This window comes from Pseudoliparis swirei, chromosome 16 (genome assembly GCF_029220125.1).
Source record: "Pseudoliparis swirei isolate HS2019 ecotype Mariana Trench chromosome 16, NWPU_hadal_v1, whole genome shotgun sequence".
Taxonomy (NCBI): domain Eukaryota; kingdom Metazoa; phylum Chordata; class Actinopteri; order Perciformes; family Liparidae; genus Pseudoliparis; species Pseudoliparis swirei.
Window position 1 is genome coordinate 9,496,469 of NC_079403.1, and position 72,089 is coordinate 9,568,557.

Genomic DNA, 72,089 nt, shown 5'->3' on the forward strand with positions numbered 1-72,089 from the left:
ATCTGAAAAACATACTTTGAGTCTGCGATATATACTTTGAGTGTCAAGTATTCATAAGAGCAAAATGGCCCCTACGAGTGCCATCCTATCAATACACAACCCAGTATCATGATAGTTTGTGGAATAGTCACAAAATGCAATCTATTTGTATCATGCTTAGTGACACAAATTGTCCACTTTTTATGTGTCGCTCGGTATGATTTCTTGGTTTAGGCAAATTGGGTTCATTGGGTTTAGGAATAACAAAAAGGTTTGGGCTTAAAACAACTATAAACAGTTTGGTTTAGCAACAAACCCACTTAGTTGGATTTGGGAAAACCGTCATGAAGGCGTCACTTCTCAACCACACTTTAGAAAACGTGCTGTGAACACGGGTCTCACGAGCGCTGACTGTTGCAAAGTGAAGTGGAGGCGTTTAATTTGTGTCGAGGGATCCTAGGATGCTATTTGATTTTCAATTGTAAGTTTTATGTAGCATTTTATTTTTGTAGTTGGTCGAGGTCGAGTTAACTTCATTATATCGATGACAATGCATCTTTTGACAAGCCTGTATGTAGATTAAGTGTTTCCTTCATGTGTGATAACTACAGTAAAGTGCATTAACAAGTTTCATCTGGACTGTAGTCGAAGTATGAAGTGGCATGACATGGAAATAACCAAATAAAACAGTAAAATAATTGAAAAAACGTTTCTATATTGTTATAGGTTTGGGAAAATAATTTAACGTTTTGATGAAAATGCCAAAAACCAGGTGTCAAGAAACACCCACCGCTACTTAAACTACAATATTGAGGTAATCATATTTTACTTAAGTCTTTATCTTTATGTACAAATATATTTCTAGATTATTGATCTCAGATTAAATTATTTTACTCATAATTTGGCATCTGTACATGAAGCTACTAAAATTAAATATACTGTGTTATTAACTAATAAATAGATTGCTTTTAACCAAACTACCAACAGTATATATATATATATAATATATATATATATACTGTATATATATATATATTACATGCTCCACTATCAGATACAACATAATCCTTACACATATAAACAATAATACAAAGTTTTGAATTAGCCATGCTACAAGATCAGGTATTTTATATTAAAACCTTTTGTAAATGATGCTCCTACTGTATTTAAGTAAAGATTTGTGACCAAGACTTGTACTCACTATGGAGTATAACTATTGCTTTTTCTTTATTAAAAGATCTGAACTCCCACCACCATATGTCATCTCCAGCATTCAATAACAGCCGCACCAGATTACAGATGCATGTGAAGTGTGTAGAATTGTACTCTTAACTTCTGTCACATGGCATGCTCTGTCTGTTCCACTGTGTTCCGTAATATCACGGCTGTTGTGTTTTTACTTCACATTTAAGTGATGAGTTATTGATGTCTGTTGGCATCTTAAACAAGCAGGCAGTTACAACTAAAATCATGTTTACTGTGCACATGTCGAGGATTATATTCTACCCTCTCTCACAAATAGCATTGCACCATTCACTGTACAAAAAGCTTGCTGTTTTACAAGGCGTTAAATATTTGACAGAACAGTAAGCTCATAATTACACAAGACCATGGTTGTGTATGAATGTCAAACAAAGCATGGCTGATATATAGCCAGCCGTGGGGTTTGCATGCTTCACATGCTAGTGTCTGAATGACAGGGCTCAAGATGATGTAATTATAACACGAGGGGCTTTATAAGTACGTGAACCGTCACAGTATGCTCACAGAGTTAAAATAGCACAAGCTCGAGTCTGGAATAACCTGGTAGCAAAACATAGCGTCCCCTTTATTTACCCAATGTGTCCCAGACCTGCTGTGCATAGTGTAAGTACACCAGCAATGAATCTCAATTACAGTGCAAATAGTGCATATTGGATAAGTTGAAAAATAATCAGGTATAGCTTTCTGATATCACAGGTTTTTTTTGCCCCTCAGACCCTGAACCAATCCGAGAGCTGCTTCTGCTGATGTCAGTGCAGTCCATGCTCAGTGGAGCCAGAGGAGCTGGCCTTTTGCTAACTATAGACTGAGAAATCCCGAGCGTGTTTCTTTTGGCCTCGGGGCGGCTGTGCGGCCCACACAAATGTTGATGAGGATGAAACGGCACGACTGTGCGGTGTCTGCACTGTGACCTATGGAATGTGCCTTCAAAGGGGATTCTCAGGCTGCATGCATTTCTCAGAGGATTTCACTCCCATGGCACTGTGTTGAACCAGCGTTTATTCACTCGGGTTTACCCGACAATTTATAGTAGGCTATGACATGGATACTGCAATATGAAAATGTCAGGTCATAACTGTGTTTTTTTTGCACAAGGGGAAAGTTAAGTTCCTCTTTTCCCTTTGCTGGCCAAACATAGCTCTGTGTCCCATCACCATTCATGGAATCCAAGATGGGACAAATAGCAGTCATGTCATTGTTGTATTCGCTAAATGTCTCAAAGTTCTACACAGTATGCACAATGACTCAGACAGGAGGATAAAGCAACACAAGCAACAGAAACGTGTATTGTCCCTCAGCACAAAATGCCTGGCGAGTGCTCGGCACATTCATAACAGCAACATTAAAACAGTATGAGGGAGAAGCTGTCAAGTGTGGCTGTCAACACCTCTATTTCAGCAGACATGACAAGCCATTTAAATGTTGATGGATATAAATCAGGAGGCCATTTTTGAAACAACAGTGTTTTATTCAATCCTTGTTGAAAGTGTGTGTGTGTGTCCACATAAACCCTGCCAGCATGGGACTCCCCGAGGGCACGCCGACCTCCCATCCGTATCTCTGCCAGGCAACAATTTAATATCTAAATCTTCTAATTATATCCAATCCCTCATAACTGTTATTAAAATGCTTGGCCTTTAAGCACATTTTTGCTGTTTATGCCTATAACTTTGAGCAGTGTTTTTTGGGATTGGAGCATTTGTATAAATAAATAAATATAAATAGAGCAGAAATGTGTTATTTTATGTCTAGGTCAGAACAAGTTGTGTGGGCCTCTAAACGCCATAATTAATACAGACACACTGTTAAAAGTGACAAATATACAGGAACCATGTGGTCATGAACTGTTGTCTTTTTATTATGCATTGGGTAGTAATATTTAAGTAGTGACACAGTTCCAACATAAATTGCAGCATAACATTGGTGCACGTATGCCAAACTAAACGTGTCAGCAAACTCGTTTCTGCCCATTAAAAGGTGAGTAAACTGAGTTTAAGTGGGTTTATCCAGCCACTCCATCTCTAGTTAGGAAGGGAAATCAAGCACAACCACAAAACTTCCGTTCTTTCTCTAAATCTTCCGACCCTCTTTCAGAAACCTCCAGCCCCTTCATTCCATTCACTCCAATAGGACTCTACGGAGAGCCTTTGTGCTCCGCAGATCAGGCTGTGTCCACTACTCCCACTCTTTTCAATGGAGAGTAAGAGGACTGCTAAGGGCTGGAACGACAGTGTTACCCATGCAAGCAGAACATCCCTCTCTTTTTGTGCAGTGGGTTGGTGAGGAGGCAGTGGGGAGGATGCGGTCAGTCTGCTCCGGGATAATGGAGGGCTGGGCAGCTGCATTTGGCACAACAAAGGGACTAGTCTCCTGTTAGTCCTGTTTACTTTAGTGTTGTTTCTATGCCGCCTGCTTGTCATGGGTACCTGAAAGGGCGTATGATCAAAATGTGCGTAGGCCTTACAATTGAGACATTTCAGCCACCAGCTCCCCCCGCTGCTGTCGGGTTTATTATAGGCAGGAAATATGTAGTTTAACACGGATTAATTTATATTCCAGGCGTGCTGAGGTTTATTTTAAATCCAAATACATTTTATCATATGAAGGAACAACAACAAAAATTATGAAATATCAATGTGTCGTAATCCGTGCACACTGCGTTGGACTCTTGATCCGTTAGCGCGCCATAGTGGGGGCCAAAACACGTCATAATAGTTGTGTGTAAATCTTGATTGGAGTTTTGGTGCAATTTACTCAGAATAGGATGTTCTTTTTTATTCTTATTTTTGAACGAAACACGAGTTTTCCTCTCCGTTTTGTATTGTTTATTGTTCTGCAAAAAAAGCTACATTTGGTCATTATGTATTCATTCAAACGTCTGACAAGAGGCTTTGGTGTAAAGTGCTTTTAAAGCCACTTTCGGAGAGACAGGCTGCAGAACATGTGTCTCCGGAATCTTGCCAACATTAAAAAGTCAACATCGTCCATCTTTTCACAACGCAAGGAAAAAAAGGCTTCTTGAGCGGAGCCTTTGATCCCTTTGATTTACCCCCTTTTCCAACGCCAGATCTGTTATCCGCTAAAAAATTCTTTAGTTTTCCATAGAAACGTGTCCTTTCCGCGGGGATATTGATGTTTTTTTCCTCGCAGGGGTTATGATATGGTGAATCAGAATGTCAAAGCCGGGGGGACAATACTTGCATTCATGCTTGTTTTTTTTTTTTGGTACCTTTTGTCGGGTTTTGTCTCGTTGTTCAAATCCTCATTTCTCAAATGAATACAAATATTTATTCTGTGAATGTCTGAGCTCCAGTCACTTCGGATGCCTTTCAAACTATTAAAGTCTTTGTCGGAGCAGCAGGTTGCAGCGCCGCGACGCTCCAAGTCTGTCTCTCACATGCACTCAAACACAATCGTTTGACTTCACGCCTCTCTTCACTCGGCTTCAGGACCTCACGTCATGGCAGCAAGTCGACAAACGTCTCGCACGCAGAAAATATTGATCCTTAATATTTCTCTATTAAATATTGAATCTGTGAGCATGCTGGATCTGTCATCTCTGCAGAGTAATAACACAATCTACAAGTTGGACTAATGCATATGCTAAAATACATTATATACATGATGTATGAAAAAAAAAATGTCAAGCAAATATTCCAGAGAATGAGCACATATGTTAATTGGAGGAACACTGAAGACACTTGGCCACAGCGAAGAGCTTCAAAATTCCTCCAGTTGGAGTATTAAATCGACACCCAGGCCTTTCTCAGCCCTCGCCTCCCTCTCCTTTCTGCCGGCTGACATGTCTGATAGACCACGATTTCTCTCGGCTTTGTCGCCCTGTCATCGCAACAAAGTACATCTTCGCGACACCATTTCCATAGGCCTTTGATCTGCAGACCGAAAGGAACAAAGTTATGTAGAGAAGGGGATGATATAGTAGGACACCCCCGCCCCCCCCTCTCCAGTCCCAGTTTGAAAAAGAAGCAGAAAGCCCGTCATTGATTATTACCCTCAAGGATGCATGCAACATTTGCAAGGACTCCCTCTATTGCATATCTCATGCAAAATAACTTTAGTATTTTTTTGTGTTCACATATCAAATTCATTAAATTACTTCAGCATCATGCAGCTACTGTAAGAGCTAATAAATAGCCCTAAAGGAGATACACATTAAAGTAAACTCACTATTGGGCCAACAGCACGATTTCTTTGCAGAGATTTTAAGAACTACGTCTGCTGTTTCCAAGTCTTCATCTTCTTAAGGAGGCCTAATTGACTATATCCTGTAATTATATTGTGCAAAGAGGGAAAATATTATTGAGAAAGTGCCTTTCCCTTTGTGCCCTTAAGGCTGTCAAAGACTTAATTTCAAAACTGCCCTAAAGATTAATTATGATATTCTGCAAGTCTCATGGGAGCTTTTACATTTGACACAGTCTGTGTAATCCTTGTTTTCACCCTCTCATCTTCTCCTCAGAGCCAAACTATAGGAACATAGAGAAGTGAGTACTGTACAGGGTGCAATAGCTGCTCTTTGGGGTAACACTCATACACCTGAAGTGTGTTGGAAGGCTGTAGAGCTCAACTGTGTGTATTAGAAACAATTTATCAGTGACAAAATATTCCAAATTCACCTTTTGAAGGCACTGTAAGCAATGGGATGTGAAGTGGCACATCACAAGACTATGAAATGTCTTTTTAGGTCCTCCGGGGCCACAATTTAATACAGAGCAAAGGTTGATCACTGGCAAAGGGTTGAGTGCCAATACATGCCTTTGAAAGAAATTAGTATTAACAAGTTTTCATGTGCTTATAGGCATTTTTCATTGGTTATTTTACAGGTTTATTCTGAGGATCAGGAACTGTATATTTGCATGATTCAATATAGGACCTATGATATTGGTACATAAAGAAGCATGTGTTTACTGATTGTGGAAATGTGTGGGATTCCATATTAATTAATAAAGCATGGATGTGTATGCTTAACTTTGTCGACCTTCATTAGTCCAGTTTCACCCAGAAGTTGGATGAGCTTCACTTTTCTGATGCACTTCACTTAAAATCTCCCAAATCAACATCACATATGACATTGTTTATATTATGTAAATCTATGCATGTATATGAGCAGAATGACACCAAAAAAACACCAACACTCAGCAGTGTAATTATCATCACATCGAGGTCTTTGATGAAGCTTTATGATGAAGAAAAAGGGGCTCTGCTGTCTATGTTTTCCATGTCATCTCACATGCTGCCACTGATGATAAATGAACCCATTCCTGCTCCCCTATAGGCTGCAAGCGACGCCATCATGTCCCTCCTGTCATAAACAGCAGTCGTTCACTGCCTCCGTTAGTATTTCTATCGCTCCCAAGCAACTTTCCTGCAGTTTACTGAGTGATTGTTGAGAGTAACTGCAACATAACGACAGGCCTGATGGAAGGAGGGTCAGACCCACTAGCTGTTGTTGTGTTCATCAGAATAGCTCCGTGATGCTTCACATATCTCTGTGTATGCATTACTCTAGTTGAGATTTTTGACATGACTCTGGACCATTGTTAAATTCAAAACATAAGTGAGAATTTGGTATTTGGATGATTTACATGCCTTGCCATCTTAATAAAAGAAGAGTTCATGTTTTCTCATTTCACAATATGAGATGGACTTTTCGGCAGTTCTTAATGATCAAAACTGAAAAAAATTAAACTTTATTTACACAAGTAGATTCAGGGAAGTGGTAAAAAATGACCGACTGTTAAGGATGCTGGGAAGCTAAATGAAAGTTATATTGATATAAATATATATATATATATATATATATATTGACTCTGTTATATAAAAGAAAAAACTATATTTTGTTCTGAATGTATTGGTTTTACATTGGTAATCTGCCTTGTTATGACTCTAACGTTTACCTTTTATAAATCACCCACACGTCATTGTAAACTATAGGCCAGTGTTTGTTTACAGTCGACTCATGAGAGAACAATGACAGAGAACCTGGAGGAATCCCACCTCCAGGCTCCACTGACCCGTATGTCCATCCAGCAGAGACGTAGGTGGACTGTGCCCTGACATGAATGGTAACAAGTGTATCCCTCCCGCAATACGGAGCATGCGCGTGCAGACGCGTCACGGGGGCCCTTCAGTGCGTTTTAAACACGTGTAGGCCTACAGTCCTGCATGGAAGGGAGGAATGAATCACCTGGTAACTACAGCTCCTGCAGACACTTCCAGTATATTTTCTTTATTTTCTTTTCACTCTTTCTTGAAGGTATATAGAAAACATTTTAAAAAACAATTGAAATAGGATGAAAATGGGAAACAAGTGCATATATACATATATATGCATTTTTCCCTTGCCTTATATATATATATATACATATATATCTGTGCATTGCCTTGCAATTTTTCCTCTTTTCATCCTATTTCAATTGTTTTTTTTAATTGTTTTTTTTCTGAGCAGATGACCAACAAGTTCACAAACACCTATATGACCCACCGACGTCCTCTCCGGGCCGCCTGTCTGCGTGCGAACGATCCATCCGCTCAATAGGACGTGTCACGGCAGCGCATGTCCCCTCACAAAAGACAATTGTGATTTAGACAAACATTGGGGGGAAAACATAAAGGCAAAGGTCAAGTCCTCTTTCAGTTCAAGTGTGCTCCGATTCACCTACAACACAACGGGGACAAAGAGTTGCAGCTACCTCCGTTTCTAAAGGGGATGTGATTACCCGCTTTATGGCGGAGGAGGAAGATGATGATTCTCAACCTGATTCGGATGAAATTAAGAGGAAGAGTCTTCTCCACAAATCAGCAGCATGGATTCACCCCCTCCCCAGCACTATACCCTCCCCTCCTAACACAAACACACACATAAAGAGAGAAGAAGCAAAAAAATCCCGAATTCCTCATATAATAAACACATTGTTATTATTATTATTATTATTGTTATTATTGTTATTATTATTATTGTTATTATCATTATTCTAATCATCATGCCCCCTAAAATATGCATATTCTACAATGCAAGCATTGGGCCGTGCGTGTTTTTTGTATTATTATTGCAAGTTCAATTATTTCTAGAACAGAGGGATTAGAAGAATAAGTAGTGTTAATTGCGCGGCAGGTATAACGAGCAGGTCTAATCCTTCTTCCCCCCTCTTTGTATTGAGTTTTTGTGGGCTTAATGAGTGGCAGGTAGGGCTGCTTCCTGCTTTCTCACATGCTCAAATAGGCCTCTCACTGCTTGCCGTCCTGGACCCTGGCTGTGTACAGGAAACAATTGATTTTGAGCATAAAGTTAATTATGCCTAGAAATTAGACAGCCTTAACGTCGGGTAAGGACTCAGAGGTTGATTTCCTGACAGCTCTTAACACACTCTCACATATCATTCACGCCTTTGCGTTTTTTTTACGATATGTGCAATAATGTGAGAGAAAACGACTCCTACCTTGTCTGCTCCTGCACTGGCTGTGCTTATTTTTAGCATGTATAATCCACAGTATACAAATATAAAATGTTGCTCTACCAGTGGGTAATTTTTATCCAGTCTTTATGGTGAATTTGGAGGAATAAATGGACAAAAAGAAAAATCCCTTGGGCTTGGTTCTGCACTGGTCTGACTCGTTTCCTAGGCTACACGAATCAGTATTATGAAGATAGCCTAAGCTCAAAGAATGTCGCAGTGGTCGACTTATTATTGAAACCAAGAAAAAAATCTTATTGAAACTTTTCCTTTTGTCCTCATGGACAAGGAGGATAAGCCGCCTCGCATCGCGCCTTCTGCGCTGAAGTAGGAATAATTTAACAGAAAGTCCCGCTATGTGTTCCCGCGGACAGAATCAAGTGCCTTTAAATGTTCTGTATTTTTTTTAAGACTCTCCGAAGTAAAAAAAAAAACAAATGTTATAAAGAATGATTGCGTTAAAAAAGTATTATTATTAAAACCAGCTGAGATGCAGTGACAATAAAGTTTTGACGCAGAGATAAAGACCCGCTGACCTCTCCGAGAGGGACTTTAGCCTCCATATGCTTTACACGTCAAATTGAAATTGCCTTCTGCTGAAAAGGTTTTCTTTAATTCTATTACCGGACGTGGGCTCGCTTTGTTTCAATACTGTCGTATCAAAAATGATTGACAAAGTAATAAACGCGTCATGCTGCTGCATCTGATTATGTCGCGGCATTTGCATTGGACATTGAGGGGAATATGACAACCTTGAAACACTGGGGATTTGCTCTGTCAAATAAACACGTCTCCAAGGATCTATATTGTTGCGATGACAATACCTCCCATTCATTGAATTTCTAAGTATTTTAACTTGCTGTATCGTTTTTGATCACGCGATATAGAGTGTGTGCGTGAGTGTGTGGGTGGGGATGTGCAGCGTTTGCAAATGTGGGGTCATGGAAAAAAGAAAAATAATGAGAACGAATGAATAAATAAATGCTTGTCCTGAGAAGAAATTAACTCCACCGGCGACACCTTTCCATAATTAATATCTCCCCCTCCTCTTCCTCTTTCCCAGGTTTCACAGGTTAGTGCCTCTGAACATTGTAGTGGTCACACAAGCTGCGTGCACTTCACAACATAGATCTATTTTTAAAAGTGTGTTCATTTCAGTGTTTATTTCCTTTTTCTTCTTGCAGCAAGTAGAACATATCCCAGTGGTGTAATTTTAAACTCTTTAAATGTGCGCCAAAAAATATATAAAAGTAAAGCAAATAATTTTTCTTTCGATCTTTCTTTCTTTTCTTTCTTTCATTTCCCCCTAAATAAAAAGGCTGCTATATTTTGCGTTGTTTTGTGACGTGTGTGCACTGTTATTCCCTCAGAAAATCTAACCCTCCTCTAATTTATTCTTCTAATAATCTCACTAACATGTAATACTTGTATACAGGCTACTGGCGTTATGGATGGAGGCCATTTGTATCCCATGGCGTGCCCACCTCCAGCAGGTGATCCTGATGTCGTAACGTGTCAGCGGTGGCCTGACATAAGTATAATAATAGTTAATAGAGCGTGATAGAGAGAATGGTATTAAACCTAACAAAAATGTGTTCAAAGCAAAAGTCTATGTCTTCATTAGCTCCATCTCCAAGGACCGTAGAACATTTCATTAGTTTGTAATTTATGAATGTTTGACAAATATTAAAGAGTATGAGGGGCATAATGTCTTTCCTGCGGGAGGTGGCGAAATGACCCAAAGTCGTCGATACTGCTAGACTGATCACGTGCATTATGCCCCTGCTCAAACTGTGCATTTGCTCGTCTGCTCGGAACATATTTCCCATCTGACGTGTGAAATAGTGCACATAAACCAATGATTCATAATGTTGGCAGCATTTGCATCTCCTAATATGTGTTCTTTTTGATATATGATGATATACTGTCTCTTTTTATCGAGCTGTATGAATGCACTTCTGCCATTATGGCTTTGGCTAAATCAGTAGGAGGTTTTTTTGTGTTGTGCTAAAATGGTCCATTTCCTTGTTTGTGAACCACTTCCAGGAAAATGGTTATTTTATTTTTTATTTCAGCAGCACATGGCTGGCTCAACTTCTCAAGTCACACACACGCAGGCTGGTTCTTCTTTTTTGGGGCTTTTTCTTTTTTTCACTGCTGAAACTTGAAACACGAGGCCTCTGGAACATTGCTGTCCTTGGTAGAATGTCATATTCCTGTTGGATCTCCACGCGCCCTAACACACCTGTTCGCTCCTTTTGTCAGATATCACCAAACACTGGGATCACGCAGGGGTCAGTGGAAGATGATGATGAATGCAAGTTATGATAAATTACTCCACGTCAGATCGACTTAATCGCCAAAGGGCAAGTCCTCAAATCGAGAGTCATTTATTCCGCGTGATGCATGGCCCACTTTTAACAATCTGAAGTGTAACTCCACGAGCCTGCGCATGGGGCTTTTCTCTGATTATACACTTTCATGTTAGGTCTTGAAATCTTCAATAATTGTATAAAGTGGGTTGTCACGGGAAATAATGAGAAATGTGGTTTGAAATTACTCATGTTACAACTCTGTGTGCGCGCGCCTTCAGATTACGGTTTGTATACTTTTTCTTTTTTTTCTTTTCTCAATTCTCTTTCTGCGTATTGCTCCTCAAACGCACGCGATGTCTAAATAGACTCCTACAATATATATATATATATACATACGCCGATCTGGGCTTTTTTGCACCAAATTGCAGCAACAAGTTATCGTGCACCTGCGTGCGAATGCGCGCACTAACGAAGGAAGTCATCACGGCTCGTGCTAACTAGACTGCAGAGATCAAATGAGAGAAGGAGACCCGAGATCAAAAGAGACCCAATAAGCGGGTCGTTGATTCATTCATGCAGCTGCATTGAGACCAAGGCCAACAGGCGTATCACGCACTGAAAAGGAGCTGCCATTCAGGGTGCAGGTGTGAAGTATGTGGCACATTCTGCCCGTTAATGTGGCGGTTGTTAGAAATCCGTGTTCGGGCCTACACGGGCATTCGCATCGGAGGGGAGCCCGCTCATCTATATGAAAGTAAAATAACTTCGTTTCCGGAAATCTGTGGATGACGGTAATCCTAAAAAAACAACACAAAAAATAACCTGGGGAGCGTGATGGTGGTGGTGGGGCTGACCTACCCCCCCCCCCCCTCCCCACCCCCTGCAGATTCTCGGGATAGTGATTTATGTGAAGGTTGCCTGCTATATCAATATCAATATCTACCGCATGGCTGTTTAGCTTTAAACCTGCCTCGACTCACATGCTTGCTCACCTTTTTATATGCGGAATACAGTTCGTTTAGCTTTAAAGGTTGTCATAAATCTTTATGACACAAACTCGCGGTAGCCCATATACATCACTGCCACGTGATCTTGTAAAATCCCCAGTGTAACTATGCAACCTGGACGTTATCGGAATATAATATTCAATATTAATGTCGCGCTTTATGGTCGCACTTAACTTGTGGTGTGCCTTTTGACCGCACTTCTTCACACTCGATCACAGAAATTAAGTGAAATGCTCCTTTGCGAAGAATGTGCACATGTAAACAACACGAAAGTATATCATAAAAGTGGGTTGGGAGATTTATTTTTGCCATATTTATTACATCTAAACTCTATTTACTTATGTATTGACGAAAGTAAATCGTAAAAATCAATGCATATTTGTCTTTGATCAGTGTTTCCAGGAGGCTTCAGCTCTATTGTAACGACTCGGTGGTGCTTTTCCGGTCTGTTTCTGGTGGGTCTGTTGCACCTGTCCCTCTGCCTTTCTCTTTATTTTTCGTGGCAATTTCGGCCACTTCATTCCTGATAATTATGACCTGGTTGGTGTCGGAGGTGCTGATGGTTGTGGTGTTGGAGCGTGGGGTGGGCGTGGGGGAAAGGGGGAGTGATGAGGGTTGTGTGGAGGGGGGTGAGTGAGGCTTTTACTCCTAGACTGCTAATCCTCCTATTAAAAGGGTTTTGTTCAATAATGCCGGACAGTTTCCGGAAGTAGGATTACCGCCTCCATTATTTTACAAAGAAATGATATTTCACACTCAAATGAGCTTTAGCTTGCAGCAGTGGTCCTGAGAGGGCGTGGCGGGGAATGAAATGGATTCATATGCTTTATGTTGCTCCTTGGCAGTTCAAAAACTCCCCTTTCTTTTCTTTATTTTTAACATCTTGTATTTAATTTCAAAATGTATATTCCCTGCAATATGCAAAGCAGCCACCAGTTTCCTGTTTTGGTCTGGCATTAGGGTTGCAGCTCAAGTGGTGGCTCTTCTCTTTCTCCCTCCCTATCACGCGCGCACGCGCGCACAAGCACACGCACACACCTGTTCATGATTCTTGACCCGGAATATCAGATCAGAGGTTGTCGCTCAGCTGAAGGTGGGAACTCAAACGGGATCAGTTGTCAAAGATCCTCTCCAACTGCAGAACTGTGTTGCGTGTGTGCGTGCGCGCGCGCGTGTGCACGCCAGTTCACTCACTCTTTACTTATACACGATACTTTGCCACCAAGCCCTTGTACTTGTAACAGCTTCATTTCGCTTTGAAGACAGGGCATTTAAATGTGTTAAAAGTGATAAACTAAACTATTGCATGCAGAGCAGACCCGCGCGCGGCTGCTGCGGCTGCTGCTTCATGACTTTATGTATTTCTCTCTGTGAGCTTCCAAATGAATCCAAGGTCATTTTTTCTTTGATCTGTGGCTGCAGTAAAGATCAAATCCACGAATACTTTTGCCTGAAACAATTGACACACGGTCCTCGTGTTTTCGCTCTCTCTTCTCCCCCCGTATGAAACAACTCCCTAAACGCTGCCTCTCCTTCACTCACAGCGCTGAATGGAAAATGTTTTTACGCGCCTCAGTTAGTTCTTGTCCATTTTGACGACTGGAACGAAAAGCTTTAGACGACCCAATAGAGAGGAGCCCAATAGAGAGGAGCCCAACAAATCGGTGACAAAGGGCTTTTCGTGTCATCAACGTCGTTCAGACGACCTATAGAAGAATCCCTCTGCTATCAACCCACACTTCAAAGACTCGCACTTTCAATTGAGATCCAACTATCTTGTTGCTTTTTTCTTCTTGTTGTTCTTCCTTCCTTCTTTTTTCTTCTTCTTGTTTCTTAAAGAGCACGGTGCCAAAAAAAGAAAGAGGCATCGTCCTGTGCTTCTATTGGGTTGGTTTAGTGTTTATTCTTTTCTTTGAGCATGGGGCCTCTTCCACAGAGCCAACTGTCATGCACTTAACCAAACTCTATAAACGCATCAGAGAGTTGTAGCTCTGTTGTTTCCACCCACTTCTGCGTTAGTCAAGAGAATAAAAAGTCACCCTGCGCCAAAAAGTTTTCCCAGCACATGCTCTTCACGTTTCTGTTTATGGCTGCATGTTTTCACTTCTCCTCAAGCTTATTTTACACACTTTTTATTTTTTAATTTATTTTTTAAAATCTGCAAGTGGTGCACACAACTGAAATAATTCATTCTAAAGTATATTATTAACGGCATCGTTATCATTATAGGCAGATGGGCTTTTATGGTTTTACATATTTCATGCACCTAAATATGATTCTGGTTAAATTTACCCATTGAGCAGCTCGGCCCTCTTGCAATGCAAGTCTATTATGATGTGGGACAACTGCCTTTTAGCGGCTTCTCCTTTGATTGTCGTAAAATAGGCCTGGGGCAAAAGAATATATTTTTCTTCTTTATACTGCCCTCGTCTGCAATATAAAGGACATAGATTACCGTTTCCTACCCCATGGGAAGCAAATATTACATTCTTTAGAGCGGGCTTTTGAGTCCACGGACTTGGCCCCATATCATTTGAGTTTGACTTGGCTATTGCTTTAGAAATCTTAATTCACCATGAGGATTCACCGTCGTGAAAAAAAATGGCTCTTTGTACAAAATGCTCTTTGAAGTCTGGATCAGAATATTGCAGCCCTTCATCAAACTCTGCCCACGTCTGCATCAAGCCACTGCTCAGCTGAGAAAGTAAGACTTTACACAAGTTGTTAAGTCTCCCCTTTCATCGAAAATAACGTATTTAAATGAAATGTAAAAAAGCGTTCATTGCAATATTTTTCTTTGAGCCTTGGCTGTTTTAATCTGAGTCTGAAAAGTAGATATAGTATTACTCGAGCTTAGAGGAGGTAATGGTTGGTTTACATGGAAATATAATTTTTTAAAATACATGACAGAAATTGTGAACATTTTACCCCCAAAAAAAATCGATAACCGGCTGTAAATTCCATATAACCCCGAATGGCTTAGCAGAGTTTTCACTTTAGTCATACAAGATTTATTCAAAATACCCACAAATTACAAGGCAATTCGGTACGCATTGTGAGTGCCGCTCGATTTCAGATATTAAAAATGAGAACAAAAAATATTGACGACAATGATACAAAATCACAAAATGCCCACTTTGATAAAACATTTATAATTTCACGATCGTATATCAAATACTGCAGGCTTATGAAACAGTTCAATTGTTGACCTTCTGCACAAATGAGAAGGGGGGAAAACAATGCTGTAAACATAAACCGTTTGTACAAATAACTGCAGTAATTAGTAAGAAACTGTTTGGAGGCAGATCCTTACAAAACTATAAACATCAACACATCGAAACTTACAAAATTTACAAATGTACATTGTTGCCCTAATTGAAACATGCACTTTGGTTCGATAATACAAAATCCCTCAATTTCAGATTGAAAAATAAATAAAAACATATTGAAGTCAAAACTCGAATTTACAAAATAGTTTTACACCAACATGCCTAGCCTACAATAATGCACCACATAGTCTAACGGATTTACACGACTCTCTCTCCACAAGTGGACCAGTGGGCCGTCAGGGCTTAGAGGCACCGAGCCAACCATTTTGAATAGCTGTTTGAAAATATATATCTTTTTTTTGTTTTATTTTTGCCTGGATATTAGCACGTCTTTAAGGTTTTGCACGTGTTCCTTCCAATGTGGTGAAAATGGGTCTCTTGGCTCTGGCTGTGTGTTCGGTGGCTTAACCAAAACCAGTGGGCCTGCAGGCACATATAGCACCGAAGCCAACTCATTTTTGAATAGTTCGGCTTTTGAAAGCGTGTTCTGTCCTTTCTGAATTCTTCTCTTTGAGTCAAATTGGAGTTAAAACGCGTCCCTCGGTTCTGGGTTTCTGTAAGGTGGCTCGTCTGTGGGGTCCGGTGTGGAGGCCCCGCTGGGGGGTGTTTGGGCGCCACTGGCACCTGAACTGTGGCACACGTACCATTCACTTAGATTCGCGGGTTGGGAGGCTCCCACCGGCTCCGACAGCACCGAGGAGCCTCCTGGCTCCCGGCCCAAGTCCGAGGAGGGGGATACCAGGGACGGGGTGGACGACTCGTAGCCTGAACTGGGCGGGGGGGACTTGCAGTGCACCTTCATGTGTTTCCTCAGGGAGCTCGGGTGCGTGTAGGACTTATCGCAGCCTCTCACTTTGCAGTTGTAGGGCTTATCGCTGGTGTGCACGTGGGAGTGCTTCTTCCGGTCACTGCTGTTGGCGAAGCGTCTGTCGCAGCCGTCAAATTCACATTTGAAGGGCTTCTCACCTGTGAACAGTAATGGTGACAATAATTAATATAAATCAACAAACTACAGATTCAAAACACTCGTCATCCTGAATGCTCACCATCAGGCTTCGTGCTATTTATTGAACTGTGTATTTAAGAGACCATAATAACAATAAGGGTATCCCCATTTTAAAAAGGCATACATGGGCTTGAAATAAACTAAGCAATAAGTATCCAAGTATATCTGTGACCCAACAACAACAAAATACATAAAAAGACCAACTTTAAAAGCAGTAAGAAATACAGCAACATTGATTATTTGTTTCTTGATTTATCAAATATTATTTTATATTTTGTATGTACAGTGAAGACTGTGAAGACTCATTTTTAAACAGTGTCCCCATACATGGACAGACCTGCCATGAGTCTGGTGTAAACAGGAGGGCTGACCCCCGCTGTCCTGAGTCTATACCTGCGTATACATGCGTCGAGGCATACGTCAAAACAGACAAGCTATGAGCACAGACATAGCAGGCCTAAAACCAACTGGAACATAATGATAGATGAAAGTATTGCCACCAGGCTTACCTAATGTGTGCTAACACTGCCTGTCTGCTTTTTGAATCCTGTACAAGCTTATGGACTTGGTCTAATTTTGCTTTTTAATAACAAGTATTTCTACCTGATTATGACAAGGCAACAAAAAAAAAAAAAAAACAGTCTGAATAAATTACACGGAAATCATCCGCTGCTGATTTTTCTCCTCCGATTAAAGCTTTTGAGAATATGTAATTGCCTCTGTCTAATTACACTTGCGGGTTGAATATCAATTTGACCTTCAGCTGCTGGGTTGAGAGAGCCAATCAAGGATATTAGTGTAGTACAAGAAACCGTCGAGGAACAGACCCCAGGGGCAGCCCCAGTCATAACCACACTTTCAGATAGGTTTTAAACATGATACCAAAGACCAGGCCCCTTGGGAGTCAACACACAGAAATAATTTAACAGATTTGTACTTAGGTAATGTGAGCAAATTATATGAATAATACATAGGGTGCAGAAATGGAGCAGAGGGGGGAGTGCCAAGCAGCCACCGAAAGAGAGGAATGTAATCATTGTATTCATTTACAAAGTCTGACTCGACATTTTGAGGCCTTATTTCCCTCCTCACTGGCTCTGCATGCAGCACGTCATCGTTCCACAGAGGCGAGCAGCCATATTGTATCCGTATGTGTTTTTATAAAAAAGCAAAGTTCAATCAGAACTGCTCCCTCGAGCTGCATTGCACAGACGTCACTCATTAAAGTCAGCTCCGGCCAACCTGTTGGTGAATTATTCCCGCCGTCTGCACTTGTCAACTTGTTGCTTTAGCTAAAGGCTACCAAGAGCTGGTCATTCCAAAAGCAGGCGTACATATACCACCATGCACATGCATGTCATATCACTGAGGCTGCAGGAGCTCTTTCACATACATGTGAAATAAAAATACTTTAAGTGTAATGCAATGCAGCCAACTGTTATTATTAATACTATTAACGGTGGAAATAAAGGCATAACACTGCTGCAAATAAACACAGCTAAAAGTGGCTGTCGAAAAAAACACATCATCATCATATCAGTCACACTCAATGTGAAGATGTGTAGCGTGCATGGACAAGAGCTGACGTGGGCCTCAGTCTTTGTGCGGTGTTGTAAACAAGAGGTCGGACCGTCACACGCCTGAGTGAGCTGTACCACAAGCCCAAAACTCAACCTTTTACTAAACGTGCGAGCACTGATGCACCTCACAACAAACAGGTGGGCAGTAGCTGTCGCGTGCTGATGTATTAGCAGCACCCATTGATTCATTGCCACGTTTGCATCTGAAGGATTTAAAAAAAATGCTTAAAATAAAATACAATTCAATAAAAAAAGTCGCGAAAAAATATAGATCTTAAAATCATGCAAATAATCGCTTCCCTTGGGTGCAGGTATATGTTTCAATTCCGACATGCAACTGTATGAGTTATTTGTCATATCGTAGTACATTTACACGACATTTCCTTTAATAAATATATATATTGCTACTAACCTGTGTGCGTCCTTTTGTGAATCTTAAGGTTCTCCGATCTTGCAAACACTTTCCCACAGCCAGGGAATGGGCATGGAAACGGTTTCTCCCCGGTGTGCACTCGAATGTGATTTACAAGTTTGTACTTTGCTTTAAATGGTTTGCCTTCCCTCGGACACTCTTCCCAAAAACATATATGGTTCGCCTGCTCTGGTCCACCGACGTGCTCCACCGTCACATGCGTTACGAGTTCGTGCATGGTGCTGTAAGTTTTGGAGCAAAGTTTCCTCGGCGATATCTCCGGCTCCAGCCACTTGCAAATCAGCTCTTGCTTTATCGGCTGCCTCATGTAGCGGAAAAAGGCTCCGGCTCCGTGGTGGTGGTGGTGGTGGTGAGCGCTGAGATTCATGTTCAGATTCAGACCACCGTATCCATGCAACGGCGAGGCGGAGAACGGATCAGCCCTGGAACTGGCCACTTGGCTCAAGTGATCAGACCTAACGTACATTTCTCCAGGTATTCCTAACCTTATTTGTCCATTCAACGCTTGGCCACCCGGTGATCCGCTCGAAGACTGGTCGTGATGGAGTCCGGAGAAGAGGGTATGGTTCCCGGCGTCCGGGTGATGACCATAGTGTCCGGGATAGCTACCTGTTGTTGAGACAAACATTCCGTGGTGAGAGGCTGAACCCGCAGTCTGGTCAGTCAGTACTGGCATGGCTTGAGCTGTCAGATCTCTCCGGATGAGGAAATCCCTACCTGCGGATAGAGCCTGGGCCGTGTGAGACATAGAATAGGGGACCGATGTCGCCTGAACCGGGCCAAAAGCTCCCGTTTGACTGGAGACCACTTCACTGTGGCCTGCCATATGATGATTGTGGTGGTGGTGATGGTGGTGGGGATAATGATGGGCTGGGCTGATTTTGAGGGCCGCGGAGTGCCCCATGTGTTCTGGCCCGAATGGACTCGGCCCCAGGCGGGGTTCCGCAGTAATCTCCCCAGGGTGCGAGTGAGCCATTGAGTGTGGATGGCTGCTGAACCCCGGGAAGCCTGTCACGCTCTGAGGGGTATGGTGGTGATGATGGTGATGGTGGTGAGCCCCTGCCAAGTCAACTAATCTCAGCGCCGTGTTCCGTTTGGAAAACGTAGGGTCCATCACGGGGCTTCCCAATGCATCCACGCTCATTACTTCCTAATTTTAGAATAACTTGACAGCAGGCAAAATAATAATGATGATGACAAATATATTTTAATCGCAATGAAAAAATAAGGAAAAAAGTCTTTTTAAAGTTAAGTCTATCTGCAGACTACATGGAATCCCATTCGGTTGAGAGGCAGCAGCAGGACGCTTTGATACTGAATAGAGATTCATGGTAGGCGCTGCAGCCCGTAGAGCCAAACAATCACCCTGCGCTCTAATTGGTCAGAGCTCGGTGATTGACGTCACCAGTGACAGTTTCCAACTGAAGACAAATGTCTTAGTGACAGCGAGCAGCCAGCACGCATGCGCAGTGCCTGAGGCAACCTTAGAGGGAAAATAGTTGTTATGCAAAGGCTATTGTACAATAAAAGTCCTAAAAAGTTGATCCAGAAATACAGTCGCCTTTCTTTTGTCGAAGCGAACAAAGGCTGCGCCGCTATGAAATAGCAATTTCCCCACTTTGATTCTGCAATTACAAAACAGAGTGTCTCGCAGGAGGATGCATATTGCCAGTACAAAAGTTGTTACGATCATAAATAATGCAGTGATATCTTCCTTTTAGCCTGCAACGAATGTCGGACAACTGTACGCACAAATTACGCACTACATTACGCGCGTAAAAGGTCGGCGTCAGCGGTTAACTTAACGGAAGGAAAACTCCACATGGGAGTTTAAAATAGTCCGGAGTATATACCATTAGTAGGCGCTTTGATAAATACCTATATTTAAATATCCAGTCGTTCGCCCTTCAGCGCGTATACAGTCTCCACTCCGTGCTCTGCTTGGTGGGATCCGTGTAAATAGTAAGTGTGAATGAGAACTGCGGCCATTGTCCCGAGGGGAAAAATGTTATGGACGGGACCTGTTGTTATGATCCGGGGTAATTTTGCTTTAGACCCAGGACGGCAGTAGATGAGGGTCACAGGAGGTGGTGCCGTTGCAGCGTTAAAACCGAAATAAAAACGTGTGTAATGTAAGTGTCGGTTACTAAAATAATAACTTACGAAGTATACTATTTAGTTAACATTTTAGATTTTTGTTTGAATCCTTAAAAGAAAGATATTAGTTATGGATCATAAAAACATGCCGTATAAATGATCTGTTAGTAATATTTTTTGCCATGCACTTTGTCTTTTAAACTATCAACTGACACAAATTGTGTTTACATGCAACGTGAAGTCACTAAACTGTTTGGGTGTCACTGTACACAACAACAAAAAATAGATACATATATATACAATATATGTATTGTATTACCATAGTGATGCTTTTGTAATTAAGTTATACTTAACAATCATCAATGTATTATTCAAAGTGAGTTATATCTTGTGTACTGAAACCAAATAGGGGGGATGGGTGGGGGAGATGTTTTTGTGTGGGTTGATAGGGGGGGGTGGGGGTATACTGAACGGTTAATCTTTGTAGTTGCAGACAAAAATAAATTACTGCGTGAAGCGACCTTAAAGAAGGTCACATACAGTACTAATCACTTTGATGTGCACATGAGATGTGTTAATGTGTTATTTAACTTCTGATGGGATCATAAGTCATTCGTGAAAATGTATTGTCACAGCCGCTCGTCAGTATCTTCACCTCACGCGAGATGAGAAAGTAAAAATAATATATTTTCTTTTTGGATGTGTCGTTTACAGATAAAAAACAAACAAACACAAATGCTGAAAATTGATAGTGCTGAATAATAATAATACACTCACTCACTTGGATCTTATTTTTGTCTAATAATTATATATATATATATATAGAGTATAAATCTTGTTTAAAAAATGATATTCCTCTTGGTTACCTCTCTGAATTGACTTGTTGAAATATTTTCTGACAGCCTCATGTCCAGCGCGTTAGAAATTGAGTCAATATTTTGAGACATGACGGATACCAAACATGTTTATGAAATGGCCTTTACGCATGGGACTCATGAGGCTCACAGCTGCCTTCAGCGGCATCACAGCACCAGCCTACTGCACAACTTTGAAGTGCTATTTCTGGTCCAAGTTGCGACCGCATCACTCTTGGAGACAAGAATCAGGGGAGTTGTATCAGTTGTATCAGATCCCAAACAAAAGAAAGTTGCATATCGTAGAGCGGGGTCTCATAAACCGCTGCTTTCCCCCCCTGCTTTGGCTTTACTCTCTTTCACTGTAAATCAGAAATAGCCCAAAGTAGCCATTTTAAATTCAACAGTATGCCTCCAGCATATTAGGACCATGACACTAAACGGTTATCGACGTGTTGATTAGGATGCATCTTTTATGCATATGGCTAAGTTATACAGCCATTTCATTAATCGTAATCATTTTGAGGGACATAGGTGCTCTGGAATGTATCATTTCGACAACTCTTTTCTTGGCACCAATATCCAGCCTCTCTCCCTCCACTCAATTCCCCCCTTGTTCAATGATATGCCATTCTTACCGTTTCCACCTGTTAAAAGATCCCTCCATATTTTGCATAGCAGAGTAGTAGTGGGCGATACCTACACGCTGGATCAAGCTGAAGGCGTGTACACGTTCAGATGAGAACCACATAACGTGCACTCTTTCCTTGGTCTCCCAAGACTCACTTGTAAAATGCCTTGTAGAAACGTAGCCTAGTAGCTAAGAAGATATTTTAATGGTCCGCATGGCACGTCTGTGCATGTGGCTTTGAACTCTAGCGGCCGGAGGTTCCTGCAGAGAGCACCGCAAATCCCACTTGATAACTTCGACAACCCACAACGGCCTGCACTGGACGAAGTTTTTTTCAGGCACAGCCACACCGGGATGGATACATGATATTCATATGGATCCAAGTTAAATACATGGCCTTTATATCCAAGGTAACCTCTATGGTGAGCACGATGATGTGGAAATCTAAAGCACAGATGTTCCACATGATGTGAGCGCCAGTGGACGCCGACAGGTTGTGTTCAAGGGAGACAGAACAACACAGAGTGCGCGCACGAGAGGAAGACAACACGACGGTATGTGGAGTCACTGCGAGCTGGAAGCATTGATAATAACCCAATAACAGAGAGCGTTGAAGTGAGCTGACTTCATATCAGACTTTAAGCTGTCTCACGGGGTTTACCGAGAAAAGAACGTAGGCTAACACCCGTGTCTCCGGACCTGTACCTGACACACGTCATGGTGGCCCACCTCTGAATGGCATGCGGGTTGTTTACCAATAAATGCAATTCATTGAATTATTGTAATTTTGTTTTCTGATATTGCAAACTTGTGTTATTCATTAGACAGATATAACACACACACGCACGCACGCACGCACATACCCACGCACAGACAGATATATGCAGGGACAGATAGATAGAAATGCATGCATGCATTGATATGGATAATGTTGGTGCGTAATTGTACAACAACGTCACCATATCCACCACCAGAGGGGTTGGGTTGCTGATCTAATGCCCCTGCAGGTTAACACACACACATGCACACGTGCAGTTTATAATAAAAAGCTGTATGTGGCTGCACAACGTGCTTTGTCTTTCGACCAGGCCAGTTGTTGCCTTGTGTTTTTCAACTTTTGTTTTGCTGTTATTCAGTCTTTTAACCAAATCCACCGTCAGCAAGCTCACAATATCTGGGATTGATGATGCAAAGAGGCCAATAGAAGTGTGGGCCCTGCACCGTGGATTGTTATTTGGTGAGTGGATGTTATTGGGGGGAAAGGCGCTGCGCCAATGAGCGCGCAGCTCCGGCACCACATGACCACCCCCCTCCTCTCCTATTCATCAGGGCTGGACTGTGTTGTCTTTTCAATTCATTTATCTGCAGGAATGATTGCGACTATCAGTCTAGAGCTCACCGCCTGACCGAGGAGGTGAAAGTTGCGCCACAGGAAGATAAACCGCAAAAGACAATATTGCATGTATACATGATTTTGCGTGTGCATCGGATGAGCGGTATAGGGGAATTCCTCGAGTCCTAGAAAGTAAACAGAAAATCGGTGGATTTGAGAGTTTGCTCAGACGAGTGAGGTCCAAGAGATAGAGCGAGGGGGAGGAAGAATATCTGCGCGTGCTTTTTTGATTTCTGCTCTCAGTCGTCTCGGCGAGTCTAGACTGAAGATGCTCTTGGACGCAGGACCGCAGTATCCCACCATAGGAGTCACTACTTTCGGCTCCTCACGGCATCACTCAACAGGCGAAGTCACAGAGAGAGAAGTAGCGTTGGGGATAAATCCGTTCGCGGATGGGATGGGCGCCTTCAAAATAAACCACAGCTCCCACGATATCGGCTCCGGACAAACGGCGTTTTCCTCCCAGGCGCCCGGCTACCCGGCAGCCGCCCTAGGACACCATCACCACCCGAGCCACGTTGGCTCTTACTCCACGGCGGCTTTCAACTCCACGAGGGACTTTCTCTTCAGAAATCGGGGTTTCGGGGACGCCACCGGGGCGCAGCACAGTTTGTTCGCCTCCGGAAGTTTCGCTGGGCCACATGGACACTCAGATGCAGCGGGGCACCTGCTCTTCCCAGGGCTCCACGAGCAAGCGGCGAGCCATGCGTCTTCCAACGTGGTCAACAGCCAGATGCGGCTGGGCTTCTCGGGGGACATGTACGGACGGGCCGACCAGTACGGCCACGTTACGAGCCCGCGGTCCGACCACTACGCTTCGACCCAGCTGCACGGCTATGGCCCCATGAACATGAATATGGCCGCACACCACGGAGCAGGGGCCTTCTTTCGATACATGAGGCAGCCGATCAAGCAAGAGCTCATCTGCAAGTGGATCGAGCCGGAGCAGCTGACGAATCCCAAAAAGTCGTGCAACAAAACTTTTAGCACGATGCACGAGCTTGTGACCCATCTGACGGTGGAGCATGTGGGGGGACCGGAGCAGACCAACCACATCTGCTTCTGGGAGGAATGCGCCAGAGAGGGAAAGCCATTCAAAGCCAAATACAAACTTGTAAATCATATCAGAGTACACACCGGAGAAAAGCCCTTTCCGTGTCCGTTCCCCGGCTGTGGCAAAGTATTTGCTCGATCGGAAAATCTAAAAATTCACAAAAGGACTCATACCGGTAAGATCCGCTCAGATTGCCCGCTTTTTTTTACTGCCAAATCCATGTTGACAATATCCAATTCAAAATATGCATGCGATGTGGGTTGTTTTATGTGGCAGTCTCTTTACTGGCATGTGATGCAGTGCAGTTGTCAACATAATTTTATTATAATGTTATTTATTTAAGTCTCGTTATTTTCTGGTAAAACGTTCTCCTTGTAATACATATTTAAATTGAATACAATGAATTAACCCATGCGCCTAAGCGGCTTAGTCACATGTATTTACAGTGTGTTAGTAAGTCTGTCAGTCAAATTTATATACAGAGGCTTCCTTTTCACTCTTTACCATTCTAGTCTGTAAAAAAAAAAATGTATTTACAATAATGTTCGATGTGTAATTTTTCATTGTGTTAAACATTGTATTCATTCTTTTTGTGTGTGTGTATTTAGGTGAGAAGCCTTTTAAGTGTGAGTTTGAAGGCTGCGACAGGCGATTTGCAAACAGCAGTGACCGCAAGAAACACATGCACGTCCACACGTCTGACAAGCCCTATCTCTGCAAAATGTGCGACAAGTCATACACACACCCCAGCTCCCTCCGAAAACACATGAAGGTAAAAAAACCGATGGCTTTTTATCTATGCATATTTGTTTTCAGTATTGTTTTAATAACATTGTGAAACGGAATTTAACATTGTAAAGGGTTTTTTTACACTCGGAAATGATAGTACATTACATCATGTAATATAATTAGAGGAGGTTCTTTTTATTATTATTATAGAAATAGAGAAGCATAATTTAATTTGCCTTGAGAATGTATTCATTTATTTCAACATAACCAGTATATTAAGATCGTATTGAGAATAATACTGTTTAGGTTATGGTTTTAAAACATTTAAATTTGGAGATTTGTTTTGATTAATTTCTTATGTCGTGTGTTCGCACACAAATACAAAGCAGCGATCAAACAGTGTGTGCAGGATGCTTTTTTATAACGTTTTTCTTAATGTTGAAGGTCCATGAATCCACCAATCCAGCACCGCAACCATCTCCAGCGGCCAGTTCAGGGTACGAGTCCTCCACACCTCCCACTATAGTATCACCGTCCACAGAGAACCAGAGCAGCAGCTCCATATCACCAGCAGCCTCAGCAGTTCATCACACAATCAGCCACAGCACGCTGTCGTCAAATTTCAATGAATGGTACGTGTAAATATTTTTGAACAAAAAAAACGAAAAAAATAAATAGAAAAAGGACTGCAGAATTTTAAAAAGCAACTGCTTGGAATCAAAGACATTATAAAGTCAGCCAGTGAAACATGGACTGAGAAAACACGGGAGGCCCGAACGATCATTTCAGGCTGTTTTAGTGTCGATGAGAGAGAATGCATGGACAAAAAGGAGGCAAGGACAGCCACTGAGTTTAACTTTTTTCCCTCAATATTTCTTTGAGTCCTTATTTTTACCGAGACTGCTCGAAAGAGATCTCTAAAAGCATGCTATCTCTGGGTAGAGGCCTGAATTTTTTTGTACATAAGGATTTCACCAAGTTGGAAAAAAAATGTAATATTTTATTTTGTAAATAGTTCTATCACAGTTTAAGGGAATTTGTGAAAATTTGCTCCCTAGATATATGGTAAATGAGATGGGTTTAAAGAATATTGCGATGAATAGACTTCATTGAAAAGAATGTTATAGTTGTGAACCAAATGTGAATTATTCAGTATTACTACAGTCTACACGTCGACCTAACCGACTCTTAGTATTAATGTGCTTTTGTAGCCTATTCAGTGCAACATTTTCGTCCAAGGTCCAGTTTGAGTAGCACCGTATCATTGTTGTTATTTAATGTCATGTCGATAAATCGTGTAGTGAAAGCCTGAAATTCCGTGTCAATCTGTTTATGTACGTGATAAATATAAAACCTCTGTCAATTGCTTTGTTTGAAAGGAAGTATTATTACATGTAAGTAGCTCAATTTTCCATATTTATCCGCATGTAAAGGACCGGTAACATGTTAGAAATGATCGGTATTTATGGAGAAATGCGCTCGTATGTAAAATTTAGTTTACAAAAAAATGTTTGGATACATTTCGTACTATATTAAAGGATTAAAACAAACAATAATGCATTGCGTTGGAGGTTATTGGTTGCATTGGTAAGGTTGATCTTAACACGGGTTCCTTTTATATATGCTGCATAACATTTAATAATTAGCTGCAGACCACAGCAGACTTTCTTTCCACCATAATAGTGCGTTTAGCATGAGATCAATGAAAGAATAATCTCATATTGCACAAATAATTCTCACTCTTTATTGTGTGTTGTGTGTGCGCGTTTGCACGTGTGTGCGTGGGCGCGCGCGTGTGTGTGTGTGTGTGTGTGTGTGGGAGGGGGGGGGTTGTCAAAGGACACATTTAATTTAAAGCTGAAGGTTGTGTTTGAAACGCACTGTCACAACTTCCCTGACAGTCAATGATAAGCAAATTCACTCCCCCTTCTGCATCTTCTGTTTATCCAAAATTAACATCCAACACTTTGCCCTGCAGTAATGTGCAAATTAAATCGATTAATCACGGCGGTTGTTCCTCGGTGTAAACCGAGATAGTTTGCGTTACTTAATTGTTCGGGAATCTAATTTTCAAATCTAATTTATTTTCTTTGACGCGTTTGTCGGATTTCATAGATTTGGCCCCCTCATTGTTCCTGGCTGCAGCTTGCTTGACCGCCCCATTAGGCAGAGATCACATCAGCAGCCGCCAGTGATCATGGTTAACACTGCCGGTGCGCACGCAGCCACGATCTGTCAGTCTGCAGCTTTGTCAGCACTGCTGTACAGCCGACAACAACCAAATAGCAATTTTAATCGTAAAAACAATCCACAGCACAGAAGGTGTTTGTGTGTGCATGGACGCGCGCAAGCTTTTATTCCAGCAAACAAAAAAATACAAAACATCCACCATCTTAGATGATTTGCTGAAATGTATTGAAATGTATTCATATTTTCTTTTTTCACGGACTATTACATTTTGAGATAAATGAAGGATGGTAATAAAATGACTTTTTCGACTCTATTTAACATCTATTTAGGTTCTAGTGCCGCTTGCTTCACTGGCGCACTGCTGTAGGAAAAAGACGCGCACACGCACGCTGAGTGAATTCGTCCGAGAAAGTCACTTTGCAGCTTTATAGAAAAATGTAACTGGACATATAAATACAGCAGGTTAAAGTAGATGTGTTAAAACTATCTTATGTGGTTTCTATAGGCATGTCGATTATTTCTACACATGTGCCATATTTAAATATATTTAGCTGTATGGCACATTGCAGATATGTTAGTTGAATCCACCTTAAACCAGTGTATGCATCAGTTGAACTTGAGATAATTCTTTTAAATTAATAAATCTGTTTCCAGAGTCCAGGCTGATATTGATGGAAATATATTGAGAATTTGAGTTTAGTTTGGATTGCTGGTTATTTGTATAATTGTGGACTGTCTGTTCATAGATCACCCTTTTTTTATTCCCCTGCTCATACTGAAGAGAGAGAGACCATGTTCAGTCCAGATCGCTGCAGCTTTAACGTGCCACGACTGCATTGCAAACTGTACTTCAGTCTTCTGTTGTATTGCTTTACACTGAAGTCACACGCGCTATCACAAATGAAATGCTCGTAAAAAGAAGTCGACTCAAGGCTGCAGCGCGTCAGGCTGCCATGGAGCTCGGGTATTCGACTCCATGATCAAATAGGAGCGCAGGAAAACATCCACTTTAGATGTATTTACACTCGAGTCTAGAAATGACAAACACCGAAATATGGGGAAAGCGCAGGCGCCAGTATCATGAATATTTATCACCAGCACTTGTGGCCAGTAAACCGAGTCTGATGTGTGTGTTACCGAGTAGACACTCGGCAGCTTGGCTCAGACCGGATGGTGGTGGTTCAGTCCTTCACTTCATGTTTTTGAATTGTGAGGTTTATTTTGGGGGGGGGGGGGGGGGGCAAATGACAGTCAGTTAATCCTCGCAAGATATAGCAGAATGGCGAAAGTTTAGGAAGAACACAGCTGCTGGTTTTTAATGAAAAAAATGGCCGGATTTTAGGTTCTTCTTGCTTTCTTTTTTTAAATGACATTTTGGATCTCATGTGGTGGCTCATCTGGAGAGTTCTCTCTTCAGAGACACATGTGTTATGGCTGTTCCTGTTTTTTTTGTTTTTTATTTTTTAAACATTACATGTCTAGATAAATGCAACTTTTGGTGAGACTTTTTTGCAGCACAAACACTTATTCTGAGAAAAGCTGTAGTCTAATCTGTGCCCCTATAGATGGATGAGGTGCCCATGCCTTCAGCAGTCTGATCTGCATGCCCAGCTGCCGTCACTCAGTGAGAACCAAATCAATAAATTAATCCACATTTGCAGTTGGGGTTAACTATTAGGTTCCCTGTAGCTTATGCAGCCATGTGATATCTATTTTTAACAGCTCCAACGTTTGAAAACGCCTCATATTGCAAGACATGAATATCTTGCAAAAATGGTATCCTACAAGCTCCATCTGCTGAGTTTAAGGGTCCTAATACAAAAAGGTCAAATTCAAGTCAAGGCCACTTTAGTTTATTGGCATGCAGACATGTCAAAACGCCTCCAAGAAACCCTGTCGTATTTGCAGCCATAGAAGGATTTAATTGCCAGACTCAGGGTAATGGAGCAATCCATCCCACAGTGAACGTCGACGTTTGCATACAAAAATAATCCAGCCATTGATTTTTTTACACAAAATGATTTATAATCTTAGAATAATGGACTGGACTGGTTGTTTTTGTTCCTTCAAAGTTTGGAAACGTGTTTTTTTAATTATTGTTATTTATTTCTATTTCGTCCTTGGCAAAAAGACCATGCAGTAAAGACACACAAAAAATGTATCATGATTATTTCATTCACATATGTGTAAATACCACACTCTAATATTTAAGCTTGTATTTAAATTTAATCGTAAACTCTAACATCATACTGTAAAAAATGACATTCCCACACTTTCTGATTTAACCTGAATTACGGGCCACTGTATAAATTCTCTTTAAATCTTTATTATTTTCCAACCACATGCTCTCACGTGCAGTTTGAGTTGTCAGTCGAACGTGGCCGTTTTCTCTACGAAATACGCCTCGTGCATCTTTAGAAATAAAATGTCAAACTATGGGGAAAAGAACATAACCCACATTATAATCCCACCCCCCATGTATTATTTCCATATGATAATCCTCAACTATAGGAGCTCGTGCACGTCCACAGCTCCTTTGACTTAACCGCATCACTGATTGGGACATTCATCTCCCCTCCGCTACCGCAGTCGCACTGCCGGGTCGGGAGAGGAGGGCTCGTTATAGTGACGCATCGGCTCCCGGTGACCCCCGTTGCATCAGTTGTGGTCTCTGACACGCTATTAAGTTTAGACCCGCGTGCAGGAGATTTGTGGAGGCGCTGACACGGTGTTGTCGCGTCCCCCCTTTGACGCGTCGCTAAATGAGGCCACTCCAATTAGCTCCTCGCGACAGGTTGACGCCGCTGTAAAACTCCGCGGAGGGTGAAACGCGTCTGTGAGCCGCGGGAACGCGCGGCGACGTCGTGTGTCCCCGCTGAGCCCGCTGTTGTGTAGTTTGTTTGGAGGGGAATGGGCGGGGGGGGGGGGGGTCTTGCTCAAGGGCACTCTGGCGGTAGTGGTCGAGTCAAGGTATAATAGAGGAAGAGCGACATTCAACTCCAGGGAATGCCAGCGGCAACTGACGAGCTTCCGGTTACAATATGTCGCTAAATTTAACCCTTGCAACCAGCTTCTCGTTCAAGAGCTATTTTTATTATTTTACATTTTTTATTACATTTGTCTTCCTATATCTTATTATTGAAATGATACAATTTTAATTAGTTTTCTCTCAATTTTAAATATTGACGGATGTCCTTGTGTTTACAAACATTTATTACATATCATGATCACCTTCAATAGCTGATATACGTGGAAGGTGACAGCAGTTTCCAATTGTGTGTTTCACTATAGTCGGAATGAAATCAGCCCATATTTTTTTCTTTTATGTGTAAAAATATGCGATACATATGGTGCATTAATAGGAGAGGTCTTCTCACTTGCAGAGCAGCTTGTGGACATCTGCTTATCTGATGAGTCTTATAATGACTTATTATTTCACAATGAGGATGACCAGACAAAGATAATGACTGACATAGTCCCTCTGATCCATTCCATCAGGGCAATGTTTCTGTCATGTGCATCATGAGGTGTCCCTGAGGGAAATATGACTGAAACCATATCCACTCATCTATAGTGACATGATACAAACTGATATTTGGGTTTCTGTTTCATGCTTTGTCCTCTGTTCAATTTAACAATGAGTCCCAATTAACCCATTGTGTTATTTGAGGCACATGCATGGTGTTTTAATTGTTGATAGAGCCAAGTTATTTCTTACGATTGGGAAATCTTAGAAGCCTGTTCTCACTCATCACCACGTCGACAAAAACAGGACTTTCCAAAACTAGGTTTTGATTGGGAGTTTTTCAGACAAAAAATGTCTTTTCCTCCTAATTCAATTTGTTTGTTTGTGCTCAGGGTGGTTAAGGTTTTTATCGTTTACAATGCGTCCTTTGTTCAAAAACGTGATGTAGTAAAAAAAGAACAACTGCTGTTGCAAATTACAAAAAACACACACACACAAAATTCAGCGTATGAATACTTTAACATCCAGCAGTATCGTACACATTAAACTAACTCACCAGCCTCTGCGCAATAACTTTATCTCAGGGTCGCCTGCAATTCATAGATGTTTTCCTGTTGGGCTAGTTCCCAAAACCTTCAAATAATTGGGAAGAACCAGAGGCAATAAATACAAGTTGTTTTTGTGTGCAGATATTTGAACTAGAAATGGATTTTTTTTTTACTCCAGGTTTAAATCATTTTATAAAATAAGTGTGCAATGAAACAAACTGGAATTGTAATCCCCTCGTAAACTGGATGGTGCAAGCATAATTGCAGCTACTTTCCTTGCTCAGTTAATATTATTTTGTGTGTGTTGCCAGTTCATTTTAAAGGCTCAGTTCAGTTAGATTCTGAATATGCAAGAACATCCATCATAAGTGCATCTCTCCGTCGCTAGAGTCCAGGTCACACTGAGCCTGTTTGTCATATAAGTGTGTGCATTTGTAGATATTTTACATTTCTTATCATCGAAGCGTTTACTGAAAAGAATACAACGGTGTCATCAAGCCCAAACATGGAATCCTGCAGTAAAATGTTAAGACAAAGGATGCATGTCAATGGATATAAATGTGAACAAACCAATCAATCATCGACATCATTTCATTTGGACAAGAAAAGCTCTCGAAACATACCGAGTGACGCAACCCCGATATGTTTCACCTCTCATTTACTGCTTTCTCAGAAAGAGAGTGATGAAAAGTGGAATTTGGAAAACAAAACGCAGTGTGTAAAGGTATCATCACAACGGTGCGCTTGGCGTGGACAATTTGTCAACAGATGCCTCACCATGGACACAGGTGGAAATGCAAGTTGACTGGCGATGGGAGCCAAGAAAGACCTGGAAGCTGAAATAGTCGGTCGATGTGTGTTGAACTCTAGCAGGCGAAGAATATTAGCTACCTAATGTTGCCAGAGGAGAGATCTGGGAGGAAGATGACTCATTACAGAGAAAAGCGGCAACATGGAACTACACTTGGTTTCCGAGCAGCAGACTGTCAAAATGAAATGTTAAATGTTGAAAGCTATTATACTGATCTGCTGAGAGAGTTGCATGCTTCTGCATCCTGCTTCACAATTCCCCATTTTACAGCACGCGCTCCGGCCTGTGTGCAGCAGCTGGTCCTGCGAGTATCAGTGCAGTTCGATGCGATGTCTTTGACTCCCTCTGTCAAGGCTAACCGAGTGGCTCGGCGTGGTTTAGGTGAGAAGAGATGGAAAATGTGTGATGTAACAGGGTCAAGTCACTTCCAGGAGCTGCGGTGACCTCTGTGCTCCTTTTGACAGGCATGTGAAGGAAGTGTGTGAAAGGAGCACTCTTGCAATATTAAATACATGGCAGGGGTTTTGAATTAATTTCAGGCCACGGCGGCGAGGTGAAAGTGCACAGAGGTGAGACGCCAGGAGGTAAGACTGCTCGGTTTCTTGTAAACATGCAGGTTGATAATACCTAATGTGCTAACACACTAATACGTGAGGAGGTTGAGTAAAGGGCACATACACATCGACCAAACACCTCAAGCTAGAAGGTATTTCCTGGTGCTACGTTTGCTTACATTTCGATGACTCGAGGTGTGACGGACCTGAAAAATGCAAAAGCCTCATTTTTGGTTTTGTGGCAGAGCAGCTTCCATTCTCCAGCATGGATCGTGTATCACTTCATGACAACATGCTGGCAGGCAAGAAATCCATCTGTGCTCCCCGAGTGACCGACCGTCTGACAGTTTCAACTGTGATCATTCGGTATGTTTGCTGATAATAATTCCTAAATAAAATGTCACGCACTTGCGTGACATTATGAGGCGTGTGTATCCCATTCATTACAATCGCTCGTTGCTCACTCGTGGTTTGATTGATAATGATTGGCCCAAATTTGCTCGGTCCAGGTGTTTGCCGTTTATTATTCTTCGACCCTCTTCAATTAATCACTAATTGATGTTTCCACCTGCAGTGGAAATTATCCTACAACCGGCCAAAAACCTCACACGTGACACTTTTTGTGGAAAATGTATCAACATGTTTACCAATGAGATGCCAGGATTTTAATGTTTGCCACATAAAAAAGTGATATCCAAGAGTAAAACACATTCTCATGACTGCCTGTTGACAACGCCTGTGTTAGTGGTGTCATTGTTTCATGCGCAGCATGAACATATAGTCAATGTTTCAGGGTTTTGAAAGTACCTGACCAGAGTTGATGTCAATGCTCACCATGTCCGGGGATTATGTTGTAGTTGAAGTTGGGTCAGTGTGTGGGACGTGACATGATATTTAACGTCTGCATATGGAAACACTTTGTAGTCGTAGAAGAATGTTTTTGAATAATGTTTCATGAATAAAGGCTTTGTATTACAATGCGTGTCACAAGTACTGTTGTGTGTTTTGTCTGGCACAAATCATTCAGAATTCCTCTTAAATATTAATTTGTTGCTAAAGGTAATCTACCTCAGTACAAGATGCTGTTTTTTGAATAACGCAGAGCCTGAACACTCTAGTTCTGCATGCTTTCCTAACGTCTCATATAACCTCTGTACTCTACTGAAAGGGCAAACTAAATGTTAGCACTCATAAAGGTCAAGTCTCTCCAGAAGATCAAGTTCTGAAGAAAACGCGCGGCTTTAACCGACAAATAACATCAAAACTTGGCAACAATTGTAGGAACGAAGACTGAAATGGAGATGAAAGCTTCTCTGGAGCTCAGAGGAAAGCAGCGTTAGGACTGAACGCAAAACCACATCCGAACTTGTCAGCAGCTTTTGCAACTTAACTATTAGTATTGAAACTTTGTGTTGCAAGACGGATATTATAATATAAATATGTTTCCAATACACTGTGAATAATCTGTCTGTTTACTGATAACAAAAAGCAGGACTGGTGTTTAAGTGACAGATCACTTTTATGCAACCACTTGTTTTTTGGAAACATGTGACAGCCCCCCCCCCTCCCAAACACACACACACACACACACATTGCATAGACTCAGCTATTGGGTATAAAGCCACGTGCAGTATTGGGTTGTCTCTAATGCACAAGTATAAATAAGTCTTTACAAAGAGCATCCGGCTGAACTTCTCACGTAAGGTTGTTTCCAAACTCACGCGACGTAAGTATCCATCTGTCATCGCTTCACAGAAGTCTGCAGCCCCCGCCCTCAAGCAGATAAATGGCGGCATGTTGCTACCTAATGGCGAGTGGAATGATTGTTTGAAAGCATCTATCTCTGCAAATCGTTTTTAATATATCTGTTAAAAAAATAATAATCTTCTTCCAGTTGTTTGTATTTTCTTTTCAGGAAAATAATTGATTTATGCTTAAAACTCACAATCTGTAATTGAGTCTCACTTTTGAAACTCCGCCACAGCACCACTGGCTTTGTTTATGTTTTGATTTACGTGATTTATTTGTGTAAAAAAAAAAAAAATGATCGACTGTGTTAATTTAGAGTAAAACATCAGATTTTAATGTGTTGGAGCTCGTACACGTTTTCTCCATTGAGGCATTGCAATCATAATAATAATTTGTGTTTCAAGTTTAATAAACAAATACTGTGCTGGTTCCCATCAGTCTTGTACTTTACCTGCTGGTGCTTCAAACACTGAACCTTCCTCTCCTCTGTTTTCCTAAATATATATTCAGGTCATAACACCCTGTGATATGTTGCATTTCAGATACAACATGTGAAGAATAAACACAGGAAGACGCCGTCTTCTTTTCTCCTCCCTGTGCTATACGTTGACAAAGAGAAGGAATTGGGATTAGAGTCCATTGTAAAATATCTAATATCTTTAAAATAGCATTAGCATCAATCATTGCAAGTTAATAATAACCAAAGGGGGTGTGGGGGGGATTAGTGTCGTGATCCCGAGCCTTGTTTAACAAAACTGTGACGTACTGTAAGGTTTGAACACTTTATCCCACTGGGTTACAGGTCGATTCTTTGCCAACTGCACCGCAGCCTTTGTTGTCGGAGCCTTTGACAACATATCACACACCTGCTTATGTGAATTACAAGAGTTATATTAATATATAGGGAGGTGTTTTTTGACTAAGCCTTCTTCTTTAAAATCAACTTAGAATAATATCTAATGTTTTGACATACACATTGTTGAATACGATATACGAACGCTACGGAGGACCATTTAGGATTACTTTCATGTTTATTTTGGGAGGCCTGGATTTGAGAGTCGTTGACTCGTGAAAAATGTCAAAGTTACATCACTTGATGGCTTTCAGCTGCTTCCGCGACAACCCAAGCTAACCACGTGGCCATGTGCAGCGCTCAATAAATCACTCATTCCCAACACTTTTGCTGATGGTGTTTGACTAGAATAGCAAACATCCATGACAAAACCTGTTTTTCCCATCCAATAATATGTTTCAAACAGAAACAACCAAAGTCAAACCATCATTATTTGTATATTATAACTCTTCAAAGTGTTTTTCGATCTCTTTTCTTCTGCAATGAAGTTTATGCAAGTTGAGGATTGTTGCATGTGCAGATGGTTTGAAGTCGCATCAATCTCTGTCAGCGGTGTAATAATGCAGACATTCCATACTGGGACCCTTCAAGAGCAGAGGAGGCACAAGAGAGAGAGAGGGCGGGGGTGTTCCCTAAATCAAATAATGGCTTACGCCCTGGCTGAAGTCTGAGAACCAGCACCCCAGTGAGGATGCAGTGGGAATGAAATTATATGCACCCCCACGGTTGCACTGTCTGCATTTTTATACATTACAGTTACAGAAACGTTGTTACGGTTCATCAAATGAAATCCATATGTAACATGCAATAAAACGTTAATCTTTGTGACGAGTAAGTCTGAGCCATGTTACTTTATGAATCTGAATGATAACGCATTTATAAAATCATTGCAGTTTAATATTACGGTGGTGTTGTTGTAAAAAGAAAATTGCCTGAGCAAATTATAAGCAAACTGGGGCATTTCAAATGAATGGTTCTGGTTATGTGTATCAATATTTCATGAATATTATGAGCAAAATAGGCTTTGAGTTGATCAAATCTCCAAAATCTTGCCCCACTTTGTGACACTAACATTAAGCAACATCTCTATTCATACCGTTTCCCCATCTTTCTGGCATCTATCTCTTATGGTGGTCTTACATCCACTGAACAATCTCACCATGGATTCAAAAGTTAAAAAATGTTTTGGCAGCACTTCTGATTCAACCTCTTGTACCTCCCTGACTGTGCGTCCTGGCTTGATGTTGACATCACATGTCCAACATTCTCAAGCACACGTCGGAGTAACACATGGAAAGTATTGGGGCTGCAGGGAGACATAGGATGGAGAATGATAAGAGTGGATGCCCTTCATCTTTCTCTGTGAATACAGGCCTAAGTCAATTTTACTCTCAGCGTGAGACTTTCTGCAGCCCAAGTTTTGTGCAAATCCAATCAGCTGTCTGCTGGATTGAGATGTAGTGTGTCACTGATGACAGAGCTCGCTGAACGAGGAAGATGCAGTCCAGCATTTCTAATAAGACACTCCTCTTCTCTTAAAGTAGAAATTATCATAACAAAGGGAATCAGGCTTTAAGACCTAATGTACATTAAGAAATTATCAAGATAGTTAAATTATACATCATGGACAGATATATATATATATTTTTATTTCAATACATTCAAATGAATCAGTAAATTAGACTCTATCTTGTTTACAACATTTAAATTGTCTGAGCCTGAGTTGTCTTTCTTTTTACGAGGAAGCGTGTGTATATTTATGCCCCCTCAGTTATGTTTTGTGTGTGGCGACAAGAGATTTAAGCTCCGAGTTGAGCATGCCATTGCTTGAGTGCTTTGGCATGGAATATCTCAGTCGGCCAGGTGCAAGCTCCCAAATCATACTTCCCTCAAATGTGCATCAACAGCTTTGACAGACGGACTGTACGGGGCTATACCCTCTCCAGTGCTGCTGTTCCAAGAAGACAGAGCACACATACATGCGGCCGACCCACCCCCCATGATCCTCACTCCATTTTTTTCTTTCTCTTTTGGGCACTTTCCCATCTCCACCCCTGTCTCGTTCTCTTTCTAATTTTTTTTGATTGGCTTGATTCCATGCTCATTAGCATGTTCCATTATCTTCTGGAATATTCAAGGGATTGTTTCCAGTTGCTGCCGTTCCAATTATTGTAACATACAACACGGTTCATGACTTTCAAGTTTCTGGAAGTGTTTCAGCTTTTTTTGTCAAGGTCCTCAGTCACTTGTGAGGGCTTTTTTTTCAAGGGCATCTGTTCTGAGCTGGCCCAGAAGAGAGACAAGGCGGCAAAGAGGGAGTGGTTCGGGGGGGTTAGGGGAGTAGTGGGCCCGGCGCAAGCTGGAATGATCCACCTAGAATTTGTTAAATCAAATCCTTGCACCTGGATATAATTGTCCTGCTGCTGTGCTGGGAGTTGCCACTGCCACAAAGAGAGCAAATTAGTGGCTGGAAAATGGCGACCTGTCAAGACACGGAGCCTCACCTGGTATCATATTTTACTAAGACAAAACACTTTCCTTGCATTGTTGCTTAATGATTATTTTGTTTACCGGTTCGATAAAAACAGCACTTTGAGTTACTGAGATGATGAGCATGAGATCAAGCCGCACAACAGCAAACAGTACAGCAGTGTGTAATCGCTCCTCAAAGAGCTAAATGATTCATTTAAATGTGAATTAAATCAAATGAGAATGGTTTTGTTTCGTGTTTAAACATTTTTTTTTCTTCTTCTTTTGTGTTGATTTATGTTTTGATGCTCATTTGCTTTTTAAAGGAAAGACCGATTGTTCAGACAAGTCAACATCTGGTTCAGTATTGAAACAATGCACATGTCTTATATCTTTGTTTTTCCCTTTATGGATACATGATGAACACAAGATGTACATACTGTATATCTAAAGAATTAATAGCTAGCAATAGTAATATCTATCAGAGTCTTGAGTACAACTGACCTCTAATCCCTTCTTGTGTAATCAGGGAAGTCTTTTCATCTGGATTTGGAATCTGGAATCTATATCTTAAACACACTAAGCCGTTATATGAGCAAACTCACTTACGTGCGGCTGCTTTCGGTCAGCCCGGAGTCTCGCAGATTGTGTGAGCTGAATAGAATTACATCTTCTTAACTAAATAATGCAGTTTACCGAGATGGCAAGGATAAAGAATTGCTACCGTGGGGGGTCTGGACAATAACTAGGAGCATTGATGAATCTTGGGGAAGATAACACCAGGCCGAAGCATTCCTCTAAGAATATTAATGGAACACCCTCGATTTATATTCCTTCATGAATTCCAGCTGTATGTGAAGTTTATTGTATTCATTTTCATCCATGACAAATTAGTATTGTTAAATTGCAAAAATAGATTATCATACATTTTATAATTTATTTTTTTGTATCGTGGCAAGCTGCAGAAAGTACCATAATGTATCTTACTCTTCTCTATAAAATGGCCATCTTGCATTTGGTATCCCACATAATATACATTTTTATAGGAAGCTTTGAAATAAAATTGTAATGGAAATCGGATTTCTGAATTAAAACCAATTATGGTTTAGTCATTTAGTTTTATGGATGGGAGTGAAAGGATACTTTTATATTCTGTCTCTATGAATATTCATTGGAGTGGCATTTTGTGTTGGCCCTGGCAGGGCGGTACAGCAGTGCGGTCAGAGCATGGTTAGGTGTCTCGTGGTTGCTGAGTGAAGCATTTATTAAGCACTGTGGCAGCTCGGTGGCCTCTGAAGGTTTTCAGTGGGAGAATAAAACATGTTTTGAAGCTTAACGAAAGTTGACAGCAAAGTTATAGTTTCCATTTATTTTCCACATTATAGACTGGAGGCAAAGTTGACGACACTTTCCAACTATGTCAGAGTCAAACATTCAAAATCATGAAATAATGTTTCAGACTGCTGTACAAATATTTTGTTATTTGACTCTGTGGCATGCTTTCTAGTTGAAAACAGAACCATTTACTGTAGCATGAAAACAAGTGTCCTTCGCAATGAAAGGAACACATGCATCCAGTTGTTTCATTCACGCACGGTGAAGGAGTTTTTGGAGGAAGCGATTGCTAAATCTGGAGTAATCCATCACGGTTTCTCCTTCTCTGCACCTGCACGGTGAGGGTCGGCCCCAGGGGCCCGGGGGCCATAGACAGTGTGGCACGTGGTCTAATGGCGGAATCAGCTGGCAGGTGTGCCCCAAAAGTTTCTCTGCCACCTGCACACTGGACAGGCCATAATTGGTGTAACTGTTGTCTTGCTTAGCTGGACAACGAGACACACCTGGGCCAGGATGGATTAAATACCTAAATGGGTCTGCCTTCTTCTACTGGGGAGGAGAAAAAGAAAAACAAACAACCTTTGAATCTCTGGAATCTCCTTCTCCATAAGGTCAAGCCTCACCTGGGCCTTGGTGAAGATGCAATAACAACATCAAGTGTGAAGTATATAACATTTATATATAAACCGGACAGCAAGCTATCTATTCAAATCAACTGGACACATTTCTGTTTTGATCAATCATCCAATGAGATGGTCCAGGATGTCTGATGATCCTAAGCATACCAAGATGTGCACAGTAGAAGATTAATGCGGCATTGCAGCGCTCATCTAATGACACGCGATTGAACAACAGTGGCTTTAAAGCTAACAATGTAAGAAACACCAATATTTTCTTTTAAGTTGGAATAAATTGACCCCTTTCGTCCCCCAGAGTCCATCTGTGGAGCTTGAATGGCCATTAGTGCCAGCATAAAACAAATGAATCCAGCAGAAGATCCAAGAAAGCTGATGCTAATATCCAACTACAATATTCAAAGTATGCAATTACAAAAAAAAGCTGCAGGTAGTTATATTCTCTCTATTATCCTTGTCTGTGGTCTCTTTAGAAGTTTCTCAACAGTTAATTCACAAATGTAACTAATCAGATAACTATCAGCGTTGCATGCTGCACATCTTTTTTGATTTCTTTTGTCCAGATTTCAAGGGAGACATTTCTTTAACAGATAAGTGTATTGTTGTTAAAATAATAATAATGTTGTTATATTAGCAAACTCGTGTTACTGACAGACTTCACTTTCCCTTGTCACAAAGGGGTCTCTTGCTTGTGTCCCTTCCCCCTATTTGGCATCCCTCTACATGCAATCGCTGTAAAGAGCAGGAATACCACAAAAGGCTGGCAGCAACACTTGTATATGGATTTCAACGAAATACACCGGCAACATAGATAGTAGTAGCTGCATGTAAGTTGTATGCTGCAGTTAGCCTGGGATTCTTCAGTACTATTTAAATGTTTTGATATTGCAAAAGACGTTTTCAAACTGAAGTCATGGTATATGTTTTAATTGTAACAGAGGTATGGCAGAAAGTACGCATTTGTTTTATTTTATATTATGTTCCTCTCTCAGCCCCTACGGACAGGGCTGATATGTGAGACAATTATTTGGCCAGTTGGAATTAAAGGTCACACGACACCTGCTGGCTTATTCACAATTATGTAAAAAAGAAATGATAAAAACAACTGTACAAAGATTTAAAAATGAAATAAAATCTGACCTTCACAAACACTTTGATAATTGTTGAGATCCAACATGTCCAACAAAAAGTACTGTTCAGTGACTAAAACCACCACGCCGGTGTCTACTTGTCTCGTTATTGAAGTAATACATATCACATCTCATAGCTGTTTGTTTTGACAATGTCATTTATGATGTTTTTAAGCTTTTACTTTTCTAATATAAAGAACATTTGTTTTATCATCTTAAAAACATTTTGGCACCTCACTTTTACATACATGATGTATTTACTGTCTGAATATTAATATACTGTTGTAATATTTTGCCCTCTTCGCTGCTGAAATGTGTGATTTAAGAAAGAACAGGCAGTGGGGGATGGGAGGAAAGACTGCGCTAATGCCTGGCACCTAACAGAGAATTGTTTGAGGTGCATCTCCCAGATGATATCAGATGCAACTACTCTGAGTTGCTTTTTGAACTTGATACAAATAGAAACACAGCTTCTGCTCTGTGTGGAACTCCCAAGCCAGTCGGAGCTTCCGAGTGTCCTCTTTGCGTGGACCAGCCCCCGTCTGTGGTGCATTAGTTTAGTTCTTTATATTTAAACTGCGGCCGCAACACATAGTCTAACAACTCCCTAGAGAGGCAGTGATTTGATGATATTATATTTAATGTGTCAGTTTATTCCACGAGGGGTTCCCAACATCTGGCATGCTTTGAATTGTTAGGATGCTCCCACTTCCATGTATTTCATTTCTCCTCGCCATTTTTTGTACATGTTTTAATTCACAGTTGTCATTATCAATTAGGCAAAGCAAAGTATCCATTTCCTGTTGTATCTTCCCAGTTTCAGACCCTTTTTTGTTGATTCCCCGCAAGTTGTTTACACCGAAAATGGCAGCGTTTGCCGTCTGATAATACAAACAGCATTTGCATTCGTATAGCATACTCTATTTAAGTTCCAGTGCTACCCAGCCACACAGGTACCTAGAGCAGCTCTCTGGAGGCCTTCTCTGCAGCCATCCCTTAGTTAGCGGTCACAAATTAAAGGCCAGCTCCCTGCAGTAAAAGAGCCTGCCGGAAACTGGGTTTGATTTGTTGATGTGAGTGTGCTGAGGGCAGAGTGGGGGCCAAGCATTAATGGGATCGAGACAATAGGCCATCACTAATCAGAGACCTCAAGGTTGCCACGAGGTTAATTGTAATGCAGGTGGCACTAGGGGAGGGGGCGAATAAGAAATGTCGACTCCTTTACTGCCTTGGCGGCCATTGTGTTCTAACATTAAGCCCTAGGGCTAGGATTTGGCTTTCTCTCTCGCTCTTTCCCCTGTGTCCTCTTTACCTTTTAATTTCTTATTATCCACTGATTCCCATTCAACCTCCACGGGTTAAAGAAAACCTTTTGCCACATGTCAAAAGGAAATGTTAATATTGAGCCTGTCCTGACTGTTGTGATGCGTGGTAAACCATTGTGGGTGATTCAACAGTGTATTTCACATTCACTGGAAGCACTCCTGTTGCATCATTGTTATTTGTTTAAACCGACAGAAAAACAGCAGACCCTGCTTGCTTTTGTGTCGTTGAAAGGCCATCTCCAAAGAAGAGCCGGGTCATGAATACACAATAGGACAGTGTCGTCACAGTAGCATTTGTTTTAACCTACGGGTTTTGTTGTTTCTTCTTCCCATTTTTTCCGGGAGGTTGGATTGAGCTGCATTTACCATGCTGAGGTTTTTCATGGGAGTTTTCCAGGGAGATGTTTGAAAGAATGTAGAGTTCAGAGAGACCGACTCATCACTGAAATATTGAGTTTAAACAGTTTATTTAAGGGCAGAAATAAAATCACTGCAAGATAATTAAACCACTGCAGCATCAGCCTGACTGCAACACCAGCATGTAAGCATGTGTCAATTCACACTAAACATAAACGACTAAATGACATTAGTTTTGCAGGTATTTGTCCATACCTGACATTTTATAATGTTTTAATTATGATCACTCTAGAGGAAACAAGGAATAATCACCAAAAGCATCTAAATGTCATGGCAATACATCCAATAAGTGTCAATCATTTCACTCAAAACCACAAATGTCAATCTCATTGTGTCTCATTGGGACACCAATATTATTATGAATCCTTCTCTGGGCATCATGGATACTGTAAGAAATGTCATGGCAATCCAATTGTGTAATTTCAGTGCAGATCAAAGTAGTGGACCGTCAAATGGTCCCTAGAAACATGTCACCAGAATGGTTAAAATGAGACTTGAAGCAAATGTGTTTACATGATTAATATCTTACCAAAGCACAATATTTCCCCTAAACCTAACCAAAGCATAACCCAGGATGCAAACCTCGGCCTGCAGTTTCAGAGTCCTGTCCTTTTTATGGCTCTTTACAACTTTGTCCCCTGGAAAAAACGTTCACTGACCACCATACATGCAGCAAATACATTCCTTAAAAAACAAACTGGCAGAAGAAATTGCAGAATGTAATTTCTATATAGCATATGAAGAAATAATTATCATCAAATATCATTATTCTTTATAGATGTGTAATTTCTTAATTAACTTGAGTATCAATATTTACTTTTTGTTTTAATCTGCATTTCAGTTTGCAGATCGGATTTGTTATCGCAGGGATTAATCATTCAAAACCATCTATCTCATCCTATTTCATCTGCTCCCATTGATATAATGTCCTCTAAAGTTTCAGGTTTTTCATCCTCTTCTACCTTTGCCCTAACGCAAAAAAAAAAACCCGAAGGCCGATCTCAGCTGCTCCAGTGCTGGACATCACAGTGACGTGTTCAGTTTGAAGCTCACATGTTCAGTTTGAAGCTCTCGTCGTTTTCTCCTCTTTGCGTTTGAAAGGGAAGGGGTCAACTGGAGTAAAGGGAGGGAGGTGGATTGCCTTGAAAGACAAACATCTTAGTGTCTGCCAACCTGCAAATGGCCCCTGTGTTTATTCAGCTGAGGATTGGACAGCAGCCAGAGCATCACTGTGGCAGACTCCTTGTTTCATGGCATATGTGAGGCCAATGCGTTGCAATTTTGCATTTGATACATGACAAATGAGATGGTATTGAACAGCAGGGGGGCTGGTAAGGCATGGATGGATGAGGTAAAGTCGGTAGGGTCGAGGATAAGAGGAGGGACGGGGGCATTGTGTTTCCGCCAAAAATCCATCCTTATCAAACTATTGTGTTGAGGGAATTCCTTTTACTGATATGTCATTTAAAAAGTCTTGGAAACATGTTTAATTTATTGTTATGTCCTTTACTGTGCAATGACATGTGGAACAACACTCCCATTGACCAAAGGCGGGGTCTCTCCACTGCTCTGATCACCTGTCTGTGTCAAGAGTGCTAATAACCCTCAAAGCAGCCGCCTTTCGTTTGGAAAGCTTTTTACATCTGGCATGCAAAAATATGCATTTCAGCTTTATTTTTAATCCAAATTTGCAACTTCAAAATAGTATTAACCTGGTGATTAGACACTACAGTGGCTTTAAAACCCCCCAACGTTACACATACACCTTTCATCTTTCACCCACTTCACGTGACCAAGACCTTGGTCTGACAAAAACAGATAAAGTGGCATTATTCCAACTCTGGGCTGATATTTACCACATTCATCCGGATATGTGACATTGAGAGGGACAAGCAGAACCAGCATGGCGATTAAGGCCCTTTATCACCTGTGCCTCCAAGACATCCGTGACTTCGCCGCACATCCGCATGGGCAGGAAATCTGTCGAGCCGCAGACTAGCAGTGACTTTGAAATGAGTTGTAATGTAAAGCACTTTGAAACGCACAACGGTGCTTACCTGAGCACATCATCTGTCGTCACTACGTGTCTTTGGGGGGTTGGTCGATCACATCCGTCAAAGTGTTTAGGCGGGTTTGTATCAAGCGGAACATTCTTTCATCTTGCTTAAGGAGGAGCGTGGCGTTTATGTCTCCAGCTAAGCTCTGAACTGACACCTTCTGTCCTGTTCGGTTGGCCTTAACTCGGGGTTGATCAGCAGCTCTCAAATTCAATCGGAGTGGAACCTCGTGTCAGACTCGGGGATTTTAATCCGAAACTTTTCACAACATCACACTCAGAGATGTTCTTTCAAACTCAAGTCGCAACTGCAATAATTGGAAGAAGCTAATCATCTGGATATTGAAGTGGTATTTCTGAGGTTTCTTGGATTGGAAAGTCACATTGTGGCAATATATTGTTATTGCTAGTTCTTAGGTGGCTAAAGCTTGTGTCAATTCAAAATCTCTACTGTTCATGAATAATAGAAATTCTGCCACGTTCACGCAGAATAAAGGCATCCTATGTAATTGCTCCTTCATGCTGTTTTTGATGCAGAATTTTTCTCCAATGTTTTTTTTTGTGTTGACAGAAACCACAAAATTGTCATAATTGGTGGGATCTGTTGCACAAATGTACATGTTCACGAATCACTCAATGTTATTTGTTGATCCGAAAGCATTTATAGCAGTTTACACATATTGATTGGGTAATAATCACATAATGTTTCAGTGCCTGGAGACTGAATCAAGAGTCTGGTGCAACAAGTCTGGTTCTTAATGAAATCATGATCATCACACACCACCTCTCATCTTCGATGTAGCACCTATCGGAAGGTGTAGTAGACCGTCTCCAGGGAGTCTGGGAAATTCTTTAAGGCTTGTTGGTGGGAAATGTGTCTAAATTCCAAACTTGACACCCATGTTCTGCCACCTCTGCTACTGTGGGATCCAGTGTCTTTGGGTGAAGGGGATGTCACAGGTTACGAATCGACTTTGTTGCGGCTACTCGAGCATCAAACACCAGAACGCCTTCATTAGGAGATGTTTCCATTCAAGGTATTTTGATTGGTTAAAATACATGATCAATTGTCCCCTGATAGCACTGATTACAGAGAATTAAATACAAGTGTATAAATGCTGTAGGTGGATAATTGTGTGCTTAGTGGTTAAACAAAGTTGTAAAAGCCATTTGGTACATTTCATTGTAAATTTACGGAGCACGGAGGTTTCTTTTGTTTCTAATAACCTGCAAAGGAGTGCAATGCCTGCAAGGTGTTTGTACTGGGACAATAAAGACACCTCACACGTGTATTTAGCACAGAGTCTTGTTTTATTATGTGTGTTTACATTACGAACTGCAGTGAATTATATAAACGGTCCTGTGAGGGAAAAAATAAAATCCAGACTCCATGCCCTCTTTCCAGGAACCAACCAACAGGGATGGTTTTAACCACAACATGATTTGTATTTTTACATTTGCTTTACATATGAATATATTACATATTTTCAGTTCACAATTACAATCAGGTTGCATTGCAGGGTTAGATGTAATCCCAAAGTAATACAAATTCAGCTCACAGCTAATGATATTCATGAGTTGCAGTGTGCCCCAGTGCTCTGCCTGTAGCTTGTACCTATTGTTAAGCCGTCCTTTCCTCCCCCTGAGGTTCAGGCTAGTGGCAACATTTAAGTAAATGAAATAATCTACACGTATGCGTATAGTGTAGAAAAGCCGCCTTTGAAATTAAAAGTATTCCAGGCCCGTTTTGTGACGTTTGCGTCATATCATATGTCTTCGTCTTTTAAATGATGGCTCGGGAATATCATTTTACTCTTTATATCATAAGGTCTTCCATGATTAGATACAAAACCTCAAATTATTAGGAAAAAAAAATACTCTCCACTCTCCTTTTTCTTTCGACAAATCAAAGCGGCTCAGCCTGTTGTTATCCTTCATGTCATTATCAAGAGCTTTTCTAAAGGACATGAAAACTATGTCACTGCCCGCCATTTAACATAAGACAATAACCTCCTTAAGTACAAGGCTAACTCTCAGCTCCGCCTGCATTAGGCAAAAAGAAGGCTTGTGTAATTAGTCGTGCACAATAAATCAAGTGGTGTGAATCTATTTCGCCATGGCCTAATTGAAAGTGCTCTCTTTTTTTCGGGGGGAGCTGTAGTCGGACACAGAGCTCCATCGGATGGTGATAGATGTGAAATCCAGCACAAACAGTTTGAACCAGTCAGGCCGTGATTGATCAGTACCCTCTGGGATGTCGGGTGGATCTTTTCCTTCAAGCAGAAGATAAAAGCCTTAACGACTCTCCAGTCTTGTTGTACCTCCCAATTGTGTGTTTGTGTGTGTGTGTGTGTGTGTCTCTCTGCGTGTCAGGGTTTCATTATTTCGCGGTGTTTGACCTTGAAGGTTCTGTGTGCATTTGGGCTCTGATGTCTCAATGATTTCTCTTTTAAGTGCCAAAATGTGCCTTTTATGCACTATTGATGGGGCTATACACACACTACATTAATGCCCCATGGAAGGGGCTATTTGCATGAAAATTTAGTTGATTTATTACTGGATTCTATAGCATTTTCTATAATCGCCCAGCACATTTTTGCAGAGGCTTAGTAGTGGCCGTAGTGATGGCACAGTACAGTGCTGTAACACAACTTCAAAGAGCGTTTTGTTCACACGCACCCTCACAAAAACACAGGGTGACTTCACTAGCTTCCAGTGGCAAAGGTGGACCAGCTGGCCTTTTTTGTTCTCAACTTGTGTTTTTTCTTCTTCTTTCTTTCTGTTTTCGACCTCTTCATCGTTCCCAGTTCTTCTTCCATCTTTTTTTTTCTCCGAGCATTTTCTTCGGAGATTTACTTACACTTGCTGTTGTTGATAGAATAAAAAAAATAAAAAAACTGCAAACAGGAGAGCGGGCGATGCTGATCATTCAAGTCTGGTGTGTGGTATTTCAATGAGAGTCGAGGCTGATTGTCCTATGGTGGCGATGGATGTGGCTTTTGGAAGTGGAGGTGCATCAGAGGGGATCACTCGGCATCTGGCCCAACACTCTTGTGTCCCCGTGACCCTCCTGTGGGGGAGGCTGTGAGGGCCACAGTAGGGGGTCCCACTGAAAAGCGACATAAATTTCAGAGGGAGAATCAATAGACTGTGAGAATTGTAAGAGATGCATTGGTTTGCACTCGCTGACTGTGACCCTGGTACTTTGCTATATAGCAGTCGCCAAGGACGCACCGACAATCCTCAACAACAGTGAAAATAACAACGTAAAACAACAGCATCTATGATACACTAAAACGAGACAAGGCTTTTGTTCGTCTCTCTATCATCACACTAACTCAACTAACGGACGACCAATTCGGTGGCATGGCTGAATTTTAGGGATAGCCGCCGAGGGGGGAAACCTATTCTCCCACAAGATGTATAAATAGCCGCAGCCATGGCTCTCTGTGTCAAAGTTAGGACACTCAGTGGGGTGCACACTTCAAAGCAACCAGGGAATTCTCCAAAACAACTGCTGGCAATTTCAAATCAGCATTGCCTCTGACAGCAATGTAACCTCTCACCTGTAGTCTGCCATAAGATGACTACAGGAGGAAATGTCAAATTCAGATTTTACAGTACAGTGTGTGTCATAGAAAATGGAAAACCGTCTATTCGGGCCTAGCGAATTATATTCTCCAGTTAGAAATGTCCGTAACATGTTGAAATAGATTTTGAAATAGTGTTGATGCATCGATATGTCATTGCATGCCACATAATGACATACAAACAATTGGTTTTGAGTTTTGAGCTTTGGCTGCGGATTGTATCCAAAAAACTGAAAATACAACTGACCAGACCTCACGTTCCTCTCGGTGGGAAAGAAAAATGACCCGGAAGGGTTAAAGGCCAAAAGAAATGTCAAGAATTACCACAAAATATATTTAAAACAGAAACAGGACAGTGAAGCTCCTCATTTTAATTTGAACAACTACATGTGTTGAATTTATTTGTTTTTGTCTTCAAACAGCAGACATGGACCAAGAAAGATAGCCTTAAGCCTATTGAATGAAGACATGTGGTTAACATGGTATTGTGTCTTTGAAGGAGTCGGCATGTGGTGCATTTTTGGGTAGTGGGGTGCTCTCCGGCCACAGCAGGATACTGGAGTCTCAGACCAGTTTTCAGGTGCTGTCGCTCTCTCCTCCGTCATATTAATTATGGGATAAAAAACCCTCTAATCCCTCAGCCTTTGAAGTGCTAGTCCACTTTTTGAAAGGCTAGAACCAAAATATCACACACAGACACACACCTACACACACACACACACACACACACATACACGTAAGCATACAGGACACAATGCATGTTACTTTAAATTATAAAAGATAGCAAAGCACATTTATTTTTATGCTTCTTTCTAGGGACTCTGATTTTATGTTTTTTCGCTGATCACGATCTTCATGTGACATTTTATAGCTACTAAAACTGCATGGATTATAGTCTCTTTATCCCAGTGATTAAACCTGTACATCATATCATTCCCTCCAAGGATTAGTTCACCCAAATGCCTTGCTGGTAGTCATTTGGCTTCTGCAACATTTTGGATGTCGATGTCAAACTTATTTTCAACAGCATCAAGACGCTATGTATTCACGTCTCATCTCCCTCATCGCAGGTGAGAGAGCAAAGAACTCATTCACCGAAAGCCACGCTATGAACGTCCCCTGAATTTTCAATGTTTCCACTCATTACCCTTAACCTTCTCTTCACTAATCTTCTCAAAGTATGATGTGAGAACATCTTGCTCCTTTTTCTCTTTTATTAATTTGCCAATTCTGGTTGTTGCTATGTCTGAAAACACATTGGTGCAGATGGACGGTCCTCTCCTCCGAGATAAAAGTGGAGTCCCTGCTGAACGGTCACACGAGTCTGTCACCCGGTCTCTCGTAAGCGGACTGTGGTCTGTAATCAGATCTGAAGCCTGCACTTCATGGAGGAAAACAGCCACTGGAGATTGGCAGCCTACAACAGGTTTCATGGCTGTTGTTTCAGGTGGGAGGCGAGTTAGTCGGATGGATGATTGTCGGAGGGATTTTACACTGCCCTCTTGTGCTCTGACACATACTGTACTCCCTCTCCTCTGTTCACGCTGACTAATTTTTACTGCTTTGATGGCACAGCAGCAAACAAGGAAAGAGCCAACAGTGCAGTTAAATATTATGTAAATATCATTGAAAATGCTGAGGGATGTCGGTGCTGATTTGTTTTTGTTGATATCTACAGTCACGCAGTTCATTTTTATGCAACCTGCAGGTTATACAAACAGGTATTACCTCTGGAAAGTGATGCACATTCCTGCTTTGAATACTCAGCCTCTGAGTGAGCTTACTTAGCCCCTATACACAATAATTAGTGGCATATTGCTTTTGCACAAGTGTTTTTAAGCACTACTTACACCCCACACTTCGGCTTGTGTAAGAGATAGTTGTTGTTTTTTTTATACATTTTCTTTCTTGATTTTTTTGAAGAAAAAAGCTGACCTTTCACCTGAAAAGTTGTGTCCGTAAAGCAGATTCATTTTTTAAATAAAGGAAACAGCATTTGTACAATAAAGAATAAAGCAAGCGCCGTGATGCTATTAGGACCGATTAAGAACGGTGCAGACATTGTGAGCTGCTCTCTTCCTGCTCTGCCACATGTCAAAAGGATAGAGAGGAATAATTGTTTGATCTGTCCTTTTGCCTGTCGCTGCCCTAATCACTCAAGACTGATTCAGAAAATGCAGGCTTGAATGTCAGAGGGCCTCCTGTGGAGAGGTGGAGCATTTCAGCGGCTTTGGACAGCCGTGCCCCGGTAATCACCACTCTCAACCTGGCCGGGCACTCCAGCACTCCCCTGATTGAGCACCTCAATCTAACAAGGTGCTATTGCTGGAGCCAGAGATTCTGCCAGGTTTTGACAAACCAGTGGATTGTCCCTGATCATCATGGGACATTGCTTTTTCTCAGCTCAGCCATGCATGCTGCAGGCAGCCTCGGAGCCAGGCACACCTGCCAGAGCCGTGAACGTGAGCGCCGCACGGGAAATAAAAATAAAGAAACGAGCTTGAAGGTTACCGTCCTTTAAACGAAAAAAGAAAAGATATGATAATTCCACATCATTTGAGGGATACGTTGCGAGAGATCAGCTTGTTTCCTGTCATGTTGGACTGTGGAGCCGTTTTGGGAATACAGTTTACATTTCCCATGTGATTTCTGACTTCTTCCACGCTTCCTCTGACCCTGTTTCAGTCGGTGACACCGGGCCTTGCCCTGAGGGAATATACATCCCGATCCTTGCTAGATAGCAGCGTGTTTACGATTACCTTTAACCTCAAGCGTTTACCTCTAGAGACATCATTGATTATAGTAGCAAGCAGCAGTCAGTCAGACTTTAAATTGTGATATTTTCTAAAGATAACGAGGGCTGCAACAAACAGTAACTCTCATAATTAATTGATCTAGATATAGTTTTTTTAATAGTTATTTAACCTTTGAAATGTCAAACAGGAAATGTGAGCAAATGTTACCCAGAGCCCCGGGTGATGTCTTCAGAATGCCTTGTTTTGTCCAACAAATAGTCCAGAACTAACGATATTCAGTGTACGATGTATGAACTAAAGAATTACAGCATATGTCAAATTGGTTAAAGTAGAAGTTTTGCAATATGCTTTAAAAAAAAGAAAGAGAAAATAAACGATTGGGACGGTTAATCGACCATCTGAATAGTTGCACTTAACAATCTGTCGATCTACTCTGATGAATCCACTAATTGTTTTATCTCAAAGTAACATGTTTATACATCTTGCAGATTCAAAGCGAATCCCACATTTTGGACCACAATAACTGTCGGTACATTCATATTATAATGAGCAGTGCCATACAGCAACACACCACTGCTGGACATCAATACACAACAGAACTTTCTCTCTGAAGTTTAACAATCAGCCCATAGTTTATAACGCACTTCTTCAATGCATTTTACTGTACATGACTTATCATAACTAGTTGGCTTGCAAATGGTTACTCATGACAGTGTAGACATTCCAATTCATATTTGTGCCACAGTTCTCCAATCAGCTGTATATGTAAAACCTGTATTGACGAGTAATGCTACCATTATAGAACATTATACAGGTAGTGAGGGAGAGTACTGGAAAAAGTTTGGCATTTTATATAAAAGCAAGTAAAGGAAGGGGGAAATACATTTGAATAAAACAATGTTTTGCGATAAAAGTGGATGAAAGCCGAAAGAAATGGTGTTGGCATTAACTTAACACCGAGAGTGTAATACGACATTAATTATTTGAGAAGAAAAACTCTAGGAAATGTGATGATTTTTAGTTATAACCTTTACAATTAAATTAGGGACAATTTAAGTGGTACTTCCTGAGTTTCAGCCGGCTTAAGAGGTTAATTGTAAAATCCTTCAAGAAATACATAAAAACGCAGCTGCTGAAAAAAGAGTAATTTTGAAGGGGTTCAAATGCATTTGGAGTAACTACTAGCTGTTGGAAGTTCGGCAATGTATTCGGAAATTATGATCAATTGTAGTTTTTACAAAGCTGAATTTAAAGTGTCATAAATGTCTTCACTCAATGGGAAATAATAGCTTTGCACAGGCTTGAGAGCATTGGAAATTCATCGTAGCTTTGCCTCCAGTTCTTTAACCTCTCATCTGTTTTCAGCTTAATATGATATTGTTGATTTATCTTTGATATATTTGGAGCTGCGGGCATTTTCTCACTCCTATTCTCAAATGAATAGATGGCCGTTGAGGGTATGGACAGGTGTTTCATTATTCTATTTGGCTTGCCTGTGAATTATGGAAAGAACATGGCGGTCACTCCATCAAAAGGAATTATGTTTAGTTTCTCACAAAATCATTTGTCACGCAGTACAGGAGGTATTGGAGCAATGAGAGACTCTTAACTCCTGTTAAAATCAGCACCTTTGACTTCTTGCCACAGGAGCCGAGGGAACACAGCCACTTGGTCTCCTGCGTTCTTGTTGGCATTTTCAACGCAGATCCTCATAACTTGATGCTGAAAGTTGATTAATAGTACATTTAGCACAACTCACAGCCTTCTCGATAATAAATTAGGGTCATTAATCAATAAAGAGCAGAGCAATTCCAGGAGACAGGGGACATGCTGGTTCCTAATAGAAAAAGAGAGAAGTGACGCTCAGGCCTTTCCCACCATTGACCACCCTGGCTGAGGTGTTCATTGTGCACCTGCCTAAATCCAATTAAATGACATAATTAATGAACATCTTTCTCAACAATAATGGGGTTTGCCTCTCCACCAGCCTATTGATTTTTTTAGTGACAAACCAGTTAGGATAGCCTGTCACTGTCAACTTGAAGATTTACTGGCTTTTTATGTCTTATAAGTTAAACTAAAACTAATATTTGTGGTATTTTTTCTAATAAGATTAAATGTAAGGTTTTGAGATGATGAGTTAATGTTTCAGGAGATTCAGCAATTATATTTTACTTAGTGGAATAGCTAACAATACATACCGGTCCAATAATGGACCCAAAAGAGACTTCATACATTATCCCTTCACTAATTTAAAATACAATATGCATTCACACTCAATGACATCCAAACAAAAAGAAGTAAAACTACACAATCAATTAACGATAATAAGCTAAGTAGATATCATTGAACACTAGCAGGAAACAGTTATGTGCTTGAGTAGTGAACAAATGACTCTCAGGTTCGCCTGGCTACCTGAAAAAGCGCCTCCCCATCCAACGCTGTCACATCGCCTCAGCTTCATTCAGCTTGATTAATGATAAGCTGTGGGGCACAGCGAGAAGGTCTAGTCTCAATTATGAAAACTGCAGTAACTAGTCCATTGTGCTGATGCCTTTATTCCACTGACAACACTGAGAAATAGCAATATTTCTAATCAGAGTTGAATCATTTATCACTCATTTATTGACGTTCTTTGATTCCCTGCTTCATCCATCCAACCTTGACCTATCCTTTAAAGGAGTTGCGCGCTACACCCTTTTAATCCATTATAAGTCATTCCTGTGTTTCATTTATTTTCATAGGCACTGCTGTCTAATAAGAAATACACTAATCGGTTCTGACTATCCTCTTAATGGCTGTTTGCATCTCTAAAGCATATGCCAGTGTCATTTTTGTATTGTAAATATATTCGCCTGGAAAGAACAGAAGCAACTTTCCCTATTTCACCATTAAACTCACAACGCCTTGAGTTTATAGGGGAAGATAAGTGAGTTTAATATGCACTGGAGGGTAAAGGAAATATTCTATTACTGCATGTAGTATGGAAATTACCCCATAAAGAAACTAATATGGCAATTTGGGGGGCAATTTTTAATATGATTTTTATGATGCACAGTTCTACTTATGGTAATGAAGTTGTCATTGTACTTGTTCACTGCTGCTAACGCAGAGCCCATCTTTCAATTTGTGGGAATTAGACTAAACTGTTACGAATGAACTTCATTAATGCTGAAATGAGAAAAAACAAACATGTTATTGCATTTCTGGACCACTGGCTCTGGGATTGTGTGTTTTATATTGTTTTAATCTAATTTTGGAGTTTGAGAGAAAACACTCTCTTAGGTATAGGACCGCTCTAAAATACAAACAAACAGCAGGAGATCGTTATCTATTCTGAAATGGATACCACACCAAAGTCTCATTGAGAAGAAGGATGGTGCGGTTTACGATTGTTACTGAACTAACAGTTTATCTATTCTAATTCAAGTATATTTAGTGTCAAATGAGCATCAATTGGGTATAACAAGGTGTCCTGATCATAATGTCTTATGGGTCTGAATTTAATGTGGTAGTTTATTACCATTATAAAGGAAAGCAACGCTCAAGTAAACCTAAAATGTGAAATAAAAAACACATCAAAGGAACCATTCAGGACCAGTGATCGCTCTGGTAATCTCTGTATTTTATTCTTTTATTGACCAAATGATATCTGGTCTGCCATCAGTAATTGCTCCAATTCATACCACGTCAATGGATGTGAAAGCTTTTCCGAAGAATGGAGGAACATTTCCAGATGTTGGGTTGTATGTGTAAAAATAATAGGAGTTTACAAAACCAAGTTATCCACATTACCACTTCTTAACATCCTCACTGCTGTTTTGGGGAAGTATATGTAACTTACTGTAAATGGAGTCATTCAGAGGTAAATGCATACCAGTCAGTAATTACACCACATTTTGATTAGCATGTCAAGGCCATTATGTAATCACTCCACCGCCTCCGGCTACCTCTGGACCTGCTGGAGGAATCCATTTAGTAAAAATGCATACTTTTCCTGATTTTTTATAATATGTATTCATTTGGGATACTTGATAGTAGCCTCAAACAAACAGCCTAGAACACTCAGTTATCTAACTTCAGGTTGGCAAGTGGGGAAAAAAATCAATGTCCAGTGTCAATTCCAGGTGATGTAATTACCTGTTGAGTCTTCATTCATTTCAAAGTGAACACTGAGTTTGGCTCAATGAGTACAATCCCTTAATCTCATTCTTTTCGCTGATTAGGAAACCCACAACCGTTCAAATGTGACTGGACAGATGTTGGGAATCAGGTTTGATTCTTTTAATTGCTTTCTACTCTTCAGGCACATTTCTCTCTCTGCTTCTTTCATTCCATTTAACAAACGGATAATGTTGAGATGTCTGAAAGTCTGGTCTAGGATTCTGGCAGACAGTGATGCAGGTCAGTGTTTTCCTTGAAAATAACTGAAGGACATTTAAGTCAGGTTGACCGAGCAGCAATCAGGCACACAAAGACATCTGAAGCTATTAAGCTGTGAGTGTTTTTATTTTTACAGCAAAGGTACAGTGCAGGTCTGGCCAAAGAGAGAAAAGAAATGTTAAAGCCGCCCCCCAAAATAAATATCGTTACCTCACTTGGATATTTGACCTTCACCATGCAGAGTGACGTAGGTGCAGAGTTTGACTCTGGAAGGCTGTTTTCACATGTATTTGTGCAGACAATCATGTTTTTGTGATATCATAAATACATTAGTCAATTGTAGGAGTATAAGTCATTTTTAAGATTATTAATTAGTAATAGGCTACTTTGGCATCTTTTTGGTGTAAAACAATAGCATCTACCCCACAAAAAATGTCAAAGCACAGAGCAATGTTATATGTCTAAACATTCTGGATGTGGGCCTTTTCAAATAACAACTCTGCCCTTGGCTGTGTCGCCTTTAATAGAGTACTTCACAGATTTACCATCGGACTACGATATCATCCACTGCATTACAACATCACCACACTCATAATGGGCTGATTCTTTTTTTTTTTTTTAAGGATACAAATTGAAGCAGCATAACTAGAGGTATTGTGTTTTTTACTACATCGATCCTTGCGAAAACCTTGCACCTACATTACTCACAATGCAAGTCGACCGCAATCCTAAAGCAGAGATGAACAAATGACACGAGATGAACACCACTGACCAGAGACGGAACAAGAGTCCATATCACCAAGCAAAGGCGTCCCGATAGTGTTGCTGTACGAGTGAGTGCATCTTACTCCGGGTAACAATCTGTTTCCTCACTTCTTGCTTTTTTGGCTTCTCTGTCTTTATCTGACACTTGTGAAATAAGGGTATTCCAACTTGTCTGTGAATGCTGTGACATCTGCTATTACGCATTTCAGAGGTTGTCTTTGGCGATTTAGTTGCAGGTTTGGAAAATGAATTTAACATCACAGGATTAGAAAGCATGGGATTAATTATATCCATCACCAAAGCACTGAGTGACACTAAGCTGTCTTTCAAGCATCCAAATGATACTCTCAAATTTAATGAGTTCTTAAGCCCTGCCAACATATAATTAAAAACATTGACACAGAGAAATAAGAATGCAAAAATGTCTCCCAGGAATCTGCAGTGAACTTCAAGCCACGATGCTTAGCAAGTACTATTCATTAAACACATAAATGGTGGAAGTGCAGTGAGAAGCTATCCATTATTCACTGCTGTCTTGCAACTGTTTAGAGATGTCTTTATTTCTTTTCTCATCAGTAGAAATGCTTTTTATTTCACCCCCTGCCTCCTTTCTGTTTTCAGAGTCAACTGCTTTTGTTAATAGATCCCTGTGCTGTGCTTTAATCATTAAGTGGCAGTCTGTCACTGTATAAACTCAACAAGGCGTTATTTTGAAGGGCAGTAACTGACTGAAGTGCTAAATTCAGGATGTCTCCCCATTTTAATTTTTTCTTATGGTACAATCAGTTGCTGCTTTGGATTTTCAGTTTTCTTTCCTCAACTGAATTTCTCAACCTCACATAGGAAACTTATTATAAATATTCCCTTAAATGTGGTCCTCTGTTTTTTTCTGTTGGCCTTGAGCGTCGAAACAAGAATGTCAGTTCGCAAAACACATTGTAAGAATAACTGAATGTACTGAATTATTGTTTTTGTGCCGTTTCCGTCTCAAGCGATAACATTTCTTTATTCATTTAGGTCCTACGTGAGTTATGGCGAGATTCAATATTTCATTGCGAAGTCCTTACCATTAAACAAAATAAGTGTTTTTCAAATCAAGACGCTAGACAAAAATCAGACATTATTGTAAAAAAATAGATATAATTAAAAGTCATCCACGTTTTCTGATGCTTTGTTTACAGATGTAATGTTTGGAAATAGCAGTGATATATATAAATATTGTCTGTTATGACACACATTCCCATCAATAAGACAAACTCAGCTCACATTGACATGTTCAAGAGAAGATTATGGGTGATCCGACCTGCAGCCAGTAAAATCACGTACACGTGCAAGTTATTGAGCACATTTCACCGACCGTTATCGCTGACATACTAATCCTAGTCTTCCTCGATACATCCTTATTATTTTCTGAAAACTGGATCTGTTTCTTGGTACAGGACTCCAGCTCCTTGGTTGTAATAGTGGCATGCGAGCAGCCTTCTGCTCCCAGCAGGTGAGGGCGATGATGACGGGGTCTGGTGGCAGGCCAAAGCCCGGCTGGCACGTGTTGTGCCTTGGTCCAGTCCCTTCTTGCCATCCCGAGCATATGGGTGGAGACATTGTTATCCACTGGCTCCTTACCAACAACCTATCACCCTTCCAAACTGAGAAAGACCAGACTGGACCGGGAACTAAATCCATCTACTAATATGTTGTTTGAGTGGTGCATAGATGGACACATACGATATGGTGCTTGTTTGTTTCACGTCTTTATGGATGAATAAAATAAAAAAAAGTGACTTCTTTGGCTTTGGTTGATGTTTTTTGGTGTATTTGTGTTGCGCTGAAACGTCAGCACGTTGTCTGACTTGTGAAGTCGCCCTCGGATATGATTAATTAGAGTCCTTGAACTTGGACGATGATCATGCAAACAGATCTTTCCGTTCTCTCGCTGCCATGTTTTCTCACTTATGCGTGCAGTGAGGAAGCAACGATACACAGAGCTGGCTTGGTGTCTTCGCAACTGTCGACCTGCATATCCGTATGACGCAGACTGCAAAAACAGCATATGGTGTAGGCATTCGCACAGTATTTTCCATTCAAGGTTAGTAGAGATGCTTTGGAGCCGCAGCTTTGCTGCAGTGCTCGCTTGTGCAAAGCCTTTTCACCTTTGTGCTGTAGCTGATTAAACCTGGATAATAATAGAGGCAAGAAGTGGAAAAACCAACCCCCACCACAGAAGTCCTTGCTGGACTTGCGGTCTCGCTTCCACTTTCAGGAGCTGTCGCTTCGAATCGGCAGAAGTCAGCCAGGCTGAAGATTTCCCACTGACTGGAGAGGAGTCGTTGGCCAGGCTTTCCTTGTCACTGGGAGTTAAGGCAGTCACCGATCCTAATGCTTACACTGTTGTTGCAGAATTCCAATTTTTAATCACTGCGTGACTTGTCAGACTTAATGAGGGCAGTCGGGTAAGAATGATCAACATATCAATAATGAGCACATCAGAGGCTGATGATGACTTCCTGTTTGAAATACATATCCAGGATGCTGTGTATAACATATAAGTTTACTGAGAGCGTTGTCAAAAACGTTGCACAGTGTTTCCTTCAGGTTGATTGGTTGCCAAGGTGACTGTTAACATTGTGTCCATCTTATGCAATCATAGCTCCGGTGCAAGCTCTAGTGGGCTCACCTTTTCCACAAATCAGGCAGATATGTTTAAGACAGAGTGAAGAAAAAGAAAACAGCATCTGAAGCTTTGATTTGTCAAATGTGAGCTGAATTGTTACATAATCTGTAAGCGTAAATGAGATGGAGGCAGTGTTCATAAGTGTGGACTTCCGCAAGACAATGCAAAGTGTATCCTCTGTGTGCGTGTGTGTTTGTGTGCAGGCACCTCTGTGTGTATATGTAAAGAAATCCAAGCCGGAGCCGAGTGTGGCTGGCGTGTGTTCTGTCAGATGTCTCTCCCCTCTTTTATCCTTTGTGTGTGAGAGGGTCAAGAGGCAGGCAGACTCCTCCAGTACTGTGAGCACTGGAGGAAAAAAGACTCTCCAGCTCTCCACCTTAAGTCCTGCGTCTGGAACACAGAACCCAGCTTTGAAAGGCCGCCAGCTGGAACGCCAACGTCACGAAGGAAGCTATCAGTTTTTAGGCCGACAAGAAACCAACTGACAATTTTCCGGGTTTTTTGGCACATTATTAAGACATTTATAAACATTTAGGTTTGTAACATGCAAACCCTTTGAATGTATGATGACTTTATAATACAAATTGTGCAAGGTTGGAAAGTAATCTAAAAGGATTATGTTTCATAATCTGTTGATAACGGAATAACTGACATTTTTGGCATTTTTGCTTGCGTTTTACCTGTAACTTTTCTACTGGTAAAATAATTAATTCATCTAATAAACTAATTGTTGCAGCTCCTGTTCAGTGTTGCTTATGACGCTTTTTGAAATATTAAGTAAAAGCTTTCCACAGTGTGTAAAGATATCTATTGAGAGAGTGAGTTCTGTACCGTATGGACTACTGTCGATATATTCTGTTCATGTTAAATGTTTATTTGCTTTCTAAGCATTGGCTGTATGAGCCAAAAGTCCTCAGAGCTGAAAAAAGCAAATACTAGCAATTTTAGGTGACACAGTCGGGGTTAAAGGTTGACTAGGGGTGCCATTGTGTTGCTTTCTCTTTTATTAATAAACAACATTCATTAAAGGAGGACTGGGGAGCACCGCAACTGAATATTACCACATCTCTCCCTTCCTTTGTGTGATGGGAAGAACCCTGGTGATTCCTCACATGGCTCCAAAGGCTACGGGGGGAATTTCTCTCAGAAGCTGCCCCTTCAGCTCAATTCCTCCCTACATTTCCGAAAGCTTTTCATTCGTATCCCCTGGAAACCGCTCCACATTCTTTAAACTCTCCTTTGAGAAAAAAAAGAAGAAGAAGAAGAAGAAGAAGTAGAAGAGAGGAAAAGGACCCTTATATGTTTTGTTATGCCCTTTGATCACACGTTTATCTTTAAAACAGATGTCTGACCACCGTCCTGTGTTTATATCAACACATGCTTATTTGAAAGAGAGGTCCAGTAATTGGGTTTAGCATCACTTGAAATCCATGAATCTCAAATCATAGCAATAAAAGGCTCATCCACTCTCACCGACGCTGTTTAGAGTAAGCTTAACTACCTCCCATCCCCCATAATATCCAAGTCTACAGCCAAGTGCTTTACTGGCTATTTCTCAGACTGTTTTCATTCTTTACAAAGGATAATCTATTAATATAATTACTGTTGAATAACCGGCAGAATTATCCATATGCGAAGTAGCCTACACCATATGCAGTGGGCTGCACCCACTGAAAGGTGTGAAGAGCTTTATTTAGCAGTGAATGTGAGATGTGGCATGTAATTGTATCTTAATAATGCAGCAAAGCAAAGTGCAATGTGAGGATTTTAGATGAGGAGCCACGTTTAATCTTTCAATCCATCCGTTTATCTGAAGAGTCAAGAACGCTCTGCGAGGTGGCTGCAGCACATCAAAAGGCTGTCAGATGTCCCTCAGAGGCTTTCAAGTGAACCGACATGCTTTTATGTGTTTTAAAGTGGTCATTTATGTTTTCATAAATTGCATTAGCTGGGGTCACTGGTGGACTCTTTACTGGTGTGATTGTGTCCCTGCCTGGTACAAACAATGTTTTGATGCACTTGAACAATTCTCTGTTCAATTTTATTACATTTTATTTCGCCGTCAGTTGTCGAAAAAACCCATCACAGGGTCACCTTGGAAACTGTCTTTTTTTTCTTCTCCTAAACTCCTGGAATCTGACACTGGAGTCGGTAACAACAGGTTAGCGACCTCTCATTAGTCGATGAGCCGGATGCATTTACGAGGTCATTTCTGCAGGACAGGAGGTTATGATGATGAATGGTAGCAAACCTCTGCCTAGACACTCTTTCCCCATGCCGCCGTGTGGTTGCCATGGTGGACGTGAGGGCAATTTAAGCGACACCATATCCACCAGGGGGGCGCCCTCTTGGGTAAGTGGCTTTGCGATAGAAAGCCGACGCCTGCCACTGGCATCAAGGTTGTTGTCACAGGCAGCTCTTTAAGCACTGAGTCGCCATGTTAAGAGATGAAAGTTGCAGTGAAAGAGTGACGGCAGGGACACGAATTACAGGGGGATAGGCGCGTGGAAATTAGTTCTCAGAATGTTGCTTACACAAGAACATGCAGGAATATTACCTCATCAGTCAAATCCTCCCAAGCTGACACCTCTTGTGAGACACCCGATGATACCCCACTGGACCCCTGTGCCCCCCACCCGTGGCTCAGCCCTGAGGGTGCCCCCAAGAGAGAATCTGTGGTTTGGAGGTTCTTCTTGACAGACATTCACAAAATTACTCAAATGGTTTTGCATACAGTGCAGTATCTATCTACCAGGGGCACTTTACCCTCAATTAAGAGTTTCCCGGTGAAGCTGCATATTTTGCATTTTGTAACGATGTGTGTGTTAAACTGAAGGTGATTTTAATAGGATTATCTGCGGTTGGGAACCAGAGATTAGGAGCTTTATATTGCGGAGTTTGAGCATTTGGAACAGGGGAGTGTTTTAATCTGAACTGGATTAAAAAAGACAGACTGAGAAGTTGAAAGACACCAAAAAGAAATGACCCTCTTCGTTTTAGAAGTTGTGAGCTAGCACATTACATGTTAATGTCTAGTGGGGCTCAAAGTGTGTGCGCAGCATTGGGTAGTCATGTTTTATTTTTTTTCCTCTTTCTCAAAGTGGATGCAAGCTGAAGCTTTAACTTTAAAACGTCAATCAGCAGTCAATCTCTTTGTTTTCTTGCTGTTGGTTGTTGTAGCTCGTATATTGTACACATTGTGTCACTCTCATCCATCAAAAAGGTTATTTTAGTCCATACGGTAATTCAGCTTTGCTATGTAATATATATATATGTATATATATATATATACATATATATATGGTTATATGTATATATGTAATTATATAGACGCACACATCCACACACAAACAGACACACACACACATAACCCATACATATGCTTGCAAATTGTATGCTAATGACTGACCAGAAAACATAAAAGGAAAGCACCAGGATGTGGTCTACCTGCAGCTGTTAAATATATAATCCATCTGTAATCAAATTTGACAGTTAATCAAGTGAGGCATTTGTGATGCAGACGTTTGGACAGACATAACTAACTCTATCAGCGTCTGCATAATAAATGTGTGATTTTAATAATGTTTCTATTAAGCATCCGCGCTCACTTTACAAATGATCGGAGGTGTCTACTGTTTATTTGTTTTTCAGTGAGCTATAGGTTGTTGCTTGGAACAATAATTATGATGGGAATGTGATGTGATATGGAGGGGGTCAGCATAGAATGAGTTTAGGAAAAAAAAATGGAATTACTTATAGATTGGATGAATTAATTTCTAATGATATTCACTGGTTTTGCATGACAGCTGCCAAGACCCACTCAAGAATGGCGGAGAAGTAAATAAAGGAGTCTTTTTGATGGCAGACAAAGGGGACTATCATTTACAGAAAGTGGGTTTCACCACATCAAGAGGGGAGAGGGTGCAAGTGACACATCAACAAAACACGGTGGGCTTCCTGCATGGGCTCCTGACATCCACAAAGCCTCAGACATGTGTTCCATCTCTTCAGGCTGAAAGAGCCGAGACCCTGTCTCCAAAGTGCCAATTGTTCCTCCCACGTCTGCATATGAGTGTGTATGACTGAATACAAATATGTTCTGTTTGTGTGTGTGTGTGTGTGTGTGTTTGGATGTGCATGGACATGTGTGTTGATGTGTGTAAACATGTGCTGTGCATGTGTATCGTACAGTAGGTGGGTTAAGAGTGTGATTTTATCCTAGCAAGTGCACACTCACGCTCAGAGAAAATAGGGCTCTATAATAAAAGAGCTAAAAAGGTGTAAAAGGTTACTCAGGTTAATTGCATAGACTACACATTGTGTAATGCCAAAGTCCTTTGAACAAAAGCATAAATTAAAAGCAGTTGCCAGCTGTTATCACTCATATTTTAATCAAGTTGCTTGGATTGTTGTACCTGTCATTGATGTAGCAGAAGGTGCAGAATTTCTAATTGTATTTCATAAGAGAATGAATGTAAAGATAAGTAACTGTTAGTGATACACATATTGCAGTGTATCAGTGCAATATAACATATATGTATCCATCTATTTTTGTTATTTCATCTTTTTCTGTGGTAGAATATAGAAAGTACTTTACGAGAACCGATGCTGATTTTCTATTTCATAATGAGCCTTTCTGTTTTTTCTTTTGAGGGGCATAATTATGTGGTGACACTTATCTCTCCAGAGAGTCATTGTTTGAAAAGATTCAAACTGTCATTGAAACTGTTGTTCATACGCCTTCTTGTGGCTGCCAGGAACATGTTTTACATATGTACGTTTATGCAAAGCTCAGATTTGTTGAATGTCAATGTTTTTGCATTTGTTCAATGCAATTTTTTTAAACGTTGGGCGGTATGAACGTGAGGTGGTGTAACAACAAGTATGAAAAGTGAGAAAGTCTGATCAGATCAGGTGGGAAAGGTGGTTGATATGATATGTCAAACAAACCTGGCCTTTCATCCAGGAGAGTGTTCTTTGTCCCATGTGAAAAAAAAAGAATAAAGTAAATGTACTCTTTATGAAACATTATTGTGCCATTAATATTACATTATTATTTCAACCAAAAACACAAGTTTGTTTTCAAACCGTCACCAAAAAGTTTTGTTGCCTAAACCTAACCAATCGTTGCTCTAACTAAGCATGATACAAAGCTGATATGAAACGTACAAAATGTGTTTTTGGGTTCAGAAACGTGGACATTCAATGCATCCTGTGGGCTGCAGAAATGTGCTATGCCAACATTTTATTGGTGACTGACTGCTGCAGCATAGAGTAAAATCTGTTCATTTACCTGGACATTGTTAGATAAATGCACAAAGCAGAAAACAGAACACAAAGACTCAACTGTGTTCTTAGTCTTACATCTCGTCTCTTGTGAATCATTGACAAGCCAATCTGTTCCAGCACCTCTATAGTTGACATTACATCGTACTTGTGTTTGTTCTCAGGATTAAATCCTCAGCACATACACACACTACTTCCAGACATGGATCACAAACGATTACACCCTCCTTCTTCCGGATGGATGTTCCTGGATCTGCCTGAATAGGAGGAGTGCCACAAAACGTTGACCTATTTAATTACATGTACACACAATTGTCCCCTCCTCTCAAGGCCTAACATCTAATCATGATACTGGATGTGCATCTGCATTTCCGCCGCGTCTCCCTTGCTTTCCAGGAGGGTCAGGGGCTTCACCGGTTAGCCGCTTTGACGAGGTACCCTATATTGTCTCTTGCCTGGGAGAAAGAACCCTTCGCCTCGTCTCAGTGTCAAACTTTAACCTTTCTCAACTTTAATTACACTAAGTAAGTTTGCAGTGTGCCGCGGTGCTGTCCGGCCGACTCAGCTCCATTCCGGCGCTGATGGGAAGCCTGCATGGGTGCCACAGCCCCCGCTGCCCCTGACACAGTGACGCTACACAGCACTGACGCTGATGCTGACGCTGACTCTGGCCGGCTTCCTGACCATGCAGACACAGACACGTAAACACACACACAAACACACACACTGCTGAAAGTCTGTCAGGGGCTGCATTCAGAGGTTTACTGCTACTATGTTTATGTGCACATCAACAATCACGGGATACCACTCAGTTCAAACTGTATTGGAAAGGTTAAGCCCTTAGAAAGGAAGCACTGGTTCATAAAGTCAGGCTTTAACCGTCCCGAAACAGATGAAGACGGCGCTCCTTCATCACAGTGAAGATGACCTTTTTATAGAGAAGATCCGTTTTGTTTGCTCATTACTCATTCCTCTGCAGGGGTGAAATGGCTGTTTTTTTTACCTGTTATGTAGTCAAAACTTCCACTTTTGTAATAATGCAGATTTTTTATTTATGGAAGGGCCTTTGGGCACAATAAAAAAATTCACTTTTCTCCTTTCTTGCACGATAGTCCAGGGATATGATCTGCATCTGCATGTGAAACTGCCCATTCATCACTGGACTGCTGTTGAAAAACTATTCTCGGCGAGCAATCCATAATCCTATAAATTGAGAGAATTGACCTAAAAGTAACAAACCACATTCAGCGGTGGTTGTAAGAGAGCAATATAACACAAAGCAGCAAAGCGAAGTCAAATATGATGCAATATCTGTAAATCCAACATATTCTTCTGACACTTGGCCCTTTTTTTAACACACACGTTGAGTGCTTGATTGAGACGGTTCGATCAATTCAAACGATTCACAGGTAGTCAATTGCGCCACTCACATATGCACCCTTCTGGTAATATAGGCGCCTTTTAGAGTCATCTAATTCTGATGATGAATTGGACTTCCATAGAAAAGCCAAAAAGGAGTTACTGTGGTAACCGCATGGCCTGTCAATCACTTGCAATCAGCCTTTTTTCTCTGTTCATTGCTTGATGCGTCAAGATTAGGACCTTCTCCGTGGGGGGCTTCAAAACACTCAGAGGAAATGAAGAATTGCGTGGAAGTACTATGGCTGATGTTTGGAAACTTCGCAGAATGTGACCTTTTGGCTTTGACTTGCGAGCAGCTGAGAGGAACAGAAAACTTGATTTTCTTGTACCTTACTCCAATTTAAGACACACACAAAAAACGTTCTACTCGCAGCTGTAATGAAATACATTGTGGAAATTACGACCGCACGCTGACCTCTTGTTCTAAACCTCGACAGTGTCTGTGCTCTTCATCTGCGTCAGCTCCAGAGACAGCATGTGTTTCTGACCACAGAGGCTTATAATGAAATGCCCACATTAAGAATAGAAGGCCATTTAAATGCTAATGCTTTCCATGTATAAGTGTGAGCTGAGGCTCGGCAATGTACTGGATAATACCATGCCTGTATTTACAGATACTGACACAATCTTTAATGCAAAATATTGGAAGCTGTTTTTGATCAAAAAACTAAACAAATAACATTTCAGTTTATGTTTGTGTTGGATACATTACTAAAGCTTTGTCTCCTGGTCTTTTGTTGGTTTTTACTGGAATAACTGTGGTCTTAAGCGAACACATGCTCTTTTAATTATGTTACATTTTACCATAGCCCACTGGCAGCAGTTAAACATTTAGGGGAAGTGAAACTAATTCGTTAGGCAGGACTATGAACTGTGGCATTACATCCTTGAAGAAAAGGGGAAAAGCCATATAACAGAGGCACCCAGACTCTAAAGATCTTAATTCCCCATTAGTCCCTTATTCTCTCCAGTGACAAAGACGGGGCCCTTTCAGTCTTGTGTTCCCTTGCATACCAAAGTCATTCAACAGAGGAGACCTTTACCAAGAGCAATGCTCTATTCAAGCCATGTTAATTACAATTTTAAACCATTATTTGTTTCAACACCTGGTTAACCTATTCAGACCTGTTTAAATCCTCTTTATTATCCCAGGTGTGATGGGAAGGCACTAAGGAGTGAAAGGGTCCTGTGTGTACCGGGAACATAATCAAGCCAATACTACATAGTGCTGAATAGCTTTTTGGGATGAGATCAGATGTTACACACTCCAGTCCTCAAGTAAAATGGTGCGAGGTGGATTATGTCTGAAAAGAGGATTTTGTCAAGGATGTGTCCTCAACTTTTCTTTTTTGCCAGTAAAGCATCATGAATAGCACACTGCTTCTTCAGCAGCTGTATTAGGACTAGAAGACTCAATTGCGGGATTAAAAGCAATTGGCTTTGTTGTGCATTTCTGTGCATATATTTGTGTTGCAGTTAGAGGCTTTGAGACCAAGAGGCCATGCTGCGTCACCAGCATGTATGGTGTTTCTATTAGAGGACGTGGTCATAGAAAAGTCTCCTCACCTTCTAAGCTCCTTCTCTCTCTCCATCCCTCACCTACTTTGAAGTTGTACTCAGTAGTTAGACCATAGTCCTCCATCCATTATGATGTCATTAACGAGGCTTTACACAGGAACTTGACCCCTGTGGAGCCTTTGTTACCATGGCCCCTCACGGCTTACCTGTCTTTGGTACTTGTTTGAGGATGATCCCAATTCAATAGGAAATATCAACAGAGTGGCATAATAGGACAACATGATGGAAAATGGGGAAAACACGTGAAAAAGAGAATATTACACCATCACGAGAGCTTTATTTCTGACTTTACAATGCCTTTTCTAATTTCCTGGCCGAGCACCTACATCCACAATGGCTAGAGGATGTATGCATCTCCCTCTGTGTGGTTCAAATATAGTGCAGACTTCAACGTAGTGAAGGATAGCCACACAGAGTTCTGATTAACGAATTAACACCCTCTAATAGCCCTTCACCATCCTCCCTTAAATGGATTAAGGCTTCTCTCTAACACTTTCTTTTGCACAAAATTTAATTAAGATTTAGATTTGGTTTGAACATGCCAGGACAGATTCGTACTGCATCCATGATGTACTTCAATTAAGGAGCAAAGCAACTTAAGCTGCTTCACCAATAATTAGACTATCTCCGTATTTTAAATGCTATCTAATTATGCTTTATCCCTGTGTAATTCAATTTGCTTGTAGGTTACAGTGTCGATAGAGTGACCATATATTTACATTTTAAAGGTCATGTCCAATGTTCGGGTTTGTATTGCCATCCCTTTAAATACATAGTTTTTAAATAGCTTTGTATTGCAACCACGCATTAGAGCAGCAACAGCAAATATTTAATTAGGCGCCACTTTAATCCTCTGCCATCCCTGACAACATACTCTCAGTTAGCATCCAATCAACAACTCCTCAAGAAAATATGTAGAATAAATAAAGCTACATGAGTTGTGTATATATACATGATGGGTTCCGAAACAGTATTTTTCTTGTCTGTGTTGACAGTTGGCCTCCCGAGGTGTTTGCCCATGTATTTGTTTAGTGTTTTAAAACAACAGAGAATGTCCTGCCCAGTGTTAATTTACTCAAAGCAGCAGGGGTCACAGGCCTGGTCACTGACCATTACACAGTAGGACAGGGGTGTCCAGCTGACTGTCCTTTTAATCGACAACAGCAGGCCTAAGGAATTTAACAGCATGGGATTCACCATTTTTTCCCGAACAAATAACATTTATGGAAGATTTACGAGTTACTGGAATTATCTGGGCTTTCCTCCCTTTCAGCTCATTCAATTAGCGGCTGTGAATGTCCTGGTTAAAGGGGGTGACAAGACAATTGAAGGTGTCATCTAATTATTTTAGCCCAGCACTATGCAAAACCACTCCCGTGCTGGAATCCCCGGCCTTGGCTTGGAGATATGAAGTAAATGGTTTAAAGCAGCAGGGGTGATGCAATATGTAGATCTCCTGGAGACATTCCTCAACCTCTAGCATCTTTAAAGTGAATCAAGGAGCTGCAGGACTGCAATTTGATTAGATAGCAAATATATGGAAAATCAAATCACCTACTTTATATGCACTTTTATCTGTAGACTATCTTCTAAGGTCAGATACTGTACACAGGATTCACTCGGTGTGCTCCCACATCCACTGCTCTTGAGAACAGGCCAAAGTACACAAGGCCGTGTGAACGGAATAAGTGATTCCTGTCTCAACTCCATCATCCCATATGGAAGTTTCAAAGGCTTTCCTCTACCCCAAGCCAGCCAAGGAAAACCAGGATTGAGAAGTCATGTGAACAGTGCGGTGAGGTAGCAGGAGGGCCACAAGCTGAAGTCTGTCCTGCAGCCAGGTTTTCCCTTGTTTGTAAATTAGCTGTGAGTAATGAATTCTGGGAAGCTGCCCTGCTGCAGGGTTGCTCCCTCACTGCCGGACCCTCCCATGCTCCCCCGTCGTCATTGCCTTCCCAAATCTGTCCTGATGTTCCTAGTCTGTCAGGAGCCGCCCCGGGGGGCAGTGCGATAGGCCGCTCGGCCTGCCCCCTACCCCTCTCTGGGCCCAAGCCAGCTGAACCGTGTAAGTCCCTGCCATGAAAACATGGTGACCCCAAACGGAATTGACAGATCACAGACCGTGGATGCTAGGCCACCAGTCCAGTGACATCAGTTTCGACCGGTGGTAAGAAAACTGCGAGCATGAAGTGGTCTCATTGACATATTTGGGGTCTGCGCTGATAATCTGAGTTACATAATGCCAACAGCAAGAAGAAAAACATGAAGAAAACCCTCATGACGGCTTTACTTATGTTTAAACAACTGTTTAGCTGTAGAAAATGCTTATAAATTCCGTTTGCACGAGATTTGCACAACTAACTTGGTGCATTTCCCAGTTTGCTCTGCAGTGCTACACTTATCCTTGTTTCTGTACAAAGCCTTGGCTATGACTACCACATGGGTCCCCAAGCGCACATTAGAGAGCCTGGGGGGTCTCTAAGTGTCACCCATGAAATCAGGATGTTAGGGTATGAAAAACGGGGGAGGGACCGCTAGTAATTCTCATTATTGTTAAATGTTCATCGTCCCTGGTGTTGACTTTGCCTTCGTCTGGCTCCGCTGCCAAGAAACAACATGACTACTGCACCCAACGTTTTTAAAGCGACAGATATGGGGAAAATCTTCTTAAGTCTGAGTATGACCAGAAATTAATTGCAACAAGATCTGACCATTGAGGTTTGGACATTTTCCTCACCAGTGCCTGCCTTATAATTGCCAAAAACATATCTTGAATCAGATTGTGAAACATGCGTAATCATATGGTGATAAATGCAAAATGTTCTGATTCTAATTCCAAAGGTCAATAGCAATTTGTCAGCAATTAATGTAAAGAAGGAACTGCAGGGTATCCACATCATTTACACTGTTGCCCTGTACAATCCATTCTCCAGCTTTGACTGGCAGAGAGAAAATAACTTCTCAATGGCAGATTCTGATGTCCATAATGGCTTAATGTCTGCATTTGACAGAGATATTGGGGTAAGAAGAGTGACTCTTTGCGCATTGGCGTGGCCCAGAGGCTTTTGCTGTCACAGCTGATGACAGTAACTTTCTCCATGCAGATTAAATTGGTGTTTACAGATTTGCCCTGGGTGTACATTTTTCCCCCTGCTGGGCTCCACTGGCTGATGATGAGTCTCAGATGAGACCAACCGTTCTCGACACTGATGCTTATGCTTCCATCACATTGAGCCGGTAGTGGCTTACCAGGCATCCGGCACTATCCTGCCACACAGTGCTTTCCACTTTGCCACAGCACAGCATTACCATCTATTTACAGATGCAGAAAATGTGTGTGCTGCTTCTGCCACTCCTGTCATGCTGTACTTGCTGCACGGTGGAGCTGCTCGGCGTTGGAAGATGAAATGCTGTTGAGAAAATTAAACATTGTTAGTCATGATGTTGATAGTAGACTCCAAGCAAAGATCCCGCAGTGTTACAATAGATATCAATGACTTCCTAGTGTTGTTGTATTGCTGGGGTTGTTACAGCTGGTCAGTAAGAATGTGCTCAAAGTTTAAAGACACAGTGGGTTGTTTTCACAGATGCCTTTTTTTTTCTTCTTGAGACCCTACTTCAAAAAGAAATGGAACTTGGCTCATTGCAGCGCAGAGTTTGGCTTTATGTATGCGAATCACTTAAAAACGGAACAAAGAGACACATGTTTTCACACAACACTACAGTATTTGGTTTGACATTTCTTTTCAAATGGACAAAGTAAACAGTTGTGTGGCCATGTGGCCCTCCACTGTACAGAACAGTAAGAGTGATATGCCTTTACAGCTATTGTCCCAATGGTGCAATGCAACAATATTAAGTAGTTTGTCACGTGTAATTTACATTGATTAAACTTTAAGTGTACAACTGTGGGGTAGAGTATGCTTATTGCCTGACGTGTTGGATGCAAAGTATCTACTCTGAAGAGCACTTAGTTAGTGCAAATTAACTACACGGAAAAATCTATGAGCAGTAGAGTTTTTGACAAACATAGGCATTGCAAGCAGAGGTTAATATATTGTACAATACATACTATAAATATAAATGAAATTACTCAACTGGGTATGAGTGAATAACAGCGGTCAGTTTCCAGTAAAGTTATCAACCCAGTCATTATTTAGATATAATCCACACTTAATAAAACTTTCAAGACACTTTTGCGTCTAAAGATGAATATCCAGAGCAGCATCTATTCATTTCAGGTTGTAAACAGTAGTCTCTGACACTGAGGTTGTTATCGAGTTGTGGCCCCCGGCGTAGGATTGATCCACTTCAGTCCAGCAGCAGGGGGGCGGGGAGCTCTGGAGGGGCTCAGCGGGGCTCCCAATCAATAAGGTTAATAGATGTGGGGGCCACGCAGTCAGAGGTGTGCAGCCTGGCATTTTCGGTGCCAATGAGGAGAATTCCTGATGACGAGGTGTCTCTTTTGGAGGCTGCATTAATGTCAGTCTGATTACCTGTGGCCAGGATGTCAGATACAGTGGGTTAGTGGAGCCTTGTTGCCGGGCCATTAACTGGAATTAGCTTTACAAGGGACCCTTCAGATTGGAGACTTTAACTTGCCACCTCATCATCCGCTGTCCATTGAGAACAAATTGCCAACCCCCTCCTTCCTTTCCTCCAGACTCTATTCTTTCACTCTGATTTCTATAATGCCAACAGTTTCATAATCACTAGATGAGTAATTTCCTCTCATTTGGGATTTGGAGAGAGAGTTTTTTTTGTGGCTTTTTATTTCTCCAGTTCTCCTTTTTAAGGCATTTCAAACATTACATTTAAAAAGATAAGAGGGTTGGACAAGAGGGAATGATGGCTTAGAGGAAAATGAAACGTTGAATAGGGTAAAGACAAAAAGGGAGTGTGTTTAAAATCTTGTTTAACTGGCTAAATGAAAATGAAAGCTTTCCATTGTAGGA

The 72,089-nt window shown here is 41.2% G+C and overlaps 2 protein-coding genes across 4 annotated transcripts; one reads left to right on the forward strand and one right to left on the reverse strand.

The window, feature by feature from the left end:
* Positions 1-15,095: 15,095 nt before the first annotated feature.
* On the reverse strand, positions 15,096-19,531 carry zic4 (zic family member 4). 2 transcript variants are annotated; one of them, XM_056434181.1, is made up of 3 exons: positions 19,105-19,531; positions 18,367-18,996; positions 15,096-16,334 (listed from the first exon to the last, which is right to left on the reverse strand). In XM_056434181.1, exons 1-3 carry the CDS (start codon positions 19,529-19,531, stop codon positions 15,895-15,897), a joined length of 1,497 nt encoding a protein of 498 aa, XP_056290156.1. In that variant the 3' UTR covers positions 15,096-15,894. The 2 variants fall into 2 exon arrangements, with proteins under 2 accessions (XP_056290156.1, XP_056290154.1); XM_056434179.1 differs by having other exon boundaries at positions 18,367-19,531.
* Positions 19,532-23,369: 3,838 nt separating this feature from the next.
* zic1 (zic family member 1 (odd-paired homolog, Drosophila)) lies at positions 23,370-26,703 on the forward strand. Of its 2 annotated transcripts, none has more exons than XM_056434034.1 (3): positions 23,370-24,591; positions 25,025-25,188; positions 25,590-26,703. In XM_056434034.1, exons 1-3 carry the CDS (start codon positions 23,631-23,633, stop codon positions 25,785-25,787), a joined length of 1,323 nt encoding a protein of 440 aa, XP_056290009.1. In that variant the 5' UTR covers positions 23,370-23,630; the 3' UTR covers positions 25,788-26,703. The 2 variants fall into 2 exon arrangements, with proteins under 2 accessions (XP_056290009.1, XP_056290008.1); XM_056434033.1 differs by having other exon boundaries at positions 25,025-25,187; positions 25,586-26,703.
* The last annotated feature ends 45,386 nt before the right edge of the window (positions 26,704-72,089 follow it).

Bases quoted from the DNA above. Each gene is read 5' to 3' on its own strand.
- zic4 (XM_056434179.1), bottom strand. From the start codon at position 19,531: ATGAGCGTGGATGCATTGGGAAGCCCCGTGATGGACCCTACGTTTTCC. The intron at 16,335-18,366 runs GTTAGTAGCAAT...TACTGTTCACAG, and splicing joins TCACAAAAGGACGCACACAG to GTGAGAAGCCCTTCAAATGT.
- zic1 (XM_056434033.1), top strand. From the start codon at position 23,631: ATGCTCTTGGACGCAGGACCGCAGTATCCCACCATAGGAGTCACTACT. The intron at 24,592-25,024 runs GTAAGATCCGCT...GTGTGTATTTAG, and splicing joins TCACAAAAGGACTCATACCG to GTGAGAAGCCTTTTAAGTGT. The intron at 25,188-25,585 runs GGTAAAAAAACC...TTTCTTAATGTT, and splicing joins TCCCTCCGAAAACACATGAA to GAAGGTCCATGAATCCACCA.